General features: G+C 37.8%; 1 long non-coding RNA gene across 1 annotated transcript; it reads right to left on the reverse strand.

Moving 5' to 3' along the window:
- Window positions 1–7364: 7364 nt before the first annotated feature.
- LOC139470954 (uncharacterized) lies at window positions 7365–55432 on the reverse strand. The gene is made up of 3 exons (XR_011653806.1): window positions 55313–55432; window positions 7621–7675; window positions 7365–7430 (listed from the first exon to the last, which is right to left on the reverse strand). It is a non-coding gene; the product is annotated as an uncharacterized lncRNA (long non-coding RNA).
- Window positions 55433–72089: the final 16657 nt, after the last annotated feature.

Genomic DNA, 72089 nt, shown 5'->3' on the forward strand with positions numbered 1-72089 from the left:
CGTTTTCACATTTATTACGGAATTACGGATATCTTCAATTGTTTTAAATATATCGATATTCTATTTAAAGATATTAATAATGTTTAAAGATATGATAAAATAATTAACGATATCTTGAAAACATTTCTGATATCCAAAATACAATTACTGATATCATAAAATGTTATTGTGACATCAACAAAATATTTCTTGATATCTCTAAATGTTTTTAAGAAATAATTAAACAATTACTATCCTGTTGTACATAATCTTATTAGAAATAAATTCAAGATATTTTAAATTCAGTTCACGATATCTTGAAATAAGTTATATATATCCACAAATGCATTACAGATATCATTAATTCGTTTTATAGATATTTAATTCAAAAAGAGATATCTTTAAAACAATTGAAGATATCAGTAATTCCGTAATAAATGTGAAAACGGTTTGCCATACGGCCAACCCTCAGCGTCCCAACGAGGAAAAAGGTAATGGCCTCAGACACAGACTAAATAATACGCGACTGACAAGTGTCCATTCGAGATCTGTATCCTAGATGAATAAAAGCCATTCTACTACACCAGGAAACAATTGATGAATAGATGAATGATTATCTATCGATGTTATGTTGCATGGAATATATATGCATACATAAGAGTTTTCATTAAAACATGACGCGATTGTTAACATCATAGGTAAAATGCATATACAATGATACGAGTCCAATAATGCCCATGCAGCAGCGGAAACCTTGACATGTGGGCACGAAATTCCGCGAAGGTGAAAGAACGAATAATCTGCTTTCAGATACTCACTCAAAATAAACTTTGCTCTATATCTGCAAAAAAACTTCCGAAACATCTCCTCCAAGGTAATGAAAGCAATTACCACTATGGGAGACGTGCACATGTGTGTGTATCAATGACTGTGTATCCGTGCTGAGCAGTTTGTTGAATGTGCGTCACGTGGCACGGACAAGTTCGTTCATCCGTCCATAAATTAGGATAACTGAAACTAATATAATGTTATATTCGAATGGTTTCACTCTTAAAATATATTCATATACACATTTAAGTGAAGATAATACGTTGTCATTGGTGAAAACATAGAAAAATAACAACCTAGCCTCCACAGACACCCTTTCATGGAGAAAAAACAACACAGAAAATAGCTCAAGGGAGATAAATGCGGATTAAAAACGAGATAAAAAGACGCTCTCGTAAAATGACTCATAGTTTGCGACATCCAGCAGTTAATGTTAATATCTGTTTTGTTTGTTTGTTTAATACCTCATGCGGTAATATTCCAGCTATATGACGGCGGTCTGTAAATAATCAAGTCTGGACCAGACAATCCAGTGATTGACATCATGAGCATCGATCCACGCAATTGGGATACGATGACATGCGTCAACAAAGTCAGCAAGCCTTGAACACCCGATCCCGTTAGTCGCCTTGTACGACAAGCATAGTCGCCTTTTGCGGCAAGTATGGGCTGCTGAAGACCTATTCTAACCTGGATTTTCACGAGCCAGGAATATCTGTCCCTAGTAAACTTGAGGGAAACTGTCAACATAAAATCACGAGAAACAGATAATCCGCAATTCCCCGTTGCGATTTCCCTTTAATTATCCATAGCCATTTTCTGTGAAAATGTAGAAAACTGTCGGTTTCCCCATCAACAACTACACACACAATCAAACGAAGTGTGGGGTATTACGGAATCAACGTGTCCGCCTGTCTGTCGGTCTGTCTGTAGAAAATAACTTTGCGGACAATTCCTTCCAAGCTAATTGAATGATTTCAATTTAACTTTGTGCACGTGACCACTTCAACATGTAGTTGGGCACCTTGCAATTATTTGTTCATTTCGGCGGAGTTATTGCCCTTTTATGATTTCGTCATTTTAATTTTCTTGGACAACTTCTAAACCACTACATCGATTTCTTTCAGATATGTACATAGGTGTATCTACAGACACTGTCCGACATGCGTTCATTCCCATTACCATTGTGTGACCATGGCAGCAGAACTGAGGCCACCATCGAAATTGAGTAATTGTCCGATTTCGTTCACATTTTGTATATTGATATTTTATGTGAAACTCAACCATTTAGGTTTTGTTTTTACCGTGGCTATGGAAAGGCGGCTTCTGATTGCTCCTTTAAGTACTCTACCCTATTTCATATAATCTTAAAAAAACAGAGGATGCGATTATGTCTTTGAATGCAATTGCAGAGAGACGTTTGGATACTCACGTTAATATTATCATACGTCTGCAGGGGTATTTAATACCCCATAGGACAGTTCTAGTAAGCATAATTTTTTTTGAATGCATACAAGATGGCCGAAAGGCTTACGTGACGTATTGCGATCCATGTTTGTACAGCGTGCGTCATCCATCCATTTATAGCTCACCTGGTACGAAGTTCCACGGTGAGCTTATGTCAGCTCCAACAGAAGATCGAATGGTCGGTCCGTAACTGACATGAAATACTCTACAGGTCGTTTGCCTAATGTTCTTTTTTCGCTGTTTTCAATCAACTATGGTCTTAGACATCATATCCGAAAAATATATATGGTTATTTTTGACTCGACACGGTATTTGTAGAACGGATGGGGTGGGTTTTTTTTCACAAGAACACCCTTGCATTGGAATTCCTGTCGTTTTAAATACCACGTGGTTCTTGTGTATGCTCAACTGTCATATGCGTAAGGCTGTTTCCAAATGTCCATCATTATATGCCTAAAACTCTGTTAATGGACTATTCCATCAACCCACCACCATCCATGACTTTCCTTTCCGTCGCTATGGAATTATGATAATAACTGAAATGAGGTTACCTTGTAGAGTATCGTGAGATAACCTTTGTACTACAGTAAGTTTGATAGAATCTGTTAAAAGGGTCAGGGGTCATAGACCCATTCATAAAACCTTCATATAGCAACCAGGTGGTCGTTGTATGGAGTGAAACTAAAAATGATTAATCATTTGCACGTCTAGACAAAGTAACGATCAATAAAATCTGCGAAGTTTCATGAATGTTCGATAAGTAATATTTCATAGTAATAATCCCAAATGTGAAAAAGATATTGTCTGTCACTTCAAACCTTAAAACCTTAATGTAACCCGCAACCCTTAATGTAAAAAAATGATCTACTAAACACCACAGGAACCACATTTTTTAATTCAAGAAATCAAAGTGATAAAAATAATGGAGTTTTGAAAGAATAGATAGTTGTAATCAGCATTCCAGAAGCCGTTACACATATACGCATAAGTTTACTATTGGTTAAATGGAGGACACGGGTGTTCCAGCCTATTCGTGCCAGCTTCATGTGAGAGGACAGTACGGTAACATGGCGAGCAGTATATGGGCCTTATGGGAGAGGCTGACAAGAGTAGTCTCCCTTACACAACCGTTGTCAATGTGCGGGACAGGTACTGATTTACTGAAATCGTCATGCATTACCCATATCCTTACAAATAACGATCATTTTACAAGGCCAGGAACAGTTAAAGACGAATGATTACCTAGAGATGTTATATGTTGTGTGTAATAATATCTGAGTTTTCTTTTAAAAAGTGGTGATTGTAAGCATCATAGATAAAACGGACATGCATTTTATATTTTCTGTTTACAATTACCAAAGATTCAAGTCATGCTCATGCAGTAACGGAAAACCTTTATACGTGAGCACGTACATCCGCGAGAGAGAGAGAGAGAGAGAGAGAGAGAGAGAGAGAGAGAGAGAGAGAGAAGGAGAGAGCGAGAGAGAGAGCGAGAGAGAGAGAGAGAGAGATAGATTTAACTATATCGTGAAAGCTTCAAGAACTGTACATCATTTCACAGAATGTAAGATATCTAATGACGCTTTCAATTGCGGTTGCATGACACGTCCAAAAAGTTATCTCCCCTGAACCCATTGGTGCATTTTGCCACCTATGGATTTGTTTCGTTATGTTCTTTAGAATTTTCCGCATTGGTCTGTTATACTTATTGAATGTGAATAGACACAAAAGCGGGTATCGTACATTTTGTCTATGCCCGTTTCCATGGTGATCGTAAGTTGTATTTGGTTTCAATTACATGTTAATGCCCTTTTCTCAAAGGTATAGGCGTGGCAATCGTCACGACTTAAATGCCCTTCAATGATGCACCATAATAATCCATTGATATAATATATAGGGGTAATATTACAAAGACAAGACAAAGTATGTATTTGCGTGAGGATGTAGCCTTATTTGGAGCACGCCTTTTTTGCGCTTATATGTTATAGTTTGCAATATTTTCTTTTGTCCGGCTGACAGACAACTAGTGTAATCCACATGTCGTAATGCACCATTATTTCTGTAAATGTGTCGGCCGAAGAGTCCAAGACAGTATGACTGCTAGTACTCGCGAGTCCCTTTATGTCACGAATATTCAATCAGCACCAGCCTTGGAAACAACTTTTAAAGTACCGTAGATCATGCTCGAAAGTTGTTGGAACAAGACTACGATCGACATTCGAAACCTCAGTAAAGCTGTCAAAACTTTTTATGGTAGACATATTGAGAACAAAATAATGTCTGGTGCAATTCCTTGTTTTGATGTTCATCACATGTTTCCATGTTTGTTCAGGTGAACACTTGACTTGACTGTGCATGTGTTTGGGATGGGTACCACCGGTGGGGCAGGATACAGTCACCTTTTCGCGAACATCTATTATCATTTCTATTTACATGTAAAAGTAATTCATAAACACACGATAATGATGTAGACGGAATCATTTAACGTACTCTGTATTCAGGAGATATTTCTTATGATAATGGATAGTGAAGGATTATCTGCCCTGCGCGAATATATTTTTCAAACCGAGCCTTGATTGGACACGTAATTAGTGAATGCAATTTGGGAGTAAAACTTCAATCATCAACAGTTCGATTGTTTTCGACAATTCATTTACGTTGTATAGGACCTTTTCGCAAACCATCAACAGATTATAAAGGCGTATATAAGCCAGTTACCACTGAATGTTATTAATTGTAATTCTCAATAAACCTATTTTACCCGATTTGGACATCAATGTGTCATACTGTTCATAGCCACTGCTGTGATATTACCTTTCAGCTTAGGTTCAGTGCCCTGTTCGCCAAGGAAGTTCTCAAAACACAAGAAACAACAAAACGCTGATTTAGCATGAACTGAACACTTTATATCAGTGGAACGACCAACGTCCATCAGCAGCTCAACACGTCATCTGATTCGTGAACACGCTTATACACGCATTAGTTAATGTGTACACATGGAAATTGTGAAGTTGATATAGGAAGGAAATAACTCAAATTACTTATAATTATAAAGAACCGAGAGGTAAGAAAATGTGTATGTACCTACATTGTATTGTTATATCTAATCGATTAAGCTAACGCTGTTTTATCAAAGGAATGTCGCCTTAAATTGTAAACAGTGAAAGTTTCTATCAATATTAACAGTTACTGTGTAGTTTTACTTCACAATGTGATCCATCAATTATAATGTTCGTGTTAATCAGTTACGAAATATATGTTTTATGTTGTTTTGTTTTTTCAAAAGAAATATTTTGGTCGAATATAAGGAATTGACGAGAATATACATCAGCAAACTGATTGAATCATAGAAACTTTGTCTAAAGTTGAGCATTTAGAAGGAAATGTCCGGCGACAACGGACACCAGCATGGACATGGCGAAGAAGGTCACACGTTCAGCTTCACTTTCTGAAACAGATATTTTGCAAATTAGCTTGTGGTATGTGGACACGCTTATTATGATAATTGAACATATTTGATTTGAATATCTCACTAATGCTTCAAAGGCGGTGGGGTAGGATATTGTTTAAAGCGTTCGATTTCCTACATATGTACAAGCATGAATTCCATTCTTTGTTGGGGATGCTGCATTAAATCGCCTCCTTCGCTGATTCACAATTACGAGACAACAAATATAACGTAGTACAAATCTGGAACTTCAAGCTCATTTAGGATTTTCTTTAAGAGGAACTGAACAGAAAAAGTCACAGATCTTACATTATGTATAGTCAAACCGTCATGGATACATACTTGTGTTACAGGTGTCTCCAGTATAGCCAGTGCCACAAGCACATACGCTTTGTTTGCCTGGAACCATGGTACAGTTGCCGCCATTCAAGCAATTAGTATCAGCTGTACATTTGGGTGCTGGAACAGACACAGGTAAAATATTGACATTTTGGTATCAACGAAGACGACTTGTGAAATCACATACAGTAATCAGTACGCATTCCAGCTGTTCCGGAGGATCTTCTCGTACTTCAGTTTTAAAGCTTCATTCCAATCAGAATATACTATACGTGACTGGGAAGCCAATGTTTATGGGCTTTTAAAGTTCATCAGGACGTGAGTGATACTCAGTGTACGTACCAAGAGTTTGTATGTAGTTGATTTAGAAAAAATTGCACCTTTTTTTGGCTATGTTATTGAGATCGTTGTTCTCTGTTTTTCATATATTATTCCACTAATTCCTCCTATTGATAAGCGATATACAATAGGACCGTGAAAATCTCAAAACAATGGGTCAAATGGTAAAACCTGAAAGTTATGTACAATCTTAAAACATTCGACTGTGGCGATCGCATAGTCGATACCACAAACCTTCTTGCTTGTTACATTTCCAATGTATTTATCGTCGCATATACTATATAAAAGTTGGATTTTTTGCACAGATCTAATAAGTTAAACATATATCCATGATTACTTGACTTGCCTTTGTCATACCTAGTTGGTAGCATATTGAACCTTTCTATTAATTGTGAGTCGTTGCGAAAATCAAGGGCGTCTTCATGTAAAGACATTCCCACTTTAGACGTTAAATCTGGTAACGGCAATGTCATAACAACGGTTAATTAACTATACGTATGGGTTGTGTCATCTACATAATAAATGTGTTAAGTTAACACGAGGAGTAAAGCTTTCGTTGTGTTCCACAAGACGATATGTCAACACTGAAGCTATCGAACACCATTACTTAACAGAGACCTTGTAGTAATATTTATTGGCTATCACGGGGGTCTGTGAAAAATTGAGTCCAAGCACGGTTACGTAGTTAAATGCAGGAGGACGATCCACGCATTCGGAGAGCGATGCCACTTAAACAGCGAGCTATCAGTTATAACCACTAGATACAAATGAGAGGTGTTTGAAACTTATTCGTCCCGGGAATCTTCAAAGAGACGTTGTTATTGCCACATAACATGTAATTACCGTAAATAATGTTATGACATTTACTTACCATCATTACAAGTTGTGCCACCATACCCATCTGTACATTTGCATGTTTTGTTTGGGCTGGTTCCGTCACATGTGCTATGTCCTTTACAATCGCTGTTAGCAGTGCAGGGGTCGGCAGCAGCAGCACATCGGAAGCTGCACACAACAGTTATCAGAAGAACTGGAAATGAATGTAATAAAATTAAGATGAATAAATCCTATCACTATTATCGTGTGTGACATACTAGGCTTTTATACTTCAACCATAATACTAGTATTTTCGCGTGAAATACAAGATCACGTTGCCATGAATTCTCTGTCGATGAAACGAGCAAATTGTTTCAAATAATCAGGCCAACATTTGAACTTACCTGCGAATATGCAAGGGCCCTTCATTGTTCACCTTATCTTCAACGTACTTTGAAGCTGAAATAAATCTATCCAGATAAACAGTCGCTTTTATACTATTTTAGTATCTATGGGAGGTATCTGCCATATCACATGACCTAGCAACAGGCGTGGCGTCTCTTACATTTACACCAGAAGAACCGCCTTCATTTCTATCATGTAATGTCATACATTAATGATTGGATAGATATTGTGTAACATGATTGTACAAAGTCTGTATGCAAAGCACATACATTATCATTGCTGATAGCGACTGGTTGTTTCTGATATAATCTATCGGCACAGAGTGCTTTCTTATCAGCCAGTTAAAACCGATGGCAGTTAGCCCTTATCCGATGTGTTTGCAAAGGAAGCAGTCCAGCAAACGTGTGTGTGTGTGTGTGTGTGTGTGTGTGTGTGTGTGTGTGTGTGTGTGTGTGTGTGTGTGTGTGTGTAAAATGTTCATATCCCTTGACATGTATGTAATAAGTTTAAAAAGTTATTAAAAGTAACTGTGATGTCAAAAAAGTGAGCCTTCGCATCATGGCTATTATATTATATGTGATACTGAATACATCATTATATGAGTTATGCGCTGAGCACGATTACAAGTTTTTATACCAACCCTATCTATATCTGCCAAGCATGTGCTTGTTAACTGATCATGACAGGTCGTAGGCGATAACCACTTTGGTGAAGCTCATGGGCATGCTGGGGGCGGTCGGGTAGCCTAGTGGTTAAAGCGTTCGCTCGTCACGCCGAACACCCGGGTTCGATTCCCGACATGGGTACAATGTGAGAAGCCAATTTCTGGTGTCCCGCGCCGTGATATTGCCCGGAATATTGCTAAAAGCGGCGTAAATCCTCACTCACTCACTCACTCATGAGCACGCTGACAATCCAAAGACGAATCTGGCACCAGATGAACGGCTGCTGATTAATGCCGTCACTAACTAGTTGAACAAAAGTTTACATAGGAATTGACAGTTTATATCTTGTTAAAACAAGACAATCGTCAACCGAATGTGACAGACAACCAGACAGACAGAATAATCTATTTACATCTCACTCGCAATTACATAGAACACATACATGTAGATATATTATACCTACAATGTAGCAAAACTCAGTTGCGACCAATCGCTACACGATTTATGAAAGTTGATAAAACCACACATAGCCATAAACTGTTCATAATTGATAAACATAATCAATGAAAGCGTGTTAAGATATGTACCCATTAATAAAATATATCTGTATATTAAAAAGCGCCTATGCTTTATGATGATGCAACAGGTTTGGGCTGCAGAAAGAAATCATGTCATTCCATAAACGTGGGGCAAATTAAAAACAGGGCCACATGTTATAACATTTCTATGAAATATTTGCACGTAAAACCGTATATAAGGGACAACTTAATGTCACATGTGCATGAGCCTCATCCTCTACACAATTACACATACAAAACAGAATCTGTGATATGCCGAGAGATTCTCAATCGTTCAGGCTCTATTCTTTGGGGGATAACCCCACATCTAAATTTGGCAAAGGAACTCCGCTGCTTTCGTGATAAATGGACACATATGTGCGTGTGTGTGTGTGTGAGAGAGAGAGAGAGAGAGAGAGAGAGAGGGAGAGAGTGTGTGCGTGTGTGTGTGTGTGTGTGTGTGCGTGTGTGCGCGTGTGAGTGTGTGTGTGAGTGTGTGTGTGTGTGTTAACTTACATTTATATATGCATATTGATATCCCGTGTTCCAACAGATCCGAGAATAGTGAAACTTTACAAAGTATTAATCTCTAGCTCCTAAAATGTATTTGTCTTTTAACAAATTAATTGAGCATGTCATCTTCCATCGTGGCTTAGTTTTTCAACGGAATTGTTACCTTAAAGTAATAAGGTGATGACTATATACAAACTGTTGTTATTTCACCCCCTAAATATTTCATTTTGTCTTTTTGTGGGAGGGACTTTATGCCATTATTTAGCACTATTCCAGGAATATCATGTCCTGGTGACATCGAACATATTGTAACCATTGTAATAATCGAACTCGACGCGACGAGTCGGTGCTTTACCTAACCCTACCCGACCCTACCTAATGTCTTTATAAATGTGCATGGGGTCGTAGGTTCATTTCGACGTGCAGGTAAATTGAACTGTTTATCGTGAAATAGTACGCAATGTGTCGTGAATGTAAATCCTGTATTGAGTTATTTATATGCATGGTTATCAAATTATTCACACTTGTGTGTTAGCTTTTCCGCCACAAAATGTTTTGGTAGTCATGCCGCTCAGTGTTGAAGAAAAAAGTATGTCTCTCTGGATTAGAATTAAATTTGATTTGTAGGCTGGGTATCCCGATAAGAATGGATTTAACGGCCAGTATGCTCTTTGGGTATAGTTTAACGGGTACATACCCACAATTCATATATGTGAAATATCAGTACAACTGTGTTAATTGAATTATTGCCAAGCAAACTCATCATGTTCCTTAACATTTGTGTATATTTGGCATGTTTTATCGTTCCTTCATTTTATATGACCAATTGATTAACTTTAATACGTTATTAACTTTAAACCCAACTCACTCACTCACTCATTGTTATAGCGACATTAATCGCGATAAACATGGCCGACCTGAACGGATGATAACCTAAAACATAAAATCCGACGATACGTTTTCAAAATAGTCATTTTCCATCTTCTTGCAGAGTACTTTACATTCATGTATGAATAAGACAATCGTTTTACGTGGACATCTCGCGATCGACTCTTATACTCGGAAGAAGGAACAGTTCATGATGCACATCTGTACGTTGTTCCCATGATGGAGTGAACAGTATGAGAAATAAATTCACCTGAGAGGAATAAAATAACTTTGAGTTCGAAAGACAATTCTTTCTTAGAGATGTATGTGGTGAAGGTGTTAATTGTAGAAAACAACTATTAATAAATATAGATCATAAGCATATTTGACACCCTAGTGTTAAAGTACCTGATGCAATTCTTTCTGATGACATATATTTGAAATCTGAGGTCAAAACCTTCAGACAAAGAATCGGTCTCTCTATTGCTCCAAATTCTGCACTAATTTCTTTTAATCTGCTATCTACTGTACCACTTTCTTTAATCTTCGGTATACAAAGTAGAATTGTAACTTGACATTCGTAAAATGAGAAATGCACTCATATTGCAAAATCTCATTTAACAAGATAACTCGTGAAACGAATACACTAATTATACCTACTATACCATCTCCCTACACTTGCGTGCACACACACGATACGAAACGTACATATTGTACTTTATGTTGACTGCGGTACTCAGAGATAATAGTTTATAGAGATAATACTAGTATATTGTGTTGAAATAAACTACCGGGCAAAAGAAACTTATCACCTTGTTCAGTAGCTCCATAAAAAGAAACAAAGACAGCTGTTAACTGTATGATGATTATTTTAGTGCAAGGGATAACTTTTCGAGGTCCGTACAAAATTGCAAAGACATATCACCAGTGCACTTGCCATGAGGCCGAGCGAAACAGACATGGGGTCAAAATAAAAAATAACATTAACACTAATCAAACAGAGTCCACTCAAAAGGTGCTCATGAAGTCAAATCATTGGACACGACATGTCCTTAGTAGCGTGTGTGACCACCCCTGCATCAATGCACGCCAAAATACGTCTCCTCGTGGATGTCGTCAGTCGCCGGATGACGTCAGCAGGAATTCTGAACCACTCATCCAAGAAAAACTGTTCAAGCTGCTGGGGGAGATACGCGTTGTCTCAGCTGTCGATCAAGATGATCCCAGAGATGCTCTATGGGATTCATGTCTGGAGAACATGCTGGCCAAGGTAATACGTTGACGTTAACGTTGAACAAGTCTGGCAGTATGAGGTCGTACATTATCCTACTGCAAAAGGGTACCCCTTGGCTGTCCACGTAGGAATGGCATTACAACAGGTTATCTCTGTGTCTTTGGCCAGTCAGATTCCCACGGATTATGACAAGCCTTGTTGTCAAGTGACCGCAAATACCGCCCATAGTATGACGCCGCCTCCACCATAACGGTGCACATCTTGGATGCAGTTTGGTCGCTCTCCCCTACGTCGATAAACACGGACTCGACCATCATTTCGGAACAAGTTAAAGCGACTTTAATTTGTGAAAAGCAACCTTTCCCAATTACGCCGCTGAGACCAACGTACAGTTCTTGTCCATTGTAATCTGCGTTGACGGTGTAGAGGGGTCAAGGCCATTCCACGGAAGGGGCGATAATTATAAGCTCTGAAACGAGCAATGTGGAGTCGTCGTAAGACTGTTCGTCTGCTGATGGGGTGTGCCAGTATCGTCACCGCCAATGACGTCGCCGTCACGTATCGGATCCGCAGGCGGATTGTCCGGATGTAGCGGTCATCACATGGTCTTGGTCCCTTGGTCTTCCCGATCTTGGACAGTCTTGTGTCTGGCCTGCTTGCTGATAACGGCTCAACAAGTTGCTGATACTGGTTCTGCAATGTGCCATACCAATAGCTCTGTCACGTTTCTATTGTATGAGTCTCGGCATTTCTCTAATGTTCTTTTTAATGCTGCATCCTTGCTCTGTCCCACGCCAGTATTTATGCAACAATTATGCACGAACATGTTTATCAGTTCCCAAAAATCCTGTTTTTTCCATTTTTCATGACTGCACGAAATTCACTGAATCCTGCAAAAAGTGGCAGGGTTTGTTTTGGTGAATGTTTTCTGATAACGTTCCAACTTATCGCGAGTCTTGAATTCAGATAAATCTTAATTTACAAGTGATGAGTTTCTTTTGCCCGGTAGTTTATGTATTTACAAAATTGTTAAAGATTTAATTGTTATGTGAATTAGTGACATAAATGATTGTCTTCGATTAAGCAAATATAGTTCGTATTGGTTAAACTGATAGAACCAATACACACCGAGAAGATATAACTGGTAGCACGATTAAGTACACAACATACTATTTACCCGTGCAATACAGTAATCCTATGAACAGAAAACATGACATTCATTAGAACACTCTAATAATAAGGAACTGATTATTTATAATCTCGGGGGGCAAGAGGGTGGATTTTTGTAGATTTGTGTCTCTGAAAGAAGGAGCAGAACAATTTAATGTTTGTACAGTACATTTTTGTCAGACATGCATAGCAAACAATCTTTACATTTTTAAACCTAAGGCAAAACGTTGTTTTCCAATATAGAGTGGCAGGTTTAGGGTTCGATCCCCGGCCGTGTCATTCTAAAAGACGTTGAAAGATGGTCCGCTTTGTTACTCCGCCTGGCTCTCGGCATTTGGGTCATTCTCTAAAAAAGTAACATTTTGGCCTATGAAAAATCAACAAATCAGAATTCATTTTTGAAATGTATTTGTTGAGCAGATAAACAACATAACAATTACTGAATACAAGTGTAAAATATGCAGGCTTAATATGTCTTATTTTCCTTTTTGCAGAAAACTATTTCTGGCATCTCTGTACCAAATGTCTGTGCTGTTACCATGCATAAAATTCAGTTTTTGTCACCAAACATAAACCTAAAATGAATTGAATTTATGATATGGTTGTTGCATTTTGGCATAGTTCAAATGCCAACAGCTTTAAAATTATATTTATTGGCTTTACTATATCATTAGACTGTAAATGTATGCATACAATGGAATTATTTGCAAAAAGATGTACAATAAACTTGTCTACTTCTTACACTGAAATGGAACTACCATAATTCTATAAGGTAATAATAGTTATTACACTCATTTTATGAATTATATATATTTTTGTCAGCAGAGTTGAACCAATTATAACTTTTGAGATGGCAGAAACCTGGTGACAGGAAAGACATTCACGGTAACAGGACAGACAACATGGTAACAGGAAAGACAAAATATTTTGTAATTGCCAAAACTATAATAGCTATTTCTGTGTTCTGTGTTTCAGAAGTAAAGGTAGTCAAAAAAAGGGAAACTCAATGAATGTGCATATCAAAGTGTTAGGTGTATTTTGTATCTGACCTTAATTAGATAAAAATGTGAGGTTTGGTAACAGCACAGACAAGCAAAAATTCATAAACCAATCTTATGTGGAATTGCTCATCTCAAAAATAGAACTTGATCAGAAACTCTACCAACAACCTTAATGGCACTTTTTGAGGTTATTGTTGCTTATTCCAAGCATAAACCTGTAAGGAAACGAGAATAGTCAACTTTCAAAACTTCAACAGTAACAGCACAGACAAAGTCTGATAACATATTTGCACTTTTACCAAATGATAGCATCGTATGATAACATTCAGTAAATCATTCTTGACCTCATTCATGTGCACATATAAACATAGGTTATTGTTTGCCATGAATTGTTTCCAACATATCTTACCACAAAGAAGACTCAACACAATAGTCAGAGGACTGTGATATTTTGGAAGGCTCTGGTACAAAGCTAACTTTGTCCTCAAATTGGTATCAGCATTTGTCTTTAAGTTTGCATGGCCAGAAGAAACAATTTGCATTCCCATGCTTTCCCGCTTTATGCATATATTCCACAAAAACTTCACCTAGCTCTTTATCTTCAACATAACCAGGATATGATATGTTATACACAATGACAATGAATTTCCCCAGGCATTCATTTGTATCAGCTGGCTGGTGTATTTCCTTTTGTCTTTCCATCTTATCATCGTCTGAATTTTGTACCATTTCCTTACTTGTCTTTTGGTGAATTTCATCATCATTCAGACTCTCCATTCTGTCAGCACACACCTCCACTTCTCTCTTTCCCCGACTCATACACTCCATTCTGTCAGCACACACCTCCACTTCTCTTTCCCCCACTCATACACTCCATTCTGTTAGCACACACCTCCACTTCTCTCTTTCCCCCACTCATATACTCCACTCTGTCAGCACACACCTCCACTTCTCTCTTTCCCCCACTCATACACTCCATTCTGTCAGCACACACCTCCACCTCTCTCTTTCCCTCACGCATAGACATGGTGTTTGAAGTGATCATGTAAAATTACTTTCATTCAAAGTTGCTAAGTATGTTACATTTCTTAATTATGTACAACAGTAGGGCGAGCAAATTGAATAATTGTTCATTATTTTTGTCAACTTGGTAAATAAATCATAAAATGTCTTTGCTGTCACTGAAAAGTGTCTGTGCTGTTACTATTAAATGTCTGTGCTGTTACCAAAGTTCTACTGTGCAGTGTAATTAGTGTTTATTGACCCAAATGTTAATGGAAATTCAATTTTTCCGGTAACTAACAAAAGCCTAAGAGATAGAGTTTTAAAGACACTGAAACATTGAACAAAACTTTCTCAAAATCTCTATTAAACACTAAATGTCTGTGCTGTTACTGTTACGTGTCTGTGCTGTCACAGTCACGCATAGACACGGTGTTTGAAGTGATCATGTAAAATTACTTTCATTTAAATTTGCTAAATATGTTACATTTCTTAATCATGTACAACAGTAATGCGAGTAAATGAATAATTGTTCATTATTTGTGTCAACATGATAAAAAAATCCTAAAATGTCTTTGCTGTCACTGAAATGTGTCTGTGCTGTCACTATTAAAAGTCTGTGCTGTTACCAAAGTGTAATCAGTGTTTATTGACCCAAATGTTAATAATCTTCAGATTTTCATGCAACAAACAAACATACAAAATACATTACCATTCATGTTTTCTTTGTCTTTTAATATATATATTTTGAAACATTTATTGAACACTATATGTCTGTGCTGTCGCCTAAATATGTCTGTCCTGTCACTTTTTTTAAGGTGACAGCAGAGACAGTGACAGGAGAGACAAACTATGACATAATGCCAGCTTAGGACAATAACTTCTCTCTTGCACTAAAAAATGCACACTGGTTGAGTTCCATTCTGACAGTCAAATATACTCATTATATTTGATTTTTTAATAACAATTCTGGAACCCAAAATGCATGGTGACGGCACAGACACCTACAAAAAGTACACATCAAAAGACAACATTTACCAGTTATTTTGAAGACACTGCACCTATATAAATTGCTTGAGCATATGGCGCCATGATAGTACTAGAAAGGAAGAGACCTGCAAAGACCTTAGCCTTCTGGCTTACCAAAGGAGCAATTATTATTTGTATTTGTACTACCTGGTGACAGGACAGACACGATTACTCTGGACAAGATCACTGTTTCCAAAAATAATGAATCCAAGTGGAAAATCATCAGCTTTTCTGCTGTTATCTGCCTTTCATGATGTCATGCTACATAAATCACCAGGGCTCTGGGAAGTATTTGTTCCCAGAGACTTAAGATAATTTGAGAAAGTTTGATTTTTTATTTGTGGACAACAAGTTTCTGCACATTTCTGCACATTAAAGGTATTTTTCTGGCTAACATAAGGTTATAGCAGTAATTTGATCAGAATATTGCATAAATCTGATAAATATCTTCATTGTCAAGAAATCTGAAAACAGAATTATGAGTCGTTTTCAAGAAAATTCATTTGGACAGGAAATGTTACTTTTTTAGAGAATGACCCATTTAGGGGCGAAAAAAGGGCTGGTCGACTCGGAGTCAGTATACTGTATCTGAGACGCGATACAAATCTTGGACGCGAAGTTAAACCCCATTTAACCTCACTTCACCTTCATATAGAAATACAAAACATAAACAACATGCATTCCCTTCTCAAGCGTTAAAGGGAACAACAAACATATGCACGTACATGCATGTGCATCGTTCACCATAAGGGTGTTACAACCAATACACACTACAGGAACAGATCAATATATTTTGGTAGACGTTACATGATGACGTATGTCTTTTGACCGACCACATTACCACATTTCAGAAAATGACGAAACAATTTCAAATTGGTTAAAAATGATATCACACCATATTACTTTCGACAGGCATGTTTTAGTGTGTTTCGATAAATATTCAATAACGTTAATGTTTATAAAGTGGCGACTAGATTGTCTTGCCCTAACTCCATTATAAATGGAATATTGCCGCGAGCGGCGTTAAACGACAAACAAACACTTGCGATTAATGATAGTTTATCAGTGGTACAAATATTGGATTTCATACCAACAAGGGAAAATGTACCTACCGTATCATATTGAACGAACAGGTTGAAACAAAATGGCATTGAATTACGATCAAGCGTATTGTGATACCGGATCTATCCAGCCAGCCATCTCCTTTCTCTCAGCTTCATGAATTATTGCGCAAAAGTTCGTTCTCAACTGACTAGGGGAGTGAGGAGGTCAAAACGTCGGACCAGGATATTGCGATTAAGCCAGATCCCTTGACATTGTTCCGGATGTTAGATAAACGGGCATGGCTATTTGTCGTAAATAATTTCTCTGATGTTTTATTTGTGCAATCATCAGTTACATCATTACAACTAACTCCATATATGGTAATGATAAAACCTAAAACTCGGTTCAGGAGATCTATACTGTGAGTAAGTTAAGTAAGTTAGTGCTTGTTTGTTAGTTTGTTTGTTTGTTGCCTTATGCCGGATACCAGCTGTATAACAGCAGTTTGTAGATAATCAAGTCTTGACTTTATCATTTGATTAAAAAATTCAGTAATTGATATTGCGAGTGATGTTCAATGTTATCTGCTTACGGTGGCCCGCTTTAAGCCAAGTCTGAACACATGATCCTTTAAAGTAACTACCAGATGGCAAATGGTAATTTTACTTAGTATTTCTGGCCGTATGGCCCAATATCTCGTTGGATTGACTAATTATAGTTTCTTTCAATAAGCTGTTTGCGGGTAACTGCATAAAAAGGAAACACAAGAAGGAAGTGATATTCATCTTCCATGAGCTGCAAATTACACCGTCTACAAATGACTGCATCAATATCAACAGAGGGGTGATAGCAACATTGCTGAATTTTCAGTTGTGTGACAAACGTCGAAATTTAAATGTTAAGTTATACAACTGTAGATGTCATAACCTAGAACTGATGGTATATCTGAAATGAAAGGAGAAATTCACGCTTGGAACATCGAAATCATCTCTCGTGTCGTACAGATGGGCACATAGGTTGCCATTATTTTCAAAGTCTTAACACAGTGAAGATAGGACATTGACTCTTGTTTCTCATTTAACTTGTTGCAGGTGGATAGATGAGGTGAAGAAACTCATTTATCTTGATATTGTTGAAATGAGGTCATCTATATATCTGTAACTGAGGTTGGCCTATTTGCAACGTGTCCATTCAACAATTTCACTAAAACAATACAAATTAAAAACTAAGAAAGTTGATTTCTTTGTATCGATATAACTTTATTGTTTTTGTCAATATTCGCATCAAGAAAGTAAGTGGACATTCATGCTTCTCTGTCTCTTATTTGCCTCACGGGATCGGGTGGCCAGGCTCTCTTGGTGGATGCGTGTCATCGTATCCCAATTGCGTAGATTGATGCTTATGACTGATGCTGGATTGTCTTGACCTGGTTCGAATATTTACAGACCGCCGTCACATAGCTGAAACATTGCTGATAGCGGCAATAAACAACAAACAAATTTACCCTGCATCTGCCAATAACGCTGTGAGTAATGTTGAAATGGCCCACAACTGACTAAGGACAACCCTGTTCCCAATAAAACACTGCTCCAGCGTTCTCTTCAATTGTAAGGTGACATCGTCATGCCATTTTAAAGAACAAACTACCCTTGGACAAACAAGGAAAAACGCTGTTTGAAATCACAAGTACCCTGACAGAAACGATAAGGTTGACACTGACGAAGAGCGTCACCTATGAAAGCATTACCAAATTAGACACTGAATATACGGAGAATTACACTCTACCTTTAGACCCAATTAATGGAAGTCAATTTTAGCCGAACTACTATTGCATATGATATAAATATCAGTATGTGAAATAATACCAGTGCATGTATTTTGTTATGAATAGCCATTGTTCCTCATTTCATTGTACACTTGTATTTGAAATACTTGTGTGAAACGATATCATGATGAACTTGGTAAAATCATTTATAATTTTACATGTTCAATAATTAAACCCTAATATCAAGTACTTGTGTGGCCTGCCCTATCCAGTAAACAAAAAAAGTCCCTCGCCAGCTTGTGAGTGAGTTAGCTGACAAGCAGATAGCTACCTAGCACCTTGATATGACTGTGCGAGGGCCATCAAAATCGACACCCCTAAACCTCCCGGGCCAAGCCCCAACAACGAGAGAATTACATCGGCAAGTCCCTGCTTGTACACCAACCTCAGCGATATTGAACACCAATAAGTCAAATATAACTGCGAGGGAATCATATCGACAGGCCATTGCTAGTACACCCACCTCAACAATATTGAACACCAATAAGTCAAATAGAACTGCGAGGGAATCACATCGACAGGTCACTGCTTAAACACCCACCTCAGTGAAATTGAACTCCAATAAATCAAATGGAACTGCGAGGGAATCACATCGACAGGTCACCGCTTGTTCATCCATTCCCGCTAAAAATCTCCAAAATCAAAATAGAACTGCGCGGGAATCACAGTAACATGTTCCAACTGAATGTTACCTACCAACCACGCAATTGCACCGAGGATAGCGCTGCAGGCACTAAGCAGCTATGACTACCAGTACAACAGGTTCAACTGTCATATGAGAGGTTTCCGGCTGAAAAGCTATCGAGGGATCTGAACCACTTTCAGAGGGACACAATGTAAACACAGATAAAGTTCAATAGGACACCAGATACATAAATAAATATTTAATAGATATTTAGACATTTTCCCGACTACTGCCTGGAAACCACTGCTAGCCCAACATCATAACACTTGATGATTCCATTTCTGATCGCGGGCGAGCTTTTTCTACACCATGGTTTCAGTGTAAATTTTGTTCACTTACAATTTCGCCTTGGAAATTAACGTTATTTCAATAAGGCTGAATAAATGCCGAAAATCGACCGACCAATTGAATGTCCCGATGATCATGTCTGTGCAATAAGATAATTGAAAGCACTTTGCAGTTCTAAGAAGAAGATTATAAATTACGAAACATAATTTCTGAAGCTCAATCCGGATTCCGAGAAGATCTTTCAACAACATGTTTACGTTATCGGCTCTGATTTACAAGTGCTTAAGAAAAACATGGAAAGTTTTATTGGAACTTTTATGTACTTTAGAAAAAGAATGTGATTTGATGCACAGAACTAAATTGATATATAGCTCTTGTTGAAATCTGAAATCCATGGAAAAGTATTTAAAAAATATATTTTCCTATGTTAAAGATTCCATTGGAGTAAATATATGTCAAATTACAGATATTGTACCTCGCAGAGATGTATGGCGTCACCCACTCTGTTTCTCAGATTGATTAACGTGCAAGCATTATTGTAAGATAATCATAGTATTTTCACTGATGAAACTATTGAGAAATCGATGACGCTGTAGCGTTGTTTGCAGAGAGCATTGTAAATATACAATGTATTATCGATATTTTATGTAAATATTGTAAACAAAACAAATGGTGGCAGAAATATATTTTTCAAAAGCATGTTACACTTTGGCAAGGCAGACAGAAAAGACCCTTGCTGTGGGAAAGCAATTTGTGATCCATATTCCGAATATACCTATGCAGACGGCCTTAAAAATCTTTGTTTGCAAAATTCAGCCAATACTTTTATATGATTCGGAAATTTTGGGTGGTACAATGAGAAGGCCATTAGAAATAATAATCTATCATTTGATAGAACCTTGGCAAAGGTTAGAACAGGTTACAAAATTATACATGAGCCGTTTGAAAGTAAAAAATCCAGTTGATGTTTTTTTGTGAACAGTGTTGTGTATATCTTTAGGATGAATATCATATTTTGTTTATCTGTTCAAAATATGTGCATTTAATGTTAAAATATATACCATGCTATCGTATTAATGTTTTCAAATCAACGAAAATTTGTTCATTTTGTAACACAAATGACGAAAATATATCGTTAAAATTACCTTTAGTTTTTAATCTTAGAACAAATGGCGCTCGCTGATATTTTGTACGTGTGTTGTACATGCATTGTACTATAGGCCTCATGACCTCATATGCCAGTAAAGTCGGTCTGTCAAATGAGTGTTGCGAACCACTTGATCACAACCGGGTGGTCTGCTGTTTACCTTTATGTTTGTTTTAGGACTCCGCGTGGAATACATCTTACATGAAAACAACTTGCAGATGGTAGAAACAGCACCATTGGCAGATGCATAGGAAAATACAACATGAAATTGGATAAATGTAACAAAGGTAGCCATAGCCCGGATATCCAGCCTGCTTCCGATTCCTAAATGTCAATATCAATCAAATAAATCTACATGCCGTCCATTTTATCATTGTATCATATGGTCACAAACTCATTAAGGTATTTTTAGAACTGAAGATCTCTAATTGTGTAAGAGAATTAACAAACAGCTAAAACGTACTGATTCTGTGTTGATGTTGTAACTCATATTTCATTGCGATATTGATATTAACTGTCAACTTAAATCATGATCAGTAACTGTGCAGTGTTGCGTCCCTTGGGCACGCCAGAAACCTATGATTGTTTGTTCGAATTCCGGTCTGCCCCGATTATGTTTCTAGGTTTGTCAGCACCATACCCGTGCTCGTGGGTTTCACCGAAGTGGTAAACGTCTGAGATATGCATCATTTTGGGCTTTCCACCCACATTAAGCTGACACGCCGTGATATAACTGTTACAAACGGCGTTGATCCCAATTTACTCACTCACTCACTCACTCACACTAAAAGTCGTCTCGGGACCACACATTTTGGAGACCAATGTATCGGTGTCACGAGTGAACAACGAATACACAAGACAGTCAGTATGATGGTGCAGTGTTCGACCATGATAAAAGTCCATTAGATACGCATAAAAATATGATCAATATTATTTAAAACAATTAGCATCGACACGTTCAAATGCAAACGTTTTATTTTAGACTTATATGTCCTCAAGAAAAAATGTTTTAATGTTATTAACTACCTATTTTTCCATCGCATTTATTCATAGGCAATATCGAATATACATAAACGTGACCTTGTTCTGGCATGGAGCTCGGGTATATCACCTTATGTCGGGAATTCATTTGCCAGGCTATTTCCTGAATTGCGTGAAATACGAGTCGGAGTTTCACCTTATTTACTTTCGAAACAATACTGACGAATATTTATAACGGAGCATGTTATGAATTAGTCCTAGTCAGTGAGTAAAAGACACTTCTGAGGGAGTGTCCTACTCTGCATGTATAATTGCTAGCCACAATTGCTAGGATATCTGGCTGCTCGATGTCCAAATACAAATGATAATGCACATGTTAACGTACCGTTCAATTTCTTTTTGTAGTCTCTCAATATTGCGTCAATGCTGACATTCCTTATTGGAACTGAAAAGCGTGTCAGCTCTTTTCAAGACCCATTCATTTCCCGTTTAGTATCATGCACGAAATTTATGCATCTGTTCTTTTGTTTGTTCAAATAACATTATATTCACATGTACAACAAACTTATTATTGTCAATGGCATGGTGTCACGACTTTCTTGGTTATTCGTTCATCATTGTATCCGTACGGTTGTCAACAGTAGTGAGTGATACAATATGAGAGGGTTCTGGTTATTTTCACAACATACGTGTAGGTATACCTGTGAAGATCCGGGGTAGAATAGGTCCTCAACAACCCATGCTTTCCGTAAAAGGCGACTATGCGTGTTGTAAGATGCGTGGATCGATGCTCATGATGTCAATCACTGGATTGCCTAGTCCATACTCGAATATTGACAGACCGCCGCCATATAGCTGGAATATTGCTGAGTGTGGCGTTAAACAACAAACAAACAAACAAACACCTGCTTTACTTATGGATTTCCACAAGTATCAAACAGACACACTATGGTCAAAGGGGCGTTATACCAACTCACTCACTCATAAACACGCTTCTATATTTGTTTGTGTTTAAGTAAAGTACCTGAAATGTAAGGAAACCCCAAGAAAAACCGTATCCATACTTTTTACTTTATTCGGGAAATCTCTCAGCAACATGTCAAAGCTGATATGTCTTTCTAAAAAGAAATGAATGATTTTATATAATATTCAACAACCTATAACATTTATTGTAATTATTTAAACTTTAAGGTGTAAGTGTATAAATCACACTCTCTATAATCGCCTTCAAAACCCATCCTATTTGGTGACGTTGCCTAAGAGGTTGGCAGACTGACACCAATTGAATATGCTGACGCTGTGGCTGAATATGTTGGATTGTGAACTGAATATTTCTTCTGTAAAGTGAATTTGAAATGTATATTTATTGATGCAATACGTAATCTATCAATATGAAATATATGAAATTTTATGAAATATGTGCTTCTGTAAAGTGAATGTACTGTTGAAATGTATATGAAATTTTATGAATCTTACAGACAGTAATATTCTTTATATAGACATGCAACAGACTATAGGTAGTCCCCCTATTGTTACCCACTTAACCACGCCTGACTACACCTGTACCCTATAACAATAGGTGAGGGCACAGTGAGGTGTTCCCGCCTGAGGCTACCATCATTGCGGTGCAACGATGCGAGTCAAGTGTTTTCAATGGCTGATATTTAGACTTGGTATACGAATACGATAGGAAGGGGTCAGCCACAGAGGTGGTTATTTCTGTTAATCATACAAAAACACCAACATTACATACATGGTTGAGTGTGTGAAACGACCTTTGATTAGGACAGTGTGAATGATTAAAACAATGCAATGCAAACCAGTTATTATAGGCTCTCCATTTGAACAATACATAGCATTAACAAACAAAAAACAGGAATCACAATACATGATGTACGAATACCATTCCGGGTTATGAGAAACATGTTACATTAAAAATGTACTTTATTCAAAGTAATGATATAATACATTTCGGTACATGTAGATGGAAATGTTACATTGTTTACGTTGCAAACTGGGTACGAGTACCGTGTCCACAACTTATGTCAGAAAGGAACTTTATTTACACTCAGGCCGCTATAGCTATCAGCGGCATCATAGGTGCAAAATTAGTTCAACAACATAAAACATATACATATAAATATAGAGCATAAACAAAAACATCTTGGCCGAGCATGCATTCATATTTATACAGATTTACTAGGGTTGCAATATATGTGCAATTCAAAACGAGGGAGAGTTACTTGATGACATGACTTTACATAATTTGGACAGTTTTCTCAATGTTCCTAGTCGTGAATTATTGAAAAGTACATTCATTTTATGCATATTGGGTTTGATATATTAGAATCTGTGTAAAACATGTTTTCTTTCATTTTCTGAAGATGGACAAGTAATGGAATTCATCACCTAGGTCAGATAATTTGCAAATTTGGCATTTCCTTTCGGTTAAATGTAATTTTCTCCATCTCCCAGTTTCAATAGGTAGATTATGATTACAAGTTCTAAACTTAAGTAAGTGAGTGAGTGAGTGAGTGAATATGGTTTTACGCCGCTTTTAGCATTATTCCAGCAATATCACGGCGGGGGACACCAGAAATGGGCTTCACACATTGTACCCATGTCGGGAATCGAACCCGGGTCTTCGGCGTGACGAGCGAACGCTTTAACCACTAGGCTACCCGACCGCCCCAAACTTAAGTAAGACTCACCAAGCGTTTTCCTGCAGTACGTTTAAATACTATTTATTTAATTTCGGCAATTATTTTTTTATGATACTATAAATTGTGCCTTTTGAAGGCTTATCCCTTGCACTGGTCCAACACTGTTGGTTAATGTCATCTAATATTTCATGGACTAATTATAAATGTTGTAGGTATGTGGGATTTTATAAACTTTGTGAAAAACAAATGGAGCTGAGTCCATGTTCATCAAAAGTTCGTTTGATATTAGTAATCCATTTCTGTTTACATTTTCCAAATAAATAACAAATACAAGAAAGGATAATTTAGATGAATTCCCGGAAAGTACTTTTGCCCAAAAACTTATTCTCATTTTGGTGATGTTTGATAGATGGATTCTTCCAAGTTCCCCTGTACCATGAGATGTGGAGTGCATTTTCTTAATGATAAAAGATAGTTTAGGAAACGCAAATGTAAACTTTCTAGAGCTGTGATGTTTTCAAATCCCCACCTTTGTAAGAACACTGAAGATGCCTTCAGTTTTTTACTCAGGGGATTAATTCTTGACAGGCATTTATTGTGTGGAATAGGATCCGACCGCAGCTAGTGTTTTATTATCCACTTAAACATGTACTCTGGCGGTGGGCCTTGCGCTGCTGGTGAGTCTGCCATTGGCTCGTAGATGGGTCTTGATGGTCTCTAGAAAACCTTCACTTGATTTAAACAATATTTATTTCCAAGAAATGGAATGGGATTTGTGAATAGGTTCAACCTTTTTAAACACCCCTCCCTACAAAGAACTTTTAACAATTGATAAGAGTAAACTGTATATAAAATAATAAATTTAGATTGATTGTGCCTACTGTTGAAAATATTATGATGATAAACAAGTCACACACAAATACACAAATACACGCGAACATATATGGGTACATAAACAAACAGCATACCAGCATATCACATAAACAACTATTCTACTCCAAGAAAATCAATGTTAATATCTCCTGTTATAATTGTACCAATATTAAGGTCTATGGCATCACCTACAGATTTGTCAATGAGATCCCAGTATGAGTTGCTTTTGTCTGCTCTATAAACATTTCCAATTATCACACTACAGTTTTTGGTTATTACCAAGTCCAATTATAGTTATCTGGTCCATGTGTTAAACTGTAAAATATTCCTGACATATATTGCAACCCCACCACCTCTAGTGTTGCGATCAAGCCTAAATGTTAAATGATAGTCAGGAATAGAGACTTCGCTATCTGGAATGCCAGGATGTAACCACGTTTCTGTAATACAGATATTAACATAGTATTGAAACTCAATAGCTATGACGTCTATCTTATCCTTAAGACTGCGTACATTTAGTTGAACTATGTTCAGATCTGATAGTCTATGGGGGCCTGGATTTGGGTGGATATCTCCACAGCAGAGTAACATAATCATTTGTAGGATAGCGCGGTAGAGGAGATGTGATCTATATACAATACCCGCATTACAAAAATGTAAACAATTATGGAATGCATGCGTGTTCTTTGAGAATATGGCTGTTGCAAATATGCCCAACGACTGCCTGTGATGTACAATATCAACCCCCATCGTCGAAGTTCATTTCAAGCCAAGTATTATATACTGACAGACAATCGGTGGTTGGAAGAGTAGTATAGGTAATAGGGGTTCTGCCGCAACCCCACTGGAGCTGGATTTATATACCTATACTGCTACTACAGATGGCATTTTTTATGTGTAAATGACTATGCGATTCAATGATAGTCATGAGTTGTATTAAACGAAACATCAATATTAATTAATAATGAATAAAATTTACTATAGCCCACGAGGATATTGGAAAGGTATTGGAGCAATAAAAAAATTAGCCACCGCGGCTAAGGTATCTAAAGATGTAGCCAAGGATTGGTTAAAGAAACAAGCGATGTAGCAAATTTACTTACCGGCACCGCGTTATATACCGAGGAAGAAGTTTGATATTTTTACAACGAATGAAGTTCATCAGGCTGACCTCTTGTTTCTTCCCCCCGATAAGGTAAGACGCAAAATGTATAAATACGCTTTAACAGTAGTGGATGTGGCTAGTCGATACAAAGAGGCAGAGCCATTAACCTCGAAAGATTCAACAAAAGTAGCTAATGCACTGAGTTGCATATATGAACGCGGACCACTAAAATGGCCTAAGCTATTTCAAGTAGATCCTGGTCGCGAGTTTATGGGATTGGTAACTAAACTGTTAACAAAGCACAATGTCGAAATCAGGCGTGGTGAAAAAGAGGCCCACAGTAGTCAAGCTATCATTGAAAGATAAAACCGGACATTAGCGAAACGTTTGTTTGGCTATCAGTATGGGATCGAAATGAAATCGGAACGATTGAGATCAACCGAATGGGTGACACGATTATCAGCTGTTGTATCAGCGCTGAATAATGAAGTAATGAGATTAATCGGGAAGAAACCATCCGATGCGGTTAAAATGAAATATGTGACTTCCGAATCTTCAGCACCGAGGAGAGGCAAAGAACAAAAACTTCCGGATAGAGTAAGCGTAAGATATTTATACCAGCACGTTGAACTCGAACGAGGCCTACATCGCGCAACTGATCTGATTTGGTCTCTTAAGACATATAACATTAGTCGACTGGTTATAAAAGAAGGAGAACCTATTCTTTATTATCTTAAAGATGGATCGGGCAGGGCATTTGTATGAGAAGAGTTGTTCATAGTTCCCAATGGTACAATTTTAGCGTCCTAAATATCCATAAGCATAGGTAGTTACACCATCATTATCAATCCATCTCTTTGTATCTAAGGGGGATGATGATGTCTTGTTCATTCTTAATCCATATATCCTATGATTGTAACTTCTTCAAGAGTTCATCTCGTGTTTGAACGTTCTACCATTGAATAATGCTTCTTTATACTGTTCGTGTTTGATATGCTTTTTTACCACATACTTCTTAACACCCTTAGCTTTTCTTATCTCTCCATTATCGGACTTCTTTATAGAATACATCTTAGGTCTTAATCCGACATACTCCGCAATAGGAGTCCCAGCACATTTATCCTTCATCTTACCTAATACATTTTTATTTACTACGGTGTGCAGTGGATTATCTTTTGGGTAATCGCTCATGTCGTACATATCTATTTTTTCTGCCATATCTTTATACACATCCTTGGTTTGTATTTCCATCAACAAAGAATCTGTGTCGGTATATAACACTTCGCATCTATCGCCGTATTGCTTCTTAAGTTCATTGTAATAAAAGTCATACATTAAGTGTTTTGACAAGTCGAGAATACTCATACCAACGTACGTCTGTTGAATTTGATATTACTCTTCTGCACATGCAAAGCGGCTAAGTCGTTATCGATTATCTTACTTCTGTTCAAAGCCGGACTGTCTATAAGTTTCCTGAGTCTTTCTTCCTCATTAGACCTGACTAATTTAACATCAAAAGGCTTTCTTAGATTCTACATAGTTTTACCAAATACTGAGTTATTCATGAGCTTATATAGATTCTTTTCAAAATCGCTGGTAGCTATCTTTCTTAAATCTGTGTTCAGTCTTATAAAGGACTCCATCCAAGGACTTTGATCAAACTTTAGAACTCTGTGTATTTTCTTAAGTTTCATACCTAACGATAGATATAACTGGAGATTTCTGTAGTGAACTATATATTTTGTCTTATCCATCAAATTTGGTACGAGTTTTTCTACATTAGCTAACCTAGTATTACCCATCAAGGAGCGTTGATATTCTGACATCCAATCTTTATTCACCATTAATTTTTCGGGAGCTAGTGGATAACTGTTATGATCTTTATGTAAGGAATTTGGATATTCCAAGTCAACTTCTAGTATGTACCCTTTATTTGCATCATCCACGTCGATATCATCGACCCACTCAAAACCACTCGTGGGTAAAGGTTGACTCATAGCCAATACATACAAATTGTTAGTGTCGAGATATAATATGTGCTTGTCGGGTTTACTCGGATCATATAGTTTTAGTTCTACGCTGGTCTTCTTCAACAATGCATCCCACGATAGTCTGGGACTGGAATAGTACCATGCTGGGTCCAAGCCGTATTGTTTTAAACATGTCTTTCTAAATATCTCGAATATATCGGCGAGTAACACTACATCATTTTTTAAGTACAGATCGTGATAATCGCCTAAATTCTTACAACCTAATTTATCCCACACCGTCAGAGCGTGTTCATAATCGGCATCTGTTATTTTAGATTCTGTTAAGTTACTATAGAATGATTCAAGGGATGGTAATTTAGTTTCGTCGAATCTAGACCAATCATCCATATATTCGTTAGGATATACACCTTTTCTCAGCAACAAATGATGCATTAACCTATCGGTATATTGATTTGTTATCGCAAAGTCATTGGGATTGTTCGGATTAGCTAAATTGTCCAGGGAAGATAACAAAAACTGTACGGAGTCTATGAATCTAAGTCCATTACTTTGCTTTATTCTGGCTCTCCCATCCTTGTCCGTATAATGTACAGTTTTAGTCAACGAGAATGATATGTATTTTTCCATATTGTTAGGAATGCACTTTAAGCCACCATCGGTCTTTGAGATAGCTTGCAAAATGGGATGAGAATCGTATCCTCTAAGGTTATGAAACACAACGGGGATGGGTATTGTTTGAGAAATCATTTTTAGTTTCAAGTTACACTCGTTTGCGCCTCCCCGATAATTACCCGTGATGTGGCAATGATCTCTTACGGAATCCCCATTCACGGGTTTATTACAAACATGACAACTCGTTGACCTCTTATAGGCCCTCCAATCATCCCTTGTCATCCACATTGGTTTCTTCGCGATAAATTTTTCCTGATTATCCTCTCTTCATTTTGTAGATATTCTAGGAACTTTCCCGCTTCATCGGGACCTCTGTAAATCACGGGCAGGTTTGTTTACCCATCATACCTTACAACTATATATCCAAACCCACAAGGAATATGTTCTTGAGTTTTGTACGTAAAACTACTATCTTGATTATTATCTTGATTATTTTCTATAGGTTTGATAAGCGCTTCGAAGTATCCATCTTCCAACCTCTTAAATATTTACCAACGCCGATGTATGTGGGTACAAATTTTAATGGTTGTTGTTTTTTATCAACATCATCTTGTTGATTATTATCAACATCATTATTATCTAGTAAAGCGATCAATTCAGCTTTTCTCATTCGAGAATAACCTCTCAGCCCACTGTTTTTTGCTTGAGCTTTGAGTTTTCTAACAGTCTGGGGTTTGTTGTATTCCAAACCGAGTAAACCGATCTATTCAGCTTTTCTCATTCGAGAATATCCATGTAGACCACGTTGTTTTGCTAAAGCCTTCAACCTATCTCACAAAAACCATGGTATATGTAAAATGATTCAAATGTCTAATTGGTTATTTTTCATACATCTAAATACGTATTCTCCCCAACCTATTCCTCTCATTGATGTAATCTCTCTTTCGCAGATTCAACATCCTTAAATGTTTGAATTGAATGTCCCTGTCTACGCAATTCATCATTAATAAAATCTAATCTCTCCATTCTGCGCTGGGCCCATTGTGACTGGGCTGCTTCGAGTTGTTCTATCTAATGCTTTATTATGTCTTTTCTGCTCAGAACCTCTCATACTAGAAAATAAAAAATTACTCCCCGAAAAAACTAGAGCATTACCAATAGCTCCACCGACCATCATCGCAATTGTTGTCATGTTCAATAATATAATATATTGGAATGTTTAATTACTTCATTATGTCTTCTGGGATAAGCCATTGTTTGATGAGCATATCTTTTGTTGTCATAGCCAATCCAGTATCGAGAATCATCACACCAATATCATAACCATTAAAATCTAGCTTGGGTGGTGTGGCTTAAGTAATTTACCGTCTCTAACTGGAGTAGTCATGCTTCTTATAGCATTATATGGGGGCTAACCTCTTATTGAACTTGTTGTGACATCGGGGGTGACGTTTTCTCTTCTCCGGTCTTATAAAACAACCATACAGCTGCTATAGCAAAAACTCCTACTAGTGCCCAAGTTTTAATCGGATCAATATTTGAATTATGCATTACTTTCGCTTTCCTCGCAAGCCCCCCACCCCACCCACCCACCCTCCTACTAGCCGCGATTTTTCTGCGATTCTTAGTAACTCTGGCTTGTTTTTGTGGTTGTGGTTGTAGTGCAATCGCTGGTATTTCCTCATTCACTATCTGTAGGGTTTGTGTTGCAGTCAGGGTTATTTCCTCGTTAACAATCTGTTGTGTTTCTGCAATCTGTTGTGGTGCCACTTGTTGAGTCTCCATTATTATTAAGTGGGCACGTATGTTTAAATTGACAATACCTAGCCGTTATTAAAGCTGTGGTGAGTGGAGCTAAGAACATTCCGTATCTATGATAAAACTCACAGCTTACTGAGCTTATAGCATGTTCGATGAATGGGTCTTTCTCGAGAGACTCGCATAAATACATGTGATGTTCTGCCGGGATAGGGAGAAACGTACCAGGTACGACTGTGTATAGTTGTAACATAGCGGACCCTATTGTTTTAGTCATGGTAGCTCCCAGTCTATACTTGTAATGCGTGTACAGTTGTTTTAATTTCTTCGTCGGTCATGTTATCAATTTTTTAGATGGTATAATTTTCCCCTAAATATTGGGAACATTTCCAGCGAGTCTTTCTCTATGTTTATCTAAAGATTTATCTGTAACTACTTCAGCATGTTGATCAGATTCTTTGAGCATTTGTTCGATGAGTTCGTCGCATTCCATAATGTAATACCTAAGGAGATATTTAAATCTAACATAATAAAATATGGCATATCCAATACAGCCCGTAATAATAAACTGTTGTGAAAGAATGAGGATTTTAAGCCACATTATTACATCATAATAATGTTCAATTTATCGTATTTTTGCTATATTTTTGCTATATTTTGCTATTATTTTGCTATAAGTTTGCTATATTTTTTTTATAGTTGTGCTTAACAGTTCCTATATTTGCTATAATTTTGCCATATTTTTGGCTATAATTTGCTATCTTTTTGCTTTATTTTGATAAGCAATTGCATAAGCAGCTGGTTGATAGGTTTTTAATACAAGTTTACAATGCTTCGTTGAAGCTAACAATTTTCTGACTTTATCTTGTTCGGCCTTTGTATAAATAACATCATTTTCACGTAAACATTCCTCGAATGAATCCCGGTCTTTACAATGAAACAGGGCTACCCAATTGGACTGCTCTCTGAGATCTTTCAGGAAAGAGTTGTATTTTTGAGTAAGTACCCAAATGCTATGTTGAGTATGCCGTTTGCCTGCATATGATAGTGCAGTGCGGTTCTTTAGGTAAAAGATTATTAATAGATTGCTTGCACGAATCTTCCATTCTGTATATTAAGTTGTGCATTCATAATCACGTACAAAAATATGTTTAATTTTCCAGGTGATTCCTGGAGCTTCGTTATCTGTATAGTGACACCCTCGCTGGCATTTTCTATTCTCCTACCACTGCCATGTAGTTGGTCATCGTCCGTTGTTTGCATGTCGAGCCATAGCGCGTACTTCGTGGGGAGGTATTCACCCATCGATACATCCCCGAGAGACAGATCTTTCACGACCGCGTTAACTTCTGGGCTTCGTTTTATAGAAGGGAGTTTCTTAATCTCATCCCACTGTTGATATGCTGGCATTCCTTGACTATATAGTTGATTAGGAACACCCTCGATAGTCAATTCTACTTTTACGATCACGTGGGGACATTTAGATTGATATTCCAGGTCGTATCTTTTTTGCTCCTCGTGATCTTTCGGTGTCGAAGCACGCGATCGTACAAAACTTTCTCTGTGTACTGGTTACGAATTTGTCTGGCTAATTCAGGATCTGTTATCATATCATACTGCAGCAAGATATTTTCAATGGAATAGCTAGCATCTTCAGCAGCTCTGATTACTCTACCATAGTCATTAAAAGTGAGGAATGTGGGAATCTCGTAATTCAAATTCTAGTGGAATATAGAATCGGTTACCTAATGGGTGGGCAACAGCGAGATCTTTTACGACGGTATTATCACCATTTTCAGCACCCACACGCAGTCTCAATGTACCTTGGTACTGTAAGTTTTCCCGCTCTTTATCCATTCTCCAGAGATCCATGTAACAATAGTATACATCGCTATCATCGATACTCAAAACCTCATTACCGCTAATTTTAATCGCGATTTTCTTAACAATAACATGACCTATGTTCTGAACAGGCTCCCTGTTAACGTCGACAGAAGTCAAACTAATCGTAAATGCTAGTCGGACAGTCCACGGAACTAACACATAGTGTGCGCCGAGATTAGGAAAGCGGACCAGAAGCGTTTGATTCTGATCGATGGTACTCGGGTTATTAGTTATTTTTACAGACTGACAAATTGCTTTGACCCCTAATTGATCTCGAAGTCTACGTTGTGGTTTTAACTTGCGTCTGTAGACATTGTTATATTGAAATTATGTAACCTTATGTTTAATATAAAAATGGATGATTTTAATCTAGATGATTTTGATAACCCTAGTACAATCGAAGAGGGTACTGATGAAACCAGCTTTACGAATATTAACGATGAACTTTTACAATCATCCGTTAATGATTATTACAATACCTTTAAAGATGTTAGTCCTATTGTTCGTGACTATTCTAAGTTTATGATAGATAGTAAAGGAATATTGCAAATACGTGGCAAACCTGATATTGACATTCTGCATTATCGTACTCGTAAGCCCGTAGCTTTGTCTACGATAGCCACTAAACATTGCATCGACATTGTTCGTAATGAATTAGGTTTTGTAAACTACTCACGACGAGAAACATTTCCGCAAAGACTACTAAGGTTCTTCGGACTGTGCGTGATGAACTTGGTACCATAGATAATTTGGAAGAAAGCTCGAAGCTGGCCTCGGAGAAATCTTGGATACCTATTACGATAACTCCACGGTCAGTGTACCATCCTCGGAGTTCAGTATTAGGGAAAAACGAGGTCTTGACAAGGTAATGCAAACAATGCGGGGAGAACTCATCACTGATATAGCCAAGCTATCCAAACTTAACAAGCATATAGCTTATGAGAAAACAAAACTTGAACAGGCGGGCAATGAATTCAGTAGACGCGGTGTTGCAGAAAGATTGCATAACTTAGAAGACGAAAGATCGGCCCACCTCGAGGCTGCTTCGAGTAATAGAAAGGCACTTTGTATACAAATCAGTCGAATTCGAGAAACTATCGATCAAGTCCTCAACGATGACACTACACTGGCCGATAAAATCAAAACATTGTTCAGAGAACAGGGAATAACCATTCCAGTATTTTAACCGTATTGGGATTTATTATATCAACTTTGACTCTCGCGCTAACCGGTGGTGGTACTGGAGGTGGTGCACCGCCTAGTGATAGGGGCGGTATAAAAGTGTGGATAAAAAAGCATTTAAAAGCATAAGGTTCAGCACTGGGAAAGCTCCCTGGGAAAGTCGCGTCTGCACTTCTCGGTATAATAGGGAGTATAGTTTCCTGGCTCTTGAATTTATTAGCTAAGACCACCACTTGGCTCAGTCAAAACTTGAGGGCACTGATCGTAGCAATTGCAGGGCTGTTGTACGTATCCACTAAGAACTATTTAACCAAATCATGAGTAAAGCAGCCGCGACTCCACCTACTATAAGCGCTGTTTTTTCATCGATATGCAGTGGCACTTGTGGTTGTGTGTTAGTAGATGGTTATGGTGACTGTGGCTTGACTATTCCCGTTTCGCCTGTGTTGGTTTGTGTTATTAATTCGGTCTTAATATCTGAATTTATTACTGGTTTATGCTGATCGGTAGCAAGAACAATTTTATTATTATAACCTATCACTTGACCGATCTTAAGTTCCATATTACTCGGAGACATGTATAGTCCTGACCCATAAACGTAGTCTACTTTGGATTGAGCGTACTGTATTACATCTTGATAACGTTTTATAGAAGATGGTATGTCAACTGGTGAACTAATAGCATCCTCTACGTTTGCAACAAACTGTTTTTGTGCATCGACTGCCGTCCCAGAACCAATAAGGGACGTTCGTGTTTGCGATTGTGCACAGCGAATTGCCCATACATAAGTTCTTATTGATTCATTAACTCTTACAACTCCTGGGTTAGTAACATTTTTTTCTGTTTTATCATATAGAAATTCATTCCAAGCGTTTGCGGTATCGTTCAGTTGTACAAATTTTGTAACAATATAAGCCAAACCACCCTTAAAACTCATAAGAGAACCTCTCCAATCGGTACTCGAAAGTTCCCAGCCATGATTAAGATTATGCAATCTTACAAAAAGATTGTTTTTCTGTCACAACTTAAATGGATCGAACGGTTGATGAGTTTTTGTAACTAAATCATCGCTGACTTCTTTAACAAATTTTTGTCCACTGTACGGAACACCTAGACCATGGTTAATTCCTTTAATACGCCAATCCTTAACCGTAGCAATATTAAATTCCTGACAAATACGTTCATACGCGAACCTATTGTATGGATTGTTTGATGCATTCCATGCCCGATCCTGCGGTAATGGGGCACTAATTTCTTTAAGTATATGTCTAAGGTGATAGTACACGTGAAATGATAAAACAGACTTATTCAGTTCAAATCCTTGAGCATAAAGAGATACACCACATCTTGTTGTGGCACACCATATGGCAAAGTTTAACTGATTCTGCCAAAATTGCATCGGATTGTGAAACCAATCGTGCACCATTTTATCACTAGTTGCCGTGAATCTGTATTTTTCAAAGATATCAGGGAATTCAACAACAAAATTAGCACCAGAGGCACTTACTAAAATCGACTGATTAGTAATATAAGTTGATTTCATATTTAAGTTATGATATAGTATCATTGTATATTTAATATGTATGTTACACTCCCGGGAATAGCAAATGGTCAGTCTATTGAACTGCTTCATACTATCGATAACTCGGATGGTCAACTTGAAGTCGCCCTATGCGATGTAACGTATCACCTACGGTGGACCAATATAAATGCTGTCAAGAGGTAATAATAAGATACATATATTAGGTGAAAACGATGTTATTGACAAATACATTATTATACCTGGTGGGTATTACAGTGTATGCTCTCTCAATGATGACATTTTTAAGCCTAATGGAATTAGTCTCACACAAAATGAGTCGAATGGGATGCTAATTTTAAGCGCTGGAGAAAACGTGGGTGTAAAGCTTTTCTTAAGATTAGCAATTACACTTGGATGGAGAGGAGATGTAACAGTAATCAATTCATCATTTGAGGGAGTTAAATTATCCGATTTAGTTCCCTATAAAGAGTTGTGCATCCATCTTGATCAAATAAGCACAACGGATAATATTCAACTAGAAAGTCCTTCAATTCTACTCAGAGCTGTTCCAGTCAAAGGTGAAAAATACAATAGCGGTAGAACGGAATCTTTCTCATCATTACAATATTTAAAAATTAAAGCGTGGTATTATTGCAGACCTCAAAATTTCTGTATTAGATGTAAAACATCAACCTGTACCTATAGGATACTTAAGTGTAACACTCCATACTATAAATAATGGGTGATTCATCAGGCCCTGGAACAATCAGACAATGTAATACAATTGCGCTTTCCTATCTAGGAGACACAGAAGGAATCGGTAAACCCGGTACCGATGGTAAGTTATATGCTTTACACTTACAAGATAATGTATACAAGTGGAAAGAAAAGTTACATGCACAGGTAATCTAGGAGATTTAAGTGACGTTAGTAGACTCCTTAAAAACACTTCGTACAATCTTACTCTCAACGATGACTATGGTCGAAGCAAACATCAAGTGGCTACTGAATTTCGTCATTACCCCACCGTATGTGATGATGGGTAAGGCACATAATTTAACTAAGATAATAAATAGTGGTATCATACTCGGGGCTTATATCCCGTCAAAACGAAAAAGTGTGGTAGTCTCTCCCCTACCAGAAAACCCAGGTCATATATTATTTAGTCTTCCGGCAGTAAAAAATGTTAGTTTAAATTTGGTTACTGAATTCAATGCTATTAAACAGAACTTGAGGGCAATACCTAATGTTTCTACGCTTATTATTGAAGTCTTGTTCAGAGTTGCACCGGAAGATGCCTTCGAAACATTACCAGGTTGTTTGATTAAATGGCTAAAGAAACACCAACGTCAACGTTGCAGTATTATTCATATTGGAGCATCACCCGTTACAACCCTTGAGGGGGTCCAAATTATTAAAAGTGGCAGTATTTCTCTTACTAAGATTTTCATGCCGTATAATATTCATTTGATAAGGTTGATGTATACTCTCAAAACATTTAAGCAAGACCAATTAAAAACTATTATATGACGGTAATATACACTATGAGTTTATATCCGGCGCTCAATGTGGCATCTGAAAAGATGGATACTGTTGATGGATTTAGATTACATCAAATAAGCGACATGAAACATCGAATAGAAAAGGAGAGGGAGTTTAGACTTCGATTGTATAGAAAGTATCACACAGGCGTGAATGCTCTCGACGGAGTTGACACCGTGCTTGTAACGGCTGGCATGGGACTCAGTGTAGCCGGTGTTGGTTTATTATCAACTATAATCGCTGCGCCTATCGTACTTGGCATGGAAATAGCGGCTGTAGTCTCAGGACTGGTAGGAATAGCGATAAAATTCATTTCTCGTAGGTTGCAAAAGAAAGCATTAAAACACGATAATATTCGGATACTCGCCAAAGCAAAGTTGAACAGCATTATGGATCATATTTCAGCAGCAATGGCTGATTGTAAGATATCCGAGGAGGAGTTTCGTTTAGTGCTGTCGGAACTCAACAAATTCAACATAATGAAGCAGGAGATTCGATCTAATTCTCGTAAGACCAGTGGTATTAGCGAAGGGAGAAAAAGTTCATAGAACAGGGGAGGCAACAAGCGCGTCAATTATTCCGTGCCAAAACCAAAGAACTGGTTGGAGATAAAAAAATAGATTGCTTACTATCGTTAGATCACATTTAGAAGAATGCTTACGTAAATATATAATAATGGATAATTACAAACCAACAAAGCAAGAATTCGAAAAAGCTATCAAAACATTAATGCTCAAGGACAAAATTATCAAATGGAGAGAATTACCACAAGGTATATATTATATCAGTGATGTCAAACCAACTAAATACAGTCATCAATTGTTTCTCACCAATTACCAAGAAGAATATATAGTCTGGTCTCCTAGTAAAATGAACGAAAAACTTAGTAAAAATGTTGAATATCACTTCATTAGAAATAATGGTATACGTATTAGTAAAAATAATAGAGAATATTTTCATTACAATTTAGTTTAATCTCATCATCGTTTTTATACTAATGGTATCATTGATTGGCTCAAGGTAGTGGTGAGCTTGAGCCAATTTAACTTGATCATCATGACTATTGTTGAATCGCATCATCATTTTTGCATAAAAAATTCCCCCTGTAGTAGCAGTATAGGTATATAAATGAAGTGGTCCAGAACCCCCATTACCTATACTACTAGTAGATATGAGTTACGAAATCAGAACAATATGAATTTGCCGCATGTACGAACAGTTACATACCAACAATCATTTATACCTTCTTCAATCAAATTATGGAATGAGTGATATACCAGTGTAAAACACACTCAATATTGTTCCAATATTTTCTGTAAATATTAGCGGGTTTTTATATAATTATTAACTAAACATAAATGGAATTAAAATATACATAAAAGTTTCATTACCCACAGTATATCTACAAGCAATTATATCTTGTAGACGTTCACGTGTCAAAATGAACACTGGCAGCTACATAGTAGGCTACAGTAAGATGGACGTATCCATCAAACCCATCTTGCTCAGTGAATTCTATTCTCCAGAGGCCGCAGTCGCACCGGCGTAGAAGTTATTATGTAATAATACAGCATCATTATCTCGTGACGTATCGTCGGTCATGATTTAGATTAAGACAATGCACATTCACTGATTAGGGAATCACTCAAAGTCAAAATATACGAGGCGATTACTATAAAAGTCAAGCATCTCCACTGGTCAGTACACAACACCACTGACAGTAAACTGCTTGACCGTAATCTTTCCTCTTCTTCTTATTAAGGTAAGAAACATTTTATTATTTGATACATTTTGGTCCTATGTTATATATATGTGTGTGATATATTCTAGATAGTCTATGTTTTTATAGGTGATTAACTTTAACAATCAAATGTAAGATGGTAGAGACATATTTGCGCTGTGCATGTGCACGGGTCCCTTGTGTGTTTAAATAATGAAACGTTCTTTATTACCCATGTACGTATGGAAGATCATTCACAAAAACGTGTGTGTTTTAGATATTTGTTTACCAGAACTTGTATATATTATGAATAGATGTTTACTATACTTTGCATGATTTGTGAAATGTGTCTGTTAATGAGCAGTTATTCCCTATTAATTGAATATGACTATCCATTATCAATATCCGAAATTACACGGTATCAGAATACAATATATATCAAATAAGTGTCTTGAAAGTAACGTTAATCGGGCGGTATGTTGAAAGATAAAGACACAGACAGTTAGTCTGTATATGTAATGTTCGTCGTTACAGAAACTGTCACACGATGACAAAGCATTGATGAACTTAGAAATCAAATCTAACATCGTGATAAGTCAATGCAAATGATACTATTGTGATTATCAATATCGTTAATATCCTACATCTACATGTTTTATTGTACTTGGTTTGAGGTTATTGTTATTATCGTTTATCGTGTTTATGTATATCTACATTTAGTAAATAGCGCGTCTCACTTCAGACGTAATAAACCAAACGTATTTATAGTGATGTTACTTACTTAAATGCAGTCACAGGTCATAATGTTGATGTCATGATGTGATGCTCTCTCTAGACACGAAAGTGTGCTTAGCTCTACTTATAGCTATATCCCCTACCTTTCCAGCTTTCCAACTCAAGTATTATAACCGATGCTTATTCGATCATTATTCTACATGTTTCATGTATTCATACTATTATCATTCTATGTTCCATGTATTGCTATTTTGTATTCTTTATTACAAGACACAACACCACTGACAGTAAACTGCTTGACCGTAATCGTTCCTCTTCTTCGTATTAAGGTATAATCAAGTTCCCAAACGCGGGACAAAAGCTTGATTATAGTTACCCCCTGAATACAGAAGTGCAACGTCATTATCAAATTTTAAACAAATGATTAAAACAACCATTGCAGCTCCACCTCAATACTTCTCAACCGGCAACCGAAAAGCATATATTTAACATATTTTATTTAAGGCATTTTTGCAGTTCCCTAAATGCAGACCTCTATAAAGTAAATCTATCTGATACTTTGTCCTGCTCTTGTTGAAACCCACGTGAAAACAACATACTTTTCTTTCTTGAATGACCCAATTACACTATTCCCAGAAATATCATGTTCGCTAACATTATAAAAGCTGGAACTACATGTATAATACAAAATGTTCTCTACGGTGATCTGTCCCTTGCTGAAGGTCACAATAACCTCATCTTCAACAGTGTTCAAAAATATATACTGTCGACTAATAGATTCGAGTAACCCTTTATCATAAATATAGAATATGGCTCTGCGACCACTTATTATTAATTACGCCATGTGTATGTATGTAGTGTGTATGACTGCATTTATGTACATGTATATAAGTGTATGTATGATTGTGTAATTATATATGTAGTCTTGCATATATTTTGGATTAATGTGTATATACAAGTAAATTGTGTTTATATAGGCAATTCTTATGTATGTCTATGTTATTCTTGCAAACATTATGTTTATGTTCTTGTGTAAATATATTTCTCTTTGTTACTATAAATGTAATATGTGCATATGTATATGAGTATGTGTATGTATGTATGAGTATGTATGATTATGTGTATATATATGTATTTCTGTATACTTATGTTTATGTATATGTGTGTGTATATATATATATATATATATCTATATCTATCTATCTATCTATCTATCTATCTATATATATATATGTGTGTGTGTGTGTGTGTATGTGTATATACATATATATATAGATGTGTGTGTGTGTGTGTGTGTGTGTGTGTGTGTGTGTGTGTGTGTGTGTGTGTGTGTGTGATGTCTGTAATTTTAAATGTTTGTCACATAAGCCATGGAGTAAGCACAGAGACGAGGTTAACGTGGGTGGAACGTCGGGAGGAAATTGATAGCCATGACCAAGCCCTGATGATATTTCAAAATATGTTTGTCCTTTGTTAGACTTTTTCGCAGTATAAAAGGGACCTAAAGCCTTGCTTATATTTAAATATCAGATAAAAACGCTTGCTGAAAACATTGTATAGCTTCACATATACACTTGATCAAAATATTGAAGCGTAATGAAGTAACAAAACTATCTCGTAGCAAACGTATGTTGTGTAAAACAGATAGTTGTCAACGGTATGTTTGCAAATTCATCTTCGCATATCCCAGGAAATGGCCTTGTTTCAGTTTTGACGTATAATCTCGCTCTGAAGGCATCTACGTGCAAAATGAATGGAATCTCTGTGAGGTTGTGAGTATTATCGTCTGTTAGGGTGTACGTTTAGCATTTCGAATCACCTACCTTCCAGAATGGAAACTTCATGTATGTTTTGATACTTATCTTTTTAGGGTAAAGGGGTTGTGGCTGAACATTATTTAACAAGGACATAGGAATATGGAAAGTGTTTTGTCGCTTTTATTTACAAGTTGAAACACACAGATGTAACAAAATAAAAGATGGTGAAAGGATGTGTAATTTATGCAAGCAACATGACTTTGATGATGGGTATCAGTATTTAAAACAAAGTGATTTCTTGGAAGGGAAAAGAATGTCGTTAACCATGGAAATATTTAAAATAGCCAGGAATAGAACAAGAGCTTTAAAAGTAGATTGTGTTAAGACACCAGAAAACCACACAACTATTGTTTACAGGATGCACACTTTACAGGTGATATGGAGACACAAAGATATTAATGACACTAAAATGAGTGATGAATTATTTTATATTCAAAGTATAATTTGACTATGATCTTGTCAGAGAAAAAAGTACGTTGGTAAGGAAAATTATCACGCACGCTAGACTTAAATTTCTTCTAAAACACCCATGAATCTGCCTATTTCCTGTTTTCTATTTTCTATTCGAGGGCGTCAGGAAATTGTCTTGTCGAAAGTCCAACCCAAGCTATAGATAAGATCATTCACGATATCGAATTACAATTGACTGATACTGAATACACGAAACTGCTGAAAAAGTAAGGAAGCTGAATTGCAACATGCCAAATACATGGGCAAGGATAGCATAAACGTATTTAACTTAAATGGAAAACTGTCTTGGGAAACACTTTAACCGATATTAAAAGTGAAAGTATTAAATCGTTATATCACAAAATGAAAAGGAAAGAAATCAACAAATTATAGCACAAATTTTGCTAAATGAACCTGAACTATATGCTAATTGATAATTTAGACGCAAATAATACCAAACATAGATATAACAAAAACTAATTAAGATGAAGTCACTAATACAAATATCGAAGGTTTTATCATTAGATCAAAAGGCAATGGACTGAAAATTGGAGAAACCAACTAAACATATTTTTGCCATTGAGAGAAAGACGTTTTTAAACAAAGCACTGTTGAAACTTGAAATCAAAAACGGGACAACTGTATCAAAAACAAAAATGATTCATCAACCAAGTACAACTGTATTAAGATATTACCAATACCACGAGGATTTCGAACATTTCGTACACCTAAGCCTAATACAAATTAACATGATAGCATGGAAGGAGAATTAACCCATAATGAAGTACCAAACGCCCTCAAACATAAAGGAAAACAAAATGTCCCGGAGCCTCCGGTTATACTGTCGAATTTTAAATATTCTCTTGGAAAGACGTTAAAATTTACTTTTGCATAACAAAAACAGGGATATATCACAATTTTACCTCAAAGCCTTGAACCAAAACACTTTCTCAAAAAAGGGTAATCATTCACAATTCAGGGATGTAGTCACCAAAAAAACTCTCACTATTTCATGCAAATTGAGTGAGTGTTGGGTGCTACCGGGAGGACAGTATATGCTCATCCTTTTTCGCTAACTCTTAGTGCCATTCATATATTTTTCACATATGATTCACCGCTTTATTGCTTTTAACGCCAAATATTGTGTTGTATAACGCCGCACTCAGCAATATCCCAGCTATATGGATACGATGACATGCATGAACCAAGACAGCGAGCCTTACCACCTGACCCCGTTGGTCGCATCTTACGACAAGCATAGTCGCCTTTTACGACAAACATGGCTTGCTGAAGACCTATTCTAATCCTTTACGACAATGGAATCTGTTTCGGCGGATAAGCGAGAGTGGTTATACTCTGGTGTTGACCTTTGTATAACTATGAATATTTAACATCGATCTTCGACATCCCGTTGGAAGTCGCACTTTTTAGATCATAACCAAGCCAATACATGAGATTTGTATTCATTTTTCATTTGCAAGTGGGCAGAGAATAAAAGGCTGGGTGTGGTTTGGAAATGGCAATTCATTTAACAGGAGACATTTAAAAAGACATTATTCTCTGGACAAAGTGACGTCTTTATATTAGTCATGGGCATGTGACAGTCCCAACAGAAAATCAAATTCGTTTGTATCTAAAGCTCTGACACCAGATCATGTAACCGGATCCTTCAGTGAATGTGCCTTTGAGATTATATGACTTTAAAGTGCTATTTGGTACATTAAAAAGAGTTTTGAAATGCTTTCAAAAGCGACTGTCGTCAACAACACGGATACATGCCACGCCGACAGCAACTGATCCACGGCAACAGCGTCTAGACTCACAGTGATATTAGATTTTTGAGAATGAGCCTTTATATGTTGAATTAGGTATTTGTTTTTGCTACGCGTCCTTACAGTCTCAGTCTCCTCTTATATTAAATCTCAATAGGTATCTGTTTCCCCGATATTTCATGGACACGGGAACGTTGTCACTTGTTGTTCCAACACATGATATGTGTGTAATGGTGCATAGGAAGAATGGTCTTATACTTTGATAAGTTAAGCAAGAACTTTAGACATGGCAATTAAAACATAGTCTTTGTGTCATAATCTCTATGCTCCAACTAAGCAAAACACATTGCTCATAGGAGCTGAATACATTTTGTTTCCATTCAACGACTGCAGTGTCTGTCTTGATACAGAGCTCAGTGTCTTAGTGAATCATGATGGGAATTTTGCCTTGTGAAAACCACCCTGACTAGTTTTGTGCATTGTAGCGTACGTGACATTCTACTGGGGAATTACGGGGAAATAATTCATTCATTAAGACCTCTTCTTAGTGACGAATACATACACATCCACACATAATTAATTCGTGTCAGTGTATGTGACATAATTATATTCTCAGTTAGTACTGACCGTTATTCATTATCAAAGAAATATAGGTTGTGATATTTAAAGTTTATATTTGTGATTCAAAGTCTGCATGGAGCGTTATTTGTACAGGTGCGTTGGCTATTTAAACTCAGTATAGAGCATTAGTCATTACCAACATAACATAAGGTGTGTTATATTCGTTAAAAAAACGTATTGGGAGTAATTTTAAAAGTTTACATTGCCTACACTTGTTATACTGCATCATAAGAACATGTGGCCCTGTGCGTCTGCCGCCTAATACATGTGCCACACACGTTAAAACCTTACAGTGATTAATTATTGCTTATATTCCGTATAGTTCTGGCGTCCGCGTCCGCGCGTTGGTCGCGATATTTGTCCCACACAGGAGACATTTTCCCTAAACGGTACCTTATGCAGTAGCCTTAAATAACAGTCATGCCTTTGCACTGGGAGAGGGCTATTCTAATACATGCATTAGTAACCTAACGCCAATATTAACGAATTGTTCTGCTATAATTTTTTCAGCTTTATATTCCGTGAGAAGTGATTACAGTTACAGACTGAGATTATTTTATGATGTCACTATGTCATGACGTCACAATGCAATACAGTTACAGATTCTATCGAGTCGTATGATTAATTTGTAAATTTCATTAATATATGTGCTACTATACACAAGTGAATCTCACCATATATCTACAAAATATGTGAGACTCACAACGAATCAATTTATAGCATCTTCTGAGTAATGTATTTGCCAGTAACGAATACATGGCTAGATAATGAAAAGGATTCGAGTGTACCGACGTCGAGGTACGTCAGTCATTGTGTGATGGAAGAAGATCGGTTCGGGGGAGGCAACGTTATGGTATGGGGTGCGATTACAGCAAGACAGAGGACCCGTTTGATAGTGGAAGAGGGAAATGGACAGCGCTACCGCAACAAGATCATCGGCCCTGTTGTTCTACCGCTTTTTGCGTCGTGATGGCCCAGGCATTACCTTTCAACATGACAACGCCCAGCCTCATATTGCATATTGTTCAGGATTCTCTTCAACAAAACAACGTGAATGTCATCCCTTGGCCGGCTCGCTCCCCTGAGCTCTCACCAATCGAGCACATGTGGGCCTTCGACGAGCCTTCGACGTCAACCACGTGTTCCACAGACACTCCAGGAACTTCGAAACTGCTCTAGCAGATATGGACAGATATCCCACAGGACTTAGTGCGACGCCTGGTCCATTCCATGAGACGAAGATGTGTTGCTTGCATTGCAACAAGAGGTGGATACACATGCTATTGATTTGTAAATTGACATTTTGACATGTTCGTGTGTTTTTTTATGAAATCACACATTTTCTGAAGTCAGTGTGGCAAATTAAACCATTGGAAAACTTACAGGAGTCTTTTATCTGTTGCAAACCGAAATGGTTTCAGATTTGGTAAAAAACATAACTTTGCATTAATCTTATTCAGTGTCACAGGAACTTTCGTTTTTCAGTATACATGGATACTGTTGTTCAGTATACATGGATTCTTACATGTGTTTTGTAAAACAGAATATGTACTGTGTACAGTTCTTTTTTTTATCCACGTAATGCCAATCGCCAAGCACGGGTACTATCTTATTCCGTTTATTTTACCTTCCGCCGTCAGGGGTGCGATTGGTTAGCGTATTGGTCAAAGCGTTCGCTCGTCACGTCGAAGGCCCAGGTTCGATTCCCATCATGTGTACAATGCGTAAACCCTATTGCTGGTGTCCCGCGCAATGATACTCCAGGAATGCTGCTGAAAGCAGTGTAAATACATATTCAGCCACTTTCTCACTCCTGCAGACGTCTATCCACTAGGACACTCAGGAAGTTGATTTTGTGTAGAAGTGGTCCCCAGCAACACATGCTTAATTTTAATTGTCTTACAAGGTGACTTCACGGATCGGAGGTTCAGCATCCTCCAACGTCCTGGATGTTTCCTTATAATATCAATCTCTATTTTTCTCTCTGCCCATGTGGACCAACATTTTACTTCAAGTACCAGTAACAGCAAAGACGAGCTTGCAGGTAATATTCCCTTGATCGGATGGGGGAGTCCGGCTTGGAATCGTATAATGAGAGGCGACTAAAGAGCGACTAAGAGCCTCGGGTAGTCAGGTGTGTTATTTGGTTGATTGCGAGTCATCATACATGTCGGCATGGGACGTTGTTCATACTTAAACCAATCGTTTGTCTGGCCCAGTATCGATAACATGTATCACAGCAAAAAAAGTGTAGGTTTCCGTCTTCCGGAAACCTCCCGGATACCTTCCCATTTTGGATCCGGCCCGGATACCTTCCGGAAACCTTCCAAAAAAAAATGTCCAAATTTGGGGGGTGCATTTTGTTCACTTAAGTGTGAAACACATAAAAAATTAACTTGAAAATACCAAGCAATTTGAAGGTTGTTGAAGGCATCTGGAAGGTTTCCGGAAGATATCCGGATGCAAATTTTCTTCATGACTTGCTTCTGGTAAATAATGTTAGCCTGTGCATTACAGGTACCTAATGTAATATTCTGTGTTATTTTAGTTGTAAATATCCCCCTCAAACTGAGATATGTGGGCATGCATTGTTCACAAGTTGTTTCACGACATGGGTCCAATGTGTGAAGCTTATTGCTGGTGTCCCCCACCATGATATTGTTGCAATATTGCTAAAAGTGGCAAAACAGCATTCTCACCCAGAAAAATATGGAAAGTCATTGGCTATGTGCTTTGGCATTTGGCCCTGGTGAGATTAACAGATTAGTTTGGAACGGTAGGAGTACTTGTTATATCGGGACAGTGTAGTTTCATGGGAATATAAAACAGAATACAATTGTCTAATTGTCTAAAGACTAATGGCATCCATAGAAAACACCTAAATAAAGTACAGAAAAAATATCAATGTCATTTGTCTACTAAGGTGGAACTACAACTTTTGTTAAGTGAGCTGTATTTATAGTAGGAAAACATTCAGGGCATTAGTACATTTTATATTTGTTCAGCACCTATGCTATGGCTGATCAGTATTATATATCTTTATGCTAATGAAGCAAAACAAATCATGCTTTTGGAAAAAATCTTATTTATTGATTATATGGCATTTCATTGGTACATATCACAAATTGAAATTTGATCAAGCAAGAAGAGGAACTAGCATAAAGTAACCAGTGGTGTTTGCAAGGCCTTAAAGAACAGACGCTTCAGTGCCATTTTCTAAATAAACAAATTATTCAAATCTCAGAAGAATTTTATTGAAGAAGAATATCTAAAGTCAATTATGTTTCTGCAGTAAACCATTCAGATTTGTATAGTCATCATCGGTGTACACAACCTGGACATAGTCAGAGTGCTTTGGCATAAATTCATTCAGACTTCATTAGTGTCATAATAAAACCACCTACAGTCACACTGATGTGGCATTATTCATTCAGAATCATCACTTTCTGAGGTGAATCTGTTGGTTGTTATCAGGAGTACTGTTCATCTTCCGGCGAGTCCCTTGTCTGAATTGTGTGAGCAAGATCTTCTTAAATGTAGCTGGTGTCAGATTGTGAAATCCAGGTACCTGAAACATTTCATAACATCTTTAGAAACTTGTTAGTCAAAAGTTATGAAACACACACATATTTACAAATGTTTAAAGTTGTTTTCTCGAACAGTGAGGTTTTGACAATTTATCTTGCAACTGATATTTAACCAATCTTTGAACATGTAAATAAGCCATTGCAAACAGAAAAGTGTTCAGAAAATACAAAAATGTATCCGGTCTTCTAAAACAATACCACAAGGTTCACCAGAAATTTGCTTGAATGTTTGCATTACATCAAAATGTAAGGAAGGGTAAACAAGACTATGCAAAACTAAGTTACATATGTTCTTATACATAATACATAAATGCAACTATTCATAATTATCAAAACACATGTCATGTAAGTGATCTCAAAATACAACATAATGAGCGAGTGAGTTGGAATAGTATCATGCAGCTTGTTAGCAATATTCCAGCTACGGGCTTCACACATTGTACCCATGTGGTGAATTGAACCCGGGTTTCAGAGACTGTTTCACCCACTAGGCTACACTTGCACACCAAATACAAAAGAAAGTATATTAGGAATTCAGACAATAGATATTCTCACCAAATTCATTAATTCATTAATGGAAGCTATATTGAAATTCAAATTTTGACAAATTAGGATGAGACTGTAGAAGCATTTATCTAAGTTATTATGGATATTAAATATCTACCGTCAATTGGTAGTCCATCATAGACAGTGATAAGAAATTCAACTGAAAAGTACAACCTGAACCATCAACTAAAAACTATGTATATTACATTCTCATTCATTTTCGACACAACCCTCCCTGAAAGAAAATGCAAAGCACTTTATATTTTGTCAAAAGCCTCCCCTAGAGACTCTCACATTTTGGGGTGACCCTCCGTTTGTTCTGATCTGAATTCAAATATTCATGACTCATTATCATATTTTATCATTTATCCTATCTTTTTTGAAAATTAACTAAATGAAGATTAACAATAACATGCAAATCTGCCAAAATATTGGCGTGGCAAAGTTTAAATTAATCATAATTACTGTTATAAAGTTTTGGATCCATTGTCTGTTTCTAAATACAGTGAAACCCAACTTTGACTTGTGTGGTGTTGTTGAATCATTTACCTAATGTTCTTTATGCATTGATATGCATCTGCACGGTGTCTAGCCGGGAGAGCCACATTTCAGAAATGGCTATTGCCGGTAGAGCCACATTTTCAGCTGAGTGCATTTCACCTATTCTAGCGGGTAAGTAATTAATCCGATTACCGATACCTTTATATGAGTGTCCCACATTTTAATTATACTCCTAATTTAATACTCCCAGACTGAGGGAGGCGACCAGTTCCTACACCGTGTTAGTGACGACATCTTCATATTCACTACAGACAAGAACATTGAACATTTGTGTTCTGCAGACATTGTATTTTGTGATGGTACATTTTATGCCTGTCCCAAGTTGTTAGATCATATTTATTGTTTACATGCTGAGGTGTTTGGCCATATGTTTCCATTAGTTTACTGTTTGTTGTCCAAACGAACAAAAGAGTGTTATGTCAACATGTTTCAGTACCTATGCGATTTTGCTAGTAGAGGAGGTCTAGAGTTTGCCCCACTTATAATTCAGTTGGACTTTGAACGTGCAGCTCACAATGCTGTGACTGATGTATTTCCTGGGACATTAGTTAGAGGGTGTTTCTTTCACTTCACCCAATGTATCTGGAGGAGGGTGCAGAAAGAAGGTCTGGTGATGGACTATAAGGAAGATGAGGAGGTGAAGAAGCTGGTAAGAAGAGCTGCTGCCCTCCCTCTAGTACCTCGTGACAAAGTGGATGATGTGTGGCTTGATGCCATTGCTGACTCTCCTGCTGGCCCTAAAGTGACTGCCTTCATGGACTATGTGACAACCAGTTGGGTTCAAGGAGGGGCCTTCATGCCAGAGATTTGGAACCATTTCGAAAACCAAGGCCACCGTACCAACAATCACCTGGAAGGGTGGCAGAACAAGATAAAGAAACTTGCCAAGAAGTGCCACCCGAACATCTACGAGGTAGTGAAGCTATTTCAGCGAGAGCAGTCACTCAAAGAGGTTGCAGTCCTGAGACTCTCTCACCAGTGGTCAGAACCTTCACGAAGAAAGAAGTACAAGGCAATCGATGCACGTATTGCAGTAATGCAGTAATGACATTAAATCCATTATGATATTCATATGCTATTCATATTCATCAATGTAAAGTTTTGATGAATATGTTATCCTTGTTGAATAAAAAATGAGAAAACAAGACTTGTTTTGTTATATACGGTAACCTGTTAGAATCACAAAGCATGTTTTGACAGCATAGCCGCAAGAGCCACATTATACAATCACGCAACCATAACCATTGCCGCGAGAGCCACATCAATTTGGGCTATCTATTTTCGAAATGTGGCTTTGCCGGCCTGTAACCATCTGCACAGAGTGGTCAAAGTCTGTGTCTGACACATAGTGTGCTACAAGGGAGACATCAGTTTGTGTCTAGCCAAACTGTCTGATAATCTCAAGGGCTGCCTTGGTAGCATCAAGGGATGTAGCTAATCCTAAATAAACATAAAACAACTGACATCATCTCTTCTCCAGAACACATGATCAAAGCCTGCCCCACCTTTGATGTTTATTACCTAGCTACTCTAAAAACAGCTAATTAGCAAAATGAACTCAATGTCAACTCATTGTGGACTAGGGATTAACAGGGCAATTAGTGTCGGGTGGGTATTAGTACTTGCAATTGTCTGTTAATAAATTAATTGAGTAGTGACGGCTTAGTCAGTTGTGCCTTTACAACCACGCTGACTGCTATTCAACTTATCAAGTCAGTTTACTATGTAACATGCTTCTTGGGACCAAGGAAATGTATCTTGCTGGATAACATTTTTTTCTAATTTATAAGAGATCATAATAATAATGACGTTTTTGATGTGCATTTCTTTGTTGTGTTCACTAGGATGATTAGTAGTGATGGTTTTTGAATTATTAGACACTATTTATTCCAAAAGAGGAATAGGGTTGGTGAAGAGGCAAAGCTTATTTGAACAACATATATATTGAATAAACAGAAACTGTACAAAAAACAGATTAACTTATCTACAGTTGAAACTATCTTGATGCAAATTTTCACTGAATCAAAGTCATATCTTTTCAAGACTCAGATCAGGTTGTAGTGATTGAAGGTCACATTAAACTTGCTAATTTCAAATCACTCATCCCGCACTTATGATTTGGTTTGTTGTTTTATGCCGCACTCAAGCAATATTCCCGCTATATGTAAATAATCGAGTCTGGACCAGACAGTCCAGTGATTGACATCATGAGCATCGACCCACACAATTGGGATCAATGACATGCATCAACCAAGTCACCGAGCCTGATCGCCACCTGATGGCGTTAGTCAACTCTTTAGACAAGCATTGTCGCCCGTTACGGAAAGTATTGGGTTACTTTATATTTGTGTGTCCCAATTACGCCATTATTAGATATAAAATGTATTATACACATGAATATGATATAAAAATGGCAAATATGGTTGACAATATGAGCATTGATCTAAGCATTTGGAGCAGAATTGTGAATATTCACCTAATGAAGGAGTAAGTACATACTCCGAAATGTTGTGATCATCATAATAAAGAAGTTGACATCAATACATTCTCCACCTTTAAGTCCTTATGTGTATAACTTGTAAATAACTTTCATAGACTTCAGGAGTTTATCTGTGATATATGTGTGCACTTAAATAAATCACTGCATCCTTACCTGAGGCAGGAATAGATAATAGGTGGGAACAGAAAAAAATAGTCAAAGTTATAGCCAAATACAGGTATTTGAAGATTTTCCGTTGTGGCGACACTTTCAGTGAAACCCATACAGTATTTGATTTGTAGTAGTTAACGGTTCTGGTATTTTCTGTCTGTAACTGTAAAGAAGTTCCGAAATTGTAGCGAGCAACTGCCCAGACATAAGGAGGAACAAGATGACATAGATATTAACCCATTTGTAAACTGTACAGCCTGAGGTATGTTTGTTGCCACATATCAATAAAATAGTTCCATAATGGCTGATTTATTTGTTGTAATGTAAGGGCAGAAATAGCATCAGTTATTACTGAAAATATCCCTTGTAAAACCTTTCAACACATCAAAAGGCCATTGTGAAAAGTTGTAATCTGACAGCACCATGTTAGGATTCTTAAATACAGTTTCAGCTTGACATTGAGTACTTTAAACTTTAAAGTGAAAAATACATTCACAACAAGTGAGCTGTGTCTGCCAATCAGAGTCGGTGAGTAAATTGGAGTAGGGGACTAATTTCGAAGGTAAACTTGTTTCAACGTTTAACAACTACATGTATTTGTGTTTGTATGAGACGATGTGTGTTTAATTCCATATATTTTACTTCAAAGCATGTTATCACAATAAATTGAGTCGGGTATAGGATAAGTTGGAGTAGAGGCTAATTTCTAATGTAAACTTGTTTTAACATTTCACAATTATTGGTCTTTGCAAGTTATCAATCCAAATTTAATTTCATTTATTTTACCAAGGTAAAAAAAAAATAAGGTGTCATTTTCGTCAAGTAATAATCGCCGTTTTCGCTTTCGGCGAGTATTTCGCCAGTCAGTGCCGTTTTGCTAAGGGGTCGTTCCAGCTATAACCCGCTTATTGCACAATATAAGTTTCAATTTATATTTATACTCATTTTAACCACTGTAATAAGTAAAAAATGAAATAAAAGTATATAGAAAATAAACAAGCACTTGTCATAAAATGTGCATCCGCAGGCAATATTTATAAGATAATCCTGCATGTAGCTGTGGCCATCACACTGAAGATGCACTTCACTTCTTTCTCATATGCCCAAATTACAATGATTTAAGACAGAATATGTACTATTATGTTAAGGGATATGATCTAAATTCAATTCTATTAGGTAATCCTGAAAGGACGTCAAAAATAAACTTAGAAATTCTTAAATCAGTAGAAGACTACATTCAGCTATCCAATAGGTTTTGTGATTGTACATAGCATCTTAAATTTATAATACTATTCCTTGCCGTATATTGCAGTACACTATTACTACTAAAAATGCGACCTGACAGCGCCGACAACGTAGTTTCTATAATAAGAACATGTATATAATTGTATTCCTTGACTGTACTTTTGTCATATCATATTGTATTCTAATTCTGGAGCGGTATTCAAATAAGTTTTTGCTTGTTTACCCATCCAGTTCACATATAAATGTTTAAAACAATATTTAGTAAACAAATAATTTAAACTCATGCAAGAACATAGCGTGTGGAGACGATAGACCACTGAAAAGAGCATATATATGCACATCCAATGACCCCTGACATCACAAGGCATTGTTTTGCCAGTGTGTCAGGCAACAGAATACTACGAAATTACATCACAGGGTACTGTGACCTGTTTGAAAAGTTAGGTACTGTATTCGAAAGCTAGGTCCAAAATTCTAGACAATCCAGTGATTGATGTTGTGAACATCAATCCACACTGTTAGATGGTCACTGTCAGATGCCATGAACCAGGTCACTGAGCCTGATCACCTGATCTATTAGGTTATCTCTTATGGGTGAGGCTAAAACGGCAGCTTAGCAAAATGTCACTGATTTCTCGGACGAAAACAGCACCTTCTTTTGGAAAAAAGGGCTACTAATTGTTGTCTGTTATCTGGAGAGACATGTTGATTCCTGGCCGAAATATATATAAATGAAATTTCTATAAAATTACTATTTATTTCCTACTTACTAAAATAAATATGACATATATAGTATACCTGTTGTCCAGTTTCTTGACATTTTCGCCAGACTCAGGTTCAGCTTGACATTGAGCTAATCTGAGTAAAGCTACTTAAAACTTCAAAGCACGTGATCTTTCAGTGATAAGTTTAGTTGCACCTCCCAATCAGAATCATGAGTAAATTTGAGCAGAGGCTAATTTCTAATGTACACTATTTTTAAGTGACTAACATTTAACAATTATTTGTGTTTGCAAGTTTAATTGCATTTATTTTACTTCAAAGAAATCAAAGCATATTATATTTTCACAATAAGTTTAGTTGCATCTCCAAATCAGAGTCGGCAAGTAAATGCTAGTTTTTAATGTAAACCTTTTTGAACATTTCTTGGTTATTTGTTTTTACAAGTGACCATGCAAGTTTAATTTCATTTCGGGCATATTCAGACCCAAGGTAAAAAAAATAACAAGGTGCTGTTTTCACCAGGCAATAGTAGGGGAGGTACTATTTTCCTTTATAGTATAACCCTCTCTTACAACTAGCATAGGTTGATGGGGACCAATTCCAACCCGGAATCCCCACATGAGTGGGTATGGTTTTACGCTGTTTTTAGCAATACCACAGCAAGGGACACCTGACATAGACTTCACACATTGTACCCATGACAAGAATCGAACCTTGGTCTTCAGCACTTCAACCACTAGGCTACCCCACCACCAAAATTCCCAACATGATGAATTTGTCATCACGGCATTTTTCAACAAGTTCAAGTGAAAATATCCATACCTTTCAAATGTCTTATCTTCCACTTCACAATGTTCACTGTTGCAAAACTCCTGTCATTTAATTTGTTCTTGATTCTTCACACCTGCAAAAGTAAGTTTAGTCGGTACGGTATGAACTAAAAAAATGAGTCACATTAGAGTATCTAGATAAAGGAATATAAGTAAGCAAACATATTTCTACATCATATACTTTAGCAAGGATTAACATAAGTTAGGTAGATTGCTTATCCTACAAAAATTAAATCACACATTTACTAACATATATAAAACAGAATAAGTGGCTTACAGAAGATAAAAAACTTTAATACATGATCAATATTATTCACATATTCCTTACCTGAATCAAAGACCATATAACAGTCTATGTATTATGGTCTCTGTCCGAATATGTCACGTCTTCAGCTCCCTGCAATCGAGGTTGTGAAACATTTCTGCTGTAGGAATATTACATCCGCTGGGATATCCCTTGTCACACTGCCTGGCATGGTAGGCAAACGCATATTCCATACACCACATAGGTATACTTCCTAATACACTGTCGAAATCCCCGCGGCTCCCAATATGGCCTGTATGAACTGTAATCGGCCAACCTCGTCTCTTTCCGTAACCGCTGCAGAAATGACCGCTCGTCATTCGTGACCAACTCGTGTTATTCCGGGACAAGCAAGTCTACCCATAATTCCCTGTATGGCCGAGGGCGCCATTTTGGAACACAAATGTAAACAAACACTCAAACCTCGTATAATCGATGTACAGCGTGATGCTTGATTACGATATGCTTACCTCGTGTATCGATACATTGTTCTCAATCACCTCTAACACGGAAATCCCGGTCGAAATCCACCTGAGCCATCCACAACGAGGACGTCAAGTATTTCGAAAACTCGATTGACAGCCGAAGGAAGGAAGAGCAGCTTGCAGATGCCAGGTACGTAGCAGGGCTTCGAGACATAATGTTCCATGATTTCTATACTGAGATCTTATGGATTGATTTAGATATTTTCCTGTTCTCCATGTTACTACTGTAAACGTCAAGGGCCTTTTAGTTTTGTTGTTTTCGGAAACCCTTTGTTATTATTATGATCAAGTGTTTGTTGGGCAATAATGCAGTTTACCGGGCGCAGCCCGAGCTCTGCCATCCGCTCAATAACCGCTCTATAGTGCCACCGCTTTCTCGTTATAACGTTACCGTGCCTCACGCTCTGGTGACTCTCGCTTCACGATCCAACACCCGTTTTCGGTCTTTGGGAAACTTACACATCTTCACAATCAAACACCCGTTCTCGGTCTTAGGGAAACTTACACATCTTTACGATCAAACACCCGTTCTATGTCGGGTTCTCGAACAAAGACATCAGTCTTCTTAGGCTTCATGATACTTTAATGTTGACAAGCGTCGGCATTGCATGTACAGATTTCTACACGTGCTTCCAGGCAAGGGAGCTAATTCACTCTCACCCAGTTGCACACCGCTAAATACATATACGCCAAATAAGCTAACTCCACATCCTCCTTTCTGAGCTATTAAAGTTATTGGTTAGCCTATTGTTACAAACCAGAAAATAACTTGTGAATCTGAATGACATATTAGAGTATTGCTAAACTAAGTTAACAATTTCATCTGTCAAATATTCATTCTCACATACAATACTTTTGACAAAAGAGTCTTTACTAAAGAGCAAATGAATAAAGGTCAATGATTCAACATGACTGTTTAACCTTGTTACATTCACATTGTCATGATTGTTGAACACTAAACTAAAACAATAAAACTGGATTGATCAACACCTCAACATTTCACTACAAAGTCTCATCAGAGATCAAGTCTCTGGGGAGGTCTGGAAATTCTTCCAACTCTGGTTTTAGTGTCTGAGTGTCTGTTTGGTGTTCCTGGTGGACACTGGGGTGTGATGTTGCAGTCCGTATTTCGGTTGACCTCAGAGTCACAAACTTTGTCTCTTGAGGTTTCCGGTGTAGGAATCTTGCGTAGATCTGATCGGTTCCTCCGTACTTCCCCATTTGGTGTGTTCACGATGTAGGATCTGGGGGTATCTGCTTTCCGAACAACTTTGCTCTCGGATTTGTTCAACCAGGCAGAGTCGCCTGGATTCAACTGTGGGAGTGTTTTTCACTCTGTGACGTAGATCATGGTTGTGTTTTGTCGCCAACTTCTGTTTTGAGTCGAGGTCTTGAAAGTGCTCGTGGTTAACACTTGTCGGCTGTAACTGAATCGGATGTTTTGGCAGACATGTTCGAAGTTTTCTGCCCATCAACAGTTCACTTGGAGATAATCTGCCTGTGAGAGGGGTTGTTCTATATTCCAACATAGCAAGATGAGGGTCTTCAGCTTTCCGCAAAATGTTTTTACATGATTGCACAGCACGCTCTGCTTCGCCGTTGCTTCTTGCGCACAACGGACTGCTGGTCATGTGACTGAAGTTGTACTTGCTGGCGAACTCTCGAAATTCTGTTGATGCATACTGAGGCCCGTTGTCAGAAATTACTGTTTCCGGTATTCCATGTCTTGAGAATATTGACTTCAGATTGTTGATGATGCTAGTTGAGGTTGTCGAGGACAGCTTAGCTATTTCAGCATATCTGGAGAAGTAATCGACCACAATCAGATACATGGTTTTGTTCAGTTCGAACAAATCGGTCCCTACTTTCTGCCAAGGCCTTTCAGGTAAGGGTGTGGGCATCAGAGGCTCTTTCCGGTTTGGTCTGTATTTCGAACATACCTTGCAATTCTCAACGACCGACTTTAACTCAGTGCTCAGTCCTGGCCACCACACCGATGTCTGTGCTCGTTCCCTGCACTTTCGTATCCCTTGATGAGCTGCGTGGATTTTTCCCATCATTTCTGGGCGAAGTGTTTTGGGGATGACCAATCTGTTGTCCTTGAGAAGTAAGCCATTCACTACTGTCAGGTTGTTCCGAAACCTGTATAACCTCTTTTCCTCCCCCTGTAGAGAGTGATATGCAAGCCATCCATTTTGGACGAAACTGAAGATCCTAGAATATTCAGAATGCTGCTCTGTTGAGATTTGTTGCAGTTTTGCATCTGAAGCTGGTAAGTGTCTGATAACCATTTCAACATGCATTTCAGTTTCCTCTTCCAGTTTCTTTTCCGTTCTCGTTGGTATTTCCTCCACTGGAGCTCTGGAGAGGGTGTCAGCTACAGTCAAGTTCTTCCCAGGGGTGTGAAAAACTATGTAGCTGTACCTCATCAGTCGCATCCTAAACCGCTGTAGTCAAGGAGATAGGTGGTTGAGGCACTTGGATGGCTTGTGATCCGTTTCCACTTGAAAGTGTTTGCAGAGAACGAAGTCATTGAAACGTTCTGTCGCCCAGGTTATGGCCAATGCTTCTTTTTCAATCTGGGCATATCGCTGTTCTGTGTCCGACAGCGATCTTGAAGCAAACATCACAGGACGTCATGACTCATCTTCCTGTTGCTGCTTTAGCTCAGCTCCTATGCCATAGCTTCATGTATCCGCTGAAATCCTTGTTTCTTTCACAGGGTCATACATCGCCAATGTAGGAGCTTGACATAGCTGTGACTTAATCCTGTCAAACGATATCTGTTGAGCTTCTCCCCACAGGAAAGCACTGTCCTTGTGCAGGAGGTCCCTCAGAGGCTTTGTGTTCTCTGCCAGGGAACTTGAGAATTTGGACATCTGGTTTACCATGCCAAGGAATCTCCTCAACTCAGTTAGATCCTTTGGTGGTTTCATGTTGTCGATCGCACTAACCTTCTGAGGATCTGCTTCGACACCTTTTTCACTGATGATCTGTCCCAGGAAACGAAGTTTGGTTTTACCAAATTCACATTTGGCCTTGTTTAGGGTGATTCCGTTGTCAGAGATCCTTTTCAGCACGTTGATCAGACGTTCATCATGTTCTTGTTGTGTTGTGGCGTAGATGAGAATATCATCAATCAGGCAGATGACACCTGGCAAGCCTTCAAGTATTTGTGACATCTTGCGTTGGAATATTTCTGGAGCACTCGATATTCCAAACGGCATCCTTCGGAATCTAAAGCGTCCGAATGGAGTGATGAAGGTTGTTAGTTCTGACGATTTTTCAGATAACTTAATTTGATAGAATCCGGAATTTGCGTCAAAACGAGAGAAGAGCTTTGCATCTTTAATCTGCCCCAAAATGTGATCTACTGATGGCATTGCAAATATTTCCCTTTTGACACTGTTGTTCAGCTGTGTAAGGTCTACACATATGCGCACACCAGTCTTTCCCTTGGGTACCACAACCATTCCCGAGCACCAGTCAGTTGGTTCTGTGACAGGCTCAATGACAGCTGCATCCTGCATCTTCTGAAGTTCTTGTTTAACGTTTTCAAGTAGCGGGATTGCAACACGTCTTGGTGCGTTCAGTGAAAAAGGGTCAGCATCCTCTTTCAACTGGATGTCATACTCACCAGGAATCTCACCAAGTCCTTCAAATATTTTGGGAAATTGTCCAACCACTTCTTCAGTTGTGACTTTGTCAACAAACGTGATAAGTTCTAATGCGTTGATAGCAGGTCGTCCGAGGAGAGGGCGTTCTAGACCTTTCACAACGTAGATATCCTGGGTGGTAAATTTCTCACCCTTCTTCAACTGCAAGCTGAAAACTCCTAACACTTCCAGTCTGGATCTCGCTGGGCCTAACAAACGTTTGTTGGTATGTTTCAAGGTTGCACCTTTCAGCTGATAATACGATTGTTCCGGAATGGCAGTTACATCGGCCCCACAATCTACTTTCAGCCTAAGTGAAGTTCTGTTAACGGAAATGTTTGTCATCCATGGTCCATTTTTCGATGCAGGCTCATCTAGTTCTCCCACGAAAAATTCTTCAACATCATCTGTCGCACATTCTTCTACCGTTTTACTATTAAGGCAGACTGAACTGTAATATCCTTTTTTCTTGCACTTATGGCACTCTGCATCACGGGCTGGACATTCATTCCATTTGTGAGATGGTTTATTTCATGCAATAAGGCCTTTTAGGCTTCCACGGTCGTTTATTTGTCCTTTTCTTGTAGGAGTTCTGAGTTCTTGAGACCTGGTATCTAATAGACTTGTTTTGCTTCGAAAACTTGCGAGACTTGATAGCATCTACGGATGCATTTGACATCTCTGATTTCCTGAGCTCTGACTGCTGATTAGTGATCATTTCCTTCTGACGAGCTAACATGACAGCTTTAGTTAAAGTCAGTTTATTGTCACTCTGCAATTTAGCACTTAGTGAAGTATCCCTGATCCCAACTACAATGCGATCTCAGATGAGGTCATCATGCAAGTCACCGTATTCACAATGGCGGGCCAATACGTGAAGAGAGTTAATAAAGGAATCTACTGTTTCACCTTCTTCTTGAACTCTTCTATTGAAGACTGCACGTTCATATATCACATTTCGAGAGATTACAAAATGACTCTCAAATTTATCCAGCACAGTCTGATATGACTTAGATTCTTCAACAGTTAAGTGAAGTGCTGATAAAATGTCATCCCCTTCATCCCCCATGTGATAGATAAGAGAATTTACTTGGACCTCTTCTGACTCTTTGTGCAACGCTGACGACTGTCTGAAACGCTCGAACCTTCTTGACCATTTCGGCCACGTTTCTGGTTTAATAAAATCAAACTGTTTGGGAGGAGAAACCCTATACATCACTACAGGAACTTGTAACTAAGCTAGCCCTTGCCCTTCGTTATTAATTCCAACCTCAGCCATTTTACGCCAGTTTCAAACTTTCGGTTCATACGAGTCGAGATCAGTCTTGGTAATCAAACGTACATACTTTTGCTATTCGAGTTCATAGTGGGCTATCCGTGAGGAAAAGATCCCACTTCTGACACCATGTCGGGTTCTCGAATAAAGACATCAGTCTTCTTAGGCTTCATGATACTTTAATGTTGACAAGCGTCGGCATTGCATGTACATATTTCTACACGTGCTTCCAGGCAAGGGAGCTAATTCACTCTCACCCAGTTGCATACCGCTAAATACATATATGCCAAATAAGCTAACTCCAGGGAAACTTACACAACTTTACGATCCAACACCCGTTTTTCGGTCTTAGGGAAACTTACACGTCTTTACGATCCAACACCCGTTTTCGGTCTTAGGGAAACTTACACGTCTTTACGATCCAAAACCCCTTTTCGGTCATTAGGGTCAGCTGGCTTTGGGCAAGGGTTAGCCATAAATTCTTATCTTTTCAAGCGTTAATCCAGTTAATCCCATTGGTTGGTCATGTTTTCATAAACAATTGCGTGTGTGGTTTCAAAAAAAGACGAATGGGCGAGCGGGCAGTGACGTCACACGCATGCGCAATTCATTGTTTATTGAATTACGCATGCATGTCAATGGGGATTCTAATGACCTGTTAAACGAGCACTGATAACTTGTGATAGCGCCTGTGGTCCAGTGGTAGAGTGTCGGCTTATTAATGCATTAATTAGCAGAGCCGGTGAGCCGGCGAAGCGTGTTCGAGCCCCCACAGCGCTAATTGGATCTGAAAAAGTGCGCCCGGTAAAGTGCACTACTCCCCTGGGATTTGATGATGAGGGTTAGTTACCAAGGGTATAAATCTGGCAAAGTGCCTGTCAAACAAAACGTGGCATTCAATTCCAATCATGTGTTGCCACCTGAACCACCTGAAAGTGAGATATGGATTACAATGAATAATGACAGCTTGTCAATCTTTAACAAATTCACACTGAAACATTGAAAAGATAAAGACAAGTTAGTTGTTTTCTGTTTCAGCATGTTCAGGGTTTGTGGGGAGGTTCACAGACATCCTCAGGGAGGATACCAAGTATTGAGTGAGTATTTTTGTTTGTGATAAATACAAACTACATGTATTCATCATGGTATATTTCAATGTAATGTGAAACATCACACTCACAATAGTCCAGCTCTGTGATGGCAGCCTGTAAATAATTGAACATGGACCAGGCAATCTAGTGATTGTTATTATCAGCAATGATCCATGCCCTCAGAGTATGATGACAACCTAGTCTGACCACTCAATTCATTAGTTGATTAGTGCTTGCAGCGGTAGAAACTAACACTTTCAGTCCACTAGTCCTAAAATGATAGCATATAGCAAAACCTTTAAAATGTCAAAATGACTAGTGCCAATTTCTAACCCTGGTGTTTGGATGTTGTGTTTGTGTGTGTATGTATGAGTGTATTTAGGTTGGTTTGTTGTTTAACGCCACACTCAGCTATATGACGGCGGTCTGTAAATAAACGAGTCTGGACCAGACAACCCAGTGATTGATATCATGAGCATCGAGTCACGGAATTGTGATCAATGACATGCATCAACCAAGTCAGAGAGCCTGACCACCCGATCCCGTTAGTCGCCTCTTACGACAAGCATAATGGCCTTTTACGGCAAGCATGGGTTGCTGAAGACCTATTCTACCCCAGAATCTTCAAGGGTCGAGTGTATTTAACTTAAATCATGAATCTTATACTTGTTTCTCTGTGCTTTTACAATGTAACCCAAATTTTCTCGGGAATAATAAAGTATTCTCTTATTTATATGATATCATTTCTGAACAAAGTGTCATATCAAGGTTAGATCTCTGTCAAAACAGTGCCATGGAAAAGCCAAACAAATAGCCTAGAAATAAAAGTAAATACTGCATTGCATTAATCTGCATTTCAAGAAAAAGTGGCAATACTTCATGGAATGATATTCACCTCGGTGAGGATCTCTCTGCATTGTCGAACAAGTTATTTCCTATGTAATGTATGTGTTGAATGACCCTGACTTTGTTGTCAAAATATTGTTTTGACATTTGTTAAATATGGGGATAAATGTCATCTCTGAATGTTTGACATGAATTATTATGATTAGGGTAGTTCTAAGTCGGAATCACAACCGGGGTCTTTTCATTTGAATCAAATGTACAACATGTACAGTTTGGACATTTCTGTGATGTGAATGCTACTTATGTTTGTAGAATGTCCGGATGAATAAAAGAGACAGTCATCCGTGCAGCATCAATGCAAAGAAAGACCATAGAAGAGCAACAGTGAGTGGTAAATATTTTGAAATTATTCTGTTTGGTTCATATGGTTATTTTGCAAATATGTCTTCAGTTTGTTCCTTATCGCTGTGGGCAAGGATGTCCTATTATATAAGGCACTACAATTTTCTGTGCAGAGTTGCATCTCTTGGGCTTAGCAGAAACCTATAGTCATGGGTTCAAATCCTGGTTCTCCCCGATTATGTTGCTAGGTTTGTCAGCATTATACACATGCTCGTGGGATTCATCAAAGACCTGCATCACTTAGGACTTTCTTCCCACATCAAACTAACATGCGGTGATATATCTGGAATACTGTTCAAAGCAGTGTTAAAGCCAACTCATTTATTTAACACTGCATCCAGCAATAGTTTGACTATATGACAAGGATTGTAAATATATATTTTTCCATGTTGATGAGTTGAAACAATCACTAAATGACATCTCTTAAAAAGATTCCCAGCATTCCAAGCCTAATTAATAGATAAGATAGTGATTGAGTAGGCTCATTGATCGCATGTAATCATACCACAGTGATGTGGGATATTGTCCATAATAGTTATCATCGGTTTGTCTGGACCGAGTTCATAACATTAGTCACTGGTTTGTCTGGTTGAGATTTGAGATGTGATTATCTTAAATGTTTAGCATATAAAAAGACTCACATATGACAGCTTAAGTTATTTTGCTGCCTTCTATCTGTAAGTACATGTGGCAACAATTCTTTTTGATTGCTAAAATCTTTTTACATAATGCTGCAGAAACTGAAGTCCTGCTTGAGATCCCTGGATGAGTACTCCAGGTTGACAGTCTGGAAGGACCAGATGAGGGAGTCCTAAACAGAGGCTGCACCCCTTCAGATATCAGAGGTGATTTGCAGACAGCGATGATGAGGGTCCTGTTATTTCAATGGAGGCCGACCGAGAAGTTGTATGCCAAATGGTACTGGGACACACAATGGCTGGTCTGGCTAATGTGAGAAGACCAACCAATGCAAAGCTGGAGTGGAATTCTTCCAGGAAATTCTTGTAAACACTTGAAAGGAATGCTAAATGGGACTGATTGTCTTTAAATGTGGACCCAAACACCAAATGGAAAGTTCACAATTCTACTAACACAATGCAGCAGAGATAGAGTCTAACTGGTATCCCCTCATCCTGGTTCCTGTTCATCCATGGCAATATAGAAAGAAAAGGAGGATTGAGGGAAAGTAGGTTCTCTGAACTGGTGAAGTAGGTACTGTCAAGCGAACAGTTATCACACTCTGTTATGAGTATTGAAGAATAGGATGAAATTGCATACTGCATCAGGAACCATCATGTGAACACTGTTCAATGTGTGATATACTATAGGCATATGAATAAAAGAAATTGATAATTTGATTGTTGCTTATGTTTCATTTGCCAGCTGTGTAAATGGGGATGTTTCATGATTTTGCCTCAGTTTAATAGCCACACTTATCTTATGAAACCATGCATTGCTTGGGCATCTCAAGATAAATAACACATGTTTCCTTTGCTCTGAAAACGTCTGATGACACATTGATCTGTTATGTCAAAGGTCAAAGTCACAACCAGACAAAAAGTTTGTTTGTGGTCTAACTCTTCCTTTGGGCAGGGATCGAAGTTGGAAAAAGGTCGTGTGTGATCTATACTACTCAAAATTTGATAAGGATCACTAGGTGATATGTGTGTAAGTTACCACAAACATAACAAAAGACATAACTCTGACTCAGAAACGTGTTTAATCATGTTATGAATGAAAATGCATGAACGGCATGAACTTGTATCAATATGGAATGTTTGAAATCTGCAAACACCAAAAGACATTTCATTAAAAAATGTTAACAGCAAACAAGAGAAAGAATTACACAGTTATGAGGGATAGTCCATCATTACACTTAGTCGATGAAGTGTCAATATCGAGTATGACCTCCCCTTGCATCAATGACGGCCTGACAATGTCGAGATATGCTGTCAATAAGCACCCGGATGTTCCCAATGGGAAGGTTGTTCCACTCCTCCACAAGGGCATGTCCGAGCTCTGCCAAAGTCGTGGGTTGTGCTCTACGGCATGAAAGGGCAACCTGCAGCATGTTCCAGACATGCTCAATCGGGTTCAAGTCCGGCGAGCGCGCTGGCCAATCCATGCGGACAATTGTCTCCTGCTAATGGTACTGCTCAACCACCCTGGCACGATGAGGACGGGCGTTATCATCCATCAGGATGAACTCAGGGCCAACAGCACCAGCATAGGGTCTGACGTACACATCAAGGATCTCATCCCGGTACCTCACCCCCGTCATTGTTTCTCTCTCCAGGACATGAAGATCTGTCCTTCCATCTCTGTTGATTCCACCCCAGACCATGATGGAACCACCACCATAACGGTCATGTTCACTGATGTTGGCATCATGGAAACGTTCACGTTGTCGTCGCCACACCCGCTGCCTCCTGTCTGTAAAGTCCAAACAATACCTGGACTCATCGGTGAACAGAACTGGAACCCAATCGTTCCGTGTCCAAGTGACATGATCTTCAGCCCATTCCAATCGCTCCCGCCGGTGTCGAACAGTCAGGGGGATTCGGACACATGCCCTTCTCGAGTAGAGACCTGCATTGTGAAGACGATTCCGTATCGTCTTAGTGGACACATTCACCCCCGAGGCGTTCAGGAGGTCGTTACGTAGGCTGGTTGCTGTCCAGAAGGGATGACGTCGTGCCTGAAGAGCCACAAAATGATCTTGGCGTTGGGTTGTCGACCTCTGACGACCACACCCATGTCGGTGTGCTGCTGTACCAAAATTTTGCTGTCGGGACCAGGCCCTGCTTACAACGCTCTGGCTGACGTTTAGTGCATTGGCAACGTCACGTTGTGAATAGCCAGCATCAAGCATTCCAATACATCTGCCCAGTTGTTCTGTCGTCAGGCGACGCCTTACACGTTGAGGGGGCATTGCGTAGATAAACGTAGTGTAAACACTCAAATGAGTTTACAGTTTCACAATGAATCAGACACCGTTGCCTGATTGGAAATCGTGCAATGGTAGCAAAAGCATGAACTGTGATGTGAAACGCATTTCCCATGGCATGAAATGCACGTGCACGTGTGTTGGAGACGTTTTTGATTTCACTTGAACACAATATTGCCAGTTATGCAGTTATTTTGTTTTTTTATTAAGAAAAATATCTACGATCCTTATCAAATTTTGAGTAGTATATATATATATATATATACTACATTTTCCCTTAAATTGCCTTTTCTACAGAAGTCTTAGTAACTCTTATACATACACCTGTATACTGGTTACATTACTTCCATATTTTGGTCAATGATATGTTGAATTCTACCAAAGGACTGCATATTTTGTTTATGTGCTGGATAGCTCTTTGAAATGTTTTTGAAATATTTATCACTGATATTGAAGGTCAAAATCACACTCAAAAGTGATAACTCATGAAGGGTTGAAGTGTAAGATCAAGGCAATAGTGAAGGGGTCATTCATAAAGTATTTCTGCAATTATAACTAAAATGCCTATTTCTGGAGATATTTGTGAAGTATTAAGCACATAGTTGTTATATTATTTGAATACACATATATGTGCAGTGTTTACAACTCCAGTGTCAAATTAACTGTCAATCCCTTTTAATAAAATAATTCACAGTAACTGAGGAAGAGCTTACTGTAGTACCATAAAACTAGGGTGAGGCAAATTTCAATTAAGTTAGTATTTTGGATATAACAAGTACATGTACCGTTACAAATAGTCTTATTATCATCTCACTAGGACCAAAGGCCCAAGTGAACACATTGTCAATGACTTTTTCTTTTTCTCAGTACAAACTGGAAGTCTGGACATGAAATTTAAGGATATCATTATACGAGAACTGATGTTTGTTCATTAAATACCATTAACATCTGAAAAGGACAAAATATGAAATTGAACAATTTTCTTCTCCAAAAATGTTTTAGGAGGATATTTACCATTAAAATAACACAGAATATTATAACAGGTACCTGTTGGTACATGCACAGGCTAACATTATTTACCAGAAGCAAGTCATGAAGAAAATTTGCATCCGGATACCTTCCGGAAACCTTCCAGATGCCTTCAACAACCTTCAAATTCCTTGGTATTTTCAAGTTAATTTTTTTATGTGTTTCACACTTAAGTGAACAAAATGCACCCCCCAAATTTGGACATTTTTTGGGGAAAGTTTCCGGAAGGTATCCGGGCCGGATCCAAAATGGGAAGGTATCCGGAAGGTTTCCGGAAGACGGAAACCTACACTTTTTTTGCTGTGTATTGTCGTGTCCTTGAAGACCGGGTTAGAATAGGTCTTCAGCAGTCCATGCTTGCCCTAAAATGCGACTATGCTTGTCGTTTAAGGCGACCAACGGGATCAGGTGGTCAGGCTCGCTGACTTGGTTCATGCATGTCATCATATCCCAATTGCATGGATCGATGCTCATGATGTCTATCACTGGATTGTCTGGTCCAGACACGATAATTTACAGACCGCCGCCATATAGCTGGAATATTGCTGGGTGCGGCGTTAAACAACAACCAACCAACAATCGATTGTCGCCTCACACGACAAGCGAAGCTCTGGGTATATATTAAGCAATGCCCAACATAGACATACACACTACACTGTCCATGGATCATCGTGATTTTAGGCTAAATATATCATTTCGACTTGCTTCAATATATCTTTCCTGTCTTTTGGAGATCTTCCAAAAAAGACAAACTGCAATTTCAAATTGAAGCTGTCTGGTTCCTAAAACACTATGAAGTAACTATATACTACTTTCTGTTAGGTCTGGTTTACTGGTGCATGCATGCATGAGCAGTCATATCCATCTTACCGCTTCTATCTGTTAGTTTTAAATTTGCACGCCAAACTTCTGAGCTTGCATTACCTGCATCATGTAAATGTGATAGGGTTAAGTTAAGGAGGTATTTGAGGTTACCAGTTACTTGTATATGTGGGTAGAATGCCACTCTGAAACAATCGTCAACACCCAGCTTGGATACTTCTTAGCATGTTTCAAAGCTTACACTGGTCTGCATCTACAACATTCTGAAGTATGTATGAATATATTATATCCTCTATCGTCATCTATCGTTCTGAGTGATGTATAGTTTATATCCGATATACATACTCCCCCGCGTATTTCATTTTTAATTATGTATATAACATATCTGATATACAACACCCCACGTTTCATTCTGAGTGATGTATATTTTATGTATGATGTACCTGTGCATTTCCCCGTATTTCTTTCTCAATTATATACATGTATATAAAATATTCGATATGCACCACCACCCATAGATCGGGGTCAAAGTGCTGTGTATGATATATTTGGTACTTGTATACCGCGTACAATATATAGCTATCGTTTTGCACGAACAAAATTTAATTCCGAACAGTCTATCATATAAAGCGATATTAATTTTCTCCAGACGAGCGGTAAAAACTTTGTAAAGAGAATTATAAAACACTTTCATCGAGTAATTTTCGCCTAAATCTTGTGGCATACCATATACATAGCCTATGTTACCGATTAAAGATGAAGACCAAGCCTCGCTTTGACACAGCTTATGAATAGATTTAATGCTAAAGGCCCCATAATGACGTCACAACCCCTGTCACAGGAAGTGAAAAATCCTGGGCGCTACACCTACCTCATAAAGAAACTTTTATTACAAATCCTACATGAACATGTATTTTTTCATATATTTCCCATTTCCACATATGTAAATTTATCAAAATAATACCTAAATATAGTGAGTGAGTGAGTTGGTTTTAACGCCGCTTTTAACAGTATTCCAGTTATATCGCGGCGTGTCAGTTTAATGTGGGAGGAAAGCCCCAAGTGATGCAGGTCTCAGACGTTTACCACTTCGGTGAAACCCACGAGCACGGGTATGGTGCTGACAAACCTAGAAACATAATCGGGGCGAACCGGGATTCGAACCTACAATCATAGGTTTCTGGCGTGCCCAAGGGACGCAGCTCTGCACAGCGAGTCGCGGCGCCTTAGACGACTGGGCCACCCGTGCCCCCCATACCTAAATATAACCCATCCATGCACTGTAGAGGCTGTGAGAACATGTTTATAAAAAAGGGGGGTGACCTAAAAATATTCTCTCACAGGGTAGAAGTCATTCTAAAAAAAATGGGTTCCATCTATCTTAAGGGGAGGAGGGGCCAATTCCTATGTTGCCTGCAATCACTGATCACTAAGCTTACTATATCCAACTTAAAATAGGAGGAGCTACGACTGTAAACATGTTTTTAATAGGATAAAAGACAGTCCTCAGTTTCCCCCTCAAAGTGACCAAGAAGTCCCACACAAGGCGACCAGAAACATAAATAAATCTGGCACCTTCTAGTTACAGATAGGCTACTTTAGGACAGCTTCACACCGTTTGTTTAAATCTTTGTTGACTGATATTCTATTGATGGTCTAATTTGTATGTCAGGGGTCTAAACTGATTGTTTACAGGTTGTGGTGTTTGACATTTGGTTCTTTCTGTCTTAAGCTGTCTGGACATAGTTTGTCAGTGTTATCACACTGAACAAACAGTTGCGCTTAAATAAATCAGAACTTAATTCTCAAATATGTATTGGTTTGTTAGTTTTAATTAGGGAAAGTAACCCTTCACAGCACCGGAAGAAGTCAAGACCTCTATCAGCAAAATGATTGGCTCAAACCTATCGTCTGCTATAGCAGTACACTACTGTTACTGCTGTGGTGGACTATTACTTTTGGATTATACCTTGACTTTTGCATTTTTATGCTCAGTCATGACTAAAGCATGTGTTACAACTGTTATTTTCTTGGAACTCACTTGGAATACCAGTCTCTTACTAACTATTTATCATGATGCAAAATCCAAGTGACACCCCTGGAGATTTGTCAAGAAAGGTATGAACATATTGGAATTCTGGCGCCACTAAAATCTAATGAAAAATATCAAGCGTTAATTTGTATCGATAAGGCTTGTGTATGCATTAATATTATATAGAACTTTAAACGCTTTTAGAATTTTGCATCTTGTGAATGTATGGGCATTAATGCCATCCAAAAAGTCAGAAAAAATAAAAACAAAAGAAGAAATAATGGTATTCCTCCTGAGAAAAAATGTAAGACATCGTATCATAATGGTAACCCATGTCGTCCCTGTCAGGTATGCATACAGTTGAAACAATTTTAAAAAAGATGATCCCATCATGAAATGAATAAACCTTATTATCCAGGTGAAAAGCATTAATATCCAGTGAATATATTTCGTAACATGGAAAACTAATAAAAGTACAAAAAAGTTGTTTCAGTGGAAACCTCTGTTTAAAAAACTCCAGTTGACAGAGACTATAGAGTGAATATATCATCTGCTAGCAAATTGTATTTACTGTTTGTAGGTCGCACTTAAAGACCGAGAACGGTGGAATTTGCTTCAAGTTGTTGCTAATAGTTTATCAAAATGTAAGTGACAGGCGGACATGAGATTTGGAATCTACTGATAAGGGCGAAGGGGCTATGATGGCTGTAATGACCTGTTTGTTTATACACAGTGGGAGCTTGCTTCTGCTGCCCCGTCTCCCAACCCCATGCCTCTCCCCACTGTCTGCAGTTAGCCTTTCTCCTTGTATTGAAGGATAAGTCCATGGGTGTAAAGTTGTTCTATCCTTATAATAGGCAAGTCTAGATAAGTGGTCAATCTGATGTCTTTTATTTATATAATATTGAAATTATTATTTAAATGATTGATTGTTGCCTTAGAGACCTGGCAAGTCTATTTCTCTAGTCCGCTTGCCACTTTGGTATAGAATAAAGGAAAAACTCACTAGACACTTTGTACAACTTATACACTTTATAAAACCATATACGCTTTGTACAATTTACATGATTTATATACTTTAAAACTATATACACTTTATAAACTATATACACTTTATATACTTTATACATTATATACAATTTATACACTTTATACATTGTAAATATATACATTATACACAATTTGTACACTTTATACATTGTAAATATATACATTATACACAATTTGTACACTTTATACATTGTAAACATATTATTATGTCACCGAGTCAGTATCATGTAGTCAATCACCAACAGTCAATATGTACTCTCACATAATTCTACATAATAATAGATAGCAGGAGAAGGTTTAACAAGTACTTCATTACTAGTTTGATATAACTGATCTTGGTACATACAAATATATTACGTTTACTGTTCAGAATGCTGTTTATATACGAATGATCAATTGTGCCAAGGTATTCAGCATGAAAACAGTAATATTATTTACCACTGCTCAAAGGAAACGCCTCTTCAACACAATATATATTGGTTGTACAGTTTATGTTCTCTATAATTAATCATACATAAATATAAATATTTGCAAGTCACGGGAAATATTCAGCAAAACTACAATGACCATTCTTCAAAGAAAAAGTACTACTTCTACAATACCGTAAATCAAAATTGTTTGTTATCCCAGCTTTATACTGGAAATAACTATACAATAGTACCGGCAAATAGATATTGGTATGTCAGCATTATAAAGAACAGTGTCTCAAAATAGCCTCTAGGATTCCGACAATATACACTTGTCATTGCAAATAACTACTTCCACACAAAAGTCCTACTTATACCACTTCTGTTGTGATAAATATACATAAACATAAATACACATCTTGCACAACTCGAAAATTCCAGATAAAAATCAACTTTGAGGTATGGAAAAAGCATCCAAAACATTAAGAATATCAAAATGTTATTAATTGAGAAGCACATTACATCATCTCAAAGAGAGCTTAAAATATGTACAAATTTCCAATCTATATCAACAAGTCATAAATTAAATAATCTAATATCCTGCCAGTAATATTAGCGATGTTTTTCACTCATAAAAAGAAACAAAAATTTATATGACTTGGGTATATTCACATACTTCATACTAATATTTACATAGGATCAAGATAGTATAAGTTCATCACAGTTTATCACAGGTCCATGTAAGTCCTCACTCATTATTGTCAGTCTCTTCATCTGAAGCGCTTTCTCTCTCATCATCAATATCACTGTCATTCTCCCCTGGCATATCATCTTCAGAATTAACAGTCTGTAGTAATATCCAAATTTTGTCCACAAATTTAAAACTTTTCTGCGTGTAACACTTCTTCCCAGTGCTTCTGTTTGGATGTTGTGCTCTGAGGCGCTGGTATCTAGACGAGAAAGGTCTGTCCACATGTTCATTCCAGTCTAATATAGCCAGGCCCATTCTTGTTTTGTACATTAGTGTTTTATAATGTATTCTCTTGTCCAAATATGCTAAACATGCGTTGTTAAAAGACTCTACATAAAATGTGCTGTAACCAAAAATATAGTCCAAAGGCGTTTTGAAAATCTGTTGGGCTTTGATGAATTTCGTTAATAGTTCGACTGCAACTGGGTCTGTTATAATCCTCCATTCTGGAACATAATCTTCTGTTCTACATTGAGAATCCTAGTGGCAGGTTTGATGGTTGTCTTGGAAGTGATTTACACATGATAAAAGAAGTTGTTGGAGACATTGTGGATCTCTTTGGCAGTTGTCCATTGACCAATAAAAATGTTTTTTAACCATCGATCCTTTGTTTACAAGTTCTTGGTGCCATGTTTTCAATTTGTCACAAACACGACCATTGGATATTTTGCGAAAGCATTTTGAGACAGATTTCGCACAGTGCCACTTGTCATTGCAGTTTAGCACATGGGGCTGATGTGTTCGAAGATATTTATTTATGGATGCATTTCGGTCATGTACATGACTGACAACAGGAATGTTGTGTTCTTCAAATGACTGGTACATCTTTTCACATCCCACAAGTTCATGTTTTTGAGAACAACGCTCATCTGATTTAGATATCAGTTGATGATCAATAACTTTATGAGTCAAATGTCCAAGTGCAATATGATCAGAATGAAACGAGTTTTTCCGACAGCCATGTCTAGCATCT

This window comes from Haliotis cracherodii, unplaced genomic scaffold, assembly GCF_022045235.1.
Source record: "Haliotis cracherodii isolate W230 unplaced genomic scaffold, xgHalCrac1.p SCAF_21, whole genome shotgun sequence".
NCBI lineage: Eukaryota > Metazoa > Mollusca > Gastropoda > Lepetellida > Haliotidae > Haliotis > Haliotis cracherodii.